Source organism: Staurois parvus, unplaced genomic scaffold, assembly GCF_062004578.1.
Source record: "Staurois parvus isolate SC_StPar_1 unplaced genomic scaffold, SC_StPar_1.0 ptg002717l, whole genome shotgun sequence".
NCBI lineage: Eukaryota > Metazoa > Chordata > Amphibia > Anura > Ranidae > Staurois > Staurois parvus.
Window position 1 is genome coordinate 214 of NW_028320513.1, and position 72,089 is coordinate 72,302.

Sequence of the window (72,089 nt, forward strand, 5' to 3'; positions counted from 1 at the left end):
TATAGACGTTCCATGTCCAGGCCATGACACAGTGCTCATAGGGTGGGAATGGGGGATGGAATGTGACCATTGGACATCCAGCTGTAACCTCTTATTATGGTGACAGACAGGACAATATGGGGCATTCCCCTCTCCTTCCACTGTCCAATGGGAGAAAATGTCCACCAGCACAATGGGCCATCTCCATGCAAACATTGCCATGACAACCAACAACCATCCCTCCATGGTGTCCTCACCCCATCCACATGCCAAGCTAACCTGAAAACATGGCGTGTAGGATGAGTACACCACAGAGAACCACCAGGAGGAAGCAAGGAGACCTGAACTGACAGAAGCCTGGAGGCCACACTCAACACCCTCCTTTAGAAAATGCAACGTGCCTGGCTGTCATGCAGGCTCATGTATGCAGATCAGGAGTTCTGGCTTCTTGATCCAGGTCAAGGAGTCAATGTCAGAGTCCGGGAGAGCCAGGAAAGCAGCATTTTCATGGAGGGGTCAGCAGTGGCATGACAGGTTCCCTTTAATAATGGGCCAGTAGGAGGAGCTGTTTTCACAAGTCAATTGGCAATTACACATCCGGAACAGAAAGACGCCCGGCTCCTAAGGTGTCGAGATTTGTAATCATTGATTAGCAGTTGTAAATGAGATAGTCATCATCAATTAACATGCTGAACGATGCAACACACTATATATACAAATCTATTGATCACAAATTACCATCTATTGGTGATAAATGTAATGGTGGCCATACACGTAACAATCTGATCAACAGGATCCAATCTATGACCATCGAAAGCACTTGATTTCAATGGAATTATTCTCATCAGTCTGGACGGAAAATCCGATGGTGTGATCACTAGGTGTACAGCACATCGTCCGATCGAATTTCCCCCACACAGTAAGATCGATCGGCAATACAATCTATAGAAAATTGTAACATCTACAGAAGAAAACATTTCAATCAATCTAAATTCCGATCGGTTCTCAACAAAATTCTGCCAAGACTGATGGAGAGTGGAAGGAAGGGGGGTCTGTATTGATCAGTTCAGTCACACTCATTGATTGATTATTGATGGCATTGATATGTGACATCGAGAACACTTACTGGGAAGTGAGGTAGAGACACCTGACCATTGGCCTTCACACTGCGATGCATCTCCCGCTGCAGCTGCTTCTTACTGCCCGAGCGATACGGCGGAACCCCGTCCCTGCAGGACAGACGCAACATGGCGGGTCAGTACGTGCGACAGTCACAGGACCATCATACATCGCGACAACTAGAACATCCATGACAACTAGAACACTGGAACATCCGTGACAATTAGAACACTGGAACATCCGTGACAACTAGAACACTGGAACATCCGTGACAACTAGAACACTGGAACATCCGTGACAACTAGAACACTGGAACATCCGTGACAACTAGAACACTGGAACATCCGTGACAACTAGAACACTGGAACATCCGTGACAACTAGAACACTGGAACATCCGTGACAACTAGAACACTGGAACATCCGTGACAACTAGAACACTGGAACATCCGTGACAACTAGAACACTGGAACATTCGTGACAACTAGAACACTGGAACATCCGTGACAACTAGAACACTGGAACATCCGTGACAACTAGAACACTGGAACATTCATGACAACTGGAACATCCGTGACAACTAGAACACTGGAACATCCGTGACAACTAGAACACTGGAACATCCGTGACAACTAGAACACTGGAACATTCATGACAACTAGAACACTGGAACATCCGTGACAACTAGAACACTGGAACATCCGTGACAACTAGAACACTGGAACATTCATGACAACTAGAACACAGACACCTGTAACTTTGTAACATTCATATCACCTAGAACACGGACACCTGTAACTTTGTAACATTCATATCACCTAGAACACGGACACCTGTAACTTTGTAACATTCATATCACCTAGAACACGGACACCTGTAACTTTGTAACATTCATATCACCTAGAACACGGACACCTGTAACATTGTAACATTCATATCACCTAGAACACGGACACCTGTAACATTGTAACATTCATATCACCTAGAACACGGACACCTGTAACATTGTAACATTCATATCACCTAGAACACGGACACCTGTAACATTGTAACATTCATATCACCTAGAACACGGACACCTGTAACATTGTAACATTCATATCACCTAGAACACGGACACCTGTAACATTGTAACATTCATATCACCTAGAACACGGACACCTGTAACTTTGTAACATTCATATCACCTAGAACACGGACACCTGTAACTTTGTAACATTCATATCACCTAGAACACGGACACCTGTAACTTTGTAACATTCATATCACCTAGAACACGGACACCTGTAACTTTGTAACATTCATATCACCTAGAACACGGACACCTGTAACATTGTAACATTCATATCACCTAGAACACGGACACCTGTAACATTGTAACATTCATATCACCTAGAACACGGACACCTGTAACATTGTAACATTCATATCACCTAGAACACGGACACCTGTAACATTGTAACATTCATATCACCTAGAACACGGACACCTGTAACATTGTAACATTCATATCACCTAGAACACGGACACCTGTAACATTCCGTCCCGTTTCCCAGTGCACATAGTGGACACTTGGAGTCTGTCCGCTTCCCCTGTGCAGGATCTAGAAGTACAGTGGGACCTATTGATGGTGTATTGATCCTTCCTGACATATAACGGATACTTCCAGAGTCTGCGCAGAGACAGATGCAGACTAATGGCAGAGCTGCTGTTTGTTCCATAAAGGGGACCTGTCATGGTAAAGGTCTGTATTCCCATCACACAGGTTCCTGGAAATGGGGCCCTTCAATAGCGGTGCTGCAGAGACGCCACAAATAAACGGACGTTCTCCAGCACATCATGGATCCCACAGAAGGATCCGTCACAGAGCAATGCTCCAGAGCCACGCAGGACCCCTGTGGCAGACATGTGATCACATACCTGATGAAGGGGTCCTGCGTAGGTCCGTAACGTTGCACTTTCCTCTGTGACGGATCCTTCTGCAATGAAAACCTCTTTGGACCGTATTTTGGGATCCATGGTGTGCTGGCGCATACAGTCAGGTCCATAAATATTGGGACATGGACACAATTGTAACATTTTTGGCTCTATACACCACAATGGATTTGAAATGAAACGAACAAGATGTGCTTTAACTGCAGACTGTCAGCTTTAATTTGAGGGTATTTACATCCAAATCAGGTGAACGGTGTAGGAATTACAACAGTTTGCATATGTGCCTCCCACTTGTTAAGGGACCAAAAGTAATGGGACAATTGGCTTCTCAGCTGTTCCATGACCAGGTGTGTGTTATTCCCTCATTATCCCAATTACAATGAGCAGATAAAAGGTCCAGAGTTCATTTCAAGTGTGCTATTTGCATTTGGAATCTGTTGCTGTCAACTCTCAAGATGAGACCCAAAGAGCTGTCACTATCAGTGAAGCCATCATTAGGCTGAAAAAACAAAACAAACCCATCAGAGAGATAGCAAAAACATGAGGCGTGGCCAAAACAACTGTTTGGAACATTTTTAAAAAGAAGGAACGCACCGGTGAGATCAGCAACACCAAAAGACCCGGAAGACCACGGAAAACAACTGTGGTGGATGAGCGAAGAATTCTTTCCCTGGTGAAGAAAACACCCTTCACAACAGTTGGCAGATCAAGAACACTCTCCAGGAGGTAGGTGTATGTGTGTCAAAGTCACCAATCAAGAGAAGACTTCACCAGAGTGAATACAGAGGGTTCACCACAAGATGGAAACCATTGGTGAGCCTCAAACACAGGAAGGCCAGATTAGAGTTTGCCAAACGACATGTAAAAAAGCCTTCACAGTTCTGGAACAACATCCTATGGAGAGATGAGACCGACATCAACTTGTACCAGAGTGATGGGAAGAGAAGAGGATGGAGAAGGAACTGCTCATGGTCCTCAGCATACCACCTCATCAGTGATCATGGTGGTGGTAGTGTCATGGCGTGGGCATGTATGGCTGCCAATGGAACTGCTTCTCTTGTATTTATTGATGATGTGACGGCTGACAGAAGCAGCCGGATGAATTGTGAAGTGTTTCGGGAATATTATCGGCTCATATTCAGCCAAATGCTTCACAACTCATTGGACGCTTCACAGTGCAGATGGACAATGACCCAAAGCAGACTGCAAAAGACACCAAAGAAGTGGAATGTTCTGCAATGGCCAATCACCTGACCTGAATCCGATGGAGCATTTCACTTGCTGAAGACAAAACTGAAGGGAAAATGCCCCAAGAACAAGCAGGAACTGAAGACAGTTGCAGTAAAGGCCTGGCAGAGCATCACCAGGGATGACACCCAGCGTCTGCTGATGTCTATGCGTTCCACACTTCAGGCTGTCATTGACTGCAAAGGATTTGTAACCAAGTATTAAAAAGTGAAAGTTTGATTTATGATTATTATTCTGTCCCATTACTTTTGGTCCCTTAACAAGTGGGAGGCACATATGCAAACTGTTGTAATTCCTACACCGTTCACCTGATTTGGATGTAAATACCCTCAAATTAAAGCTGACAGTCTGCAGGTAAAGCACATCTTGTTGGTTTCATTTCAAATCCATTGTGGTGGTGTATAGAGCCAAAAATGTTAGAATTGTGTCCATGTCCCAATATTTATGGACCTGACTGTATGTTCCTTTATTGGGGGGTAAACAAAAGGGCCGCCATTGCCGCTGCCATCCTGAGCTCAGAGCTTTGTGATTGGTTGAGCTGGACAGGAGTTCTCAGGGGTTCAGGCCCAGAACCTGCAGACACTCATCAATGGGAGCACCCATCACAGGCTCACCTTATATAATGTTCAGAACAATGTTGTTCTATATACTCGCTGTGAGACCCCGAGGGACCCAACACGTGTGACCCCCCCCAAGTGACCTGAGGGGGGGTTACTCACTATGGCAGAAAACCTCCAACCAATCACAGCAGTGCTGTCTTGTTTATTACAGACTGTTGATTGGCTGTCGTAGTTTGCAGTAATACCCCATATATAGGAAGAGAGAATTGTCACTGAGCTATACCCATGTTCACCAGCAGAGGGCGCACTGGTCACACTGCGTTCCCATCACTCCATCCCATGTACAGAGGGAATGGTCCCGAGGATTTCCCGGGTCGCAGGCCGCCACGTTGGGGTCTAAAGGCCAGCTGAGCGCGGTACGACTTTCCAACAGCCGGGGAACTAAAAGTCTCAGCAAGCCCCCCTTTCCCGCCCGTCGGGCGTTTTACAGGAGGGAACATTTTTTGATTGGCACTTTGGGGTGTGCAGCGGGTGACATTCCCGGACAGGACGTTCCCTTACGTCAGACGCTGCGCGCCCATCCGCGGACAGAAATAGTTGCGCAGCGGCTTTGACCGAGGATTGGGTTGCCGATGTACTCAGCGGCGTGTCGGTTTGGCGGGGGCTGGGTAACGGCGCTGTGATCTCACGCACATCAAAAGGCTGGTTTGTAAGATAAGGTGATGTTTGAAGTTCAATGCGCTCCGTTCCCTTGGCGTCCGACGCTCGAGGAGGGGGAGGGGCCCCCGAATAAAACACTGCGCTGTATGGAAAGAGGACCAATAATTAGGGAACGATTCGCCCGGAGAACGGCGGGGGGGGCGAAGAACAGAAAGTCGCAGCGCTGCCACGAGGGGCGGGAGAGACGGTGAACATGGCCACGGTGGGGGTGGAGGACAGGACTGGACACCGGGCAGAGGTGGCTGAGATTGATGGAGGAAGGGGGGCCCCATGGTATGGTTGTCACCCACACGGGGGGGGGGCTCTGGATTTGCCAACGCTTTGTAGTTTGGCCCCCTGGCGCTTTAATCAGCCATTGTCCACAGCAGAGGGTCTCCTCAAACGCCGACAGCCGGGGGGGACGCTGCTACCGGCTCACTTCATCTCCCACCTCCGAGACCATCAACCGGTCTGAGGACTTCAGAAGAAACATGAGACTGTCAGAGGATCTCTGCATCAAATGCTTGTTACCTACAGCCAGGCTCTTGAAGTATCCTTGAAGTGACACACACAGGAGTACACCCCCCAGGAGAGTACACCCTGCTCCCCCCAGGAGAGTCCACCCCGCTCCCCCCACAGCTGACAGGCCACTTACACACTGCTGTCCGTCATGGACATGGAGTCGTCCGTCATGGCGTCGCTGGACACTTCGCTCTCATTGGTGCTGGCGGCCGGTGCAAAGACGAATCCAGAGCTGACGTGGTACGGGTTGACGGGGTCACTCCTCTTGTACGCCCTGCGGGACACAACACAGAACATGTCACTGAACGTCGCCCCACTTTAACCCTTTGTTATCCACGAGATGACACAGATACTCAGCACTGACTGGCCTGCACATGGATATCCACATCTCCCTGTTTGATCCCAACACCTCCATATCCAATCTATGTGCTATGTACAGCGCTGCGGACTATGTTGGTGCTATACCAATACTGAACAGGAAGTACCCAAAGAAAACACCCCCCATTTATCTCCTACCCAACATGACGCCATATTGTCAGCAACCCAAAGTAACCAGCTGGACCGGCATTGACCCCCAATGTAAGGGACATTCTTCCCACTGACCCCCAATGTAAGGGACATTCTTCCCACTGACCCCCAATGTAAGGGACATTCTTCCCACTGACCCCCAATGTAAGGGACATTCTTCCCACTGACCCCCAATGTAAGGGACATTCTTCCCACTGACCACCAATGTAAGGAACATTCTTCCCACTGACCCCCAATGTAAGGGACATTCTTCCCACTGACCCCCAATGTAAGGGACATTCTTCCCACTGACCACCAATGTAAGGGGTATTCTTCCCACTGACCCCCAATGTAAGGGGTATTCTTCCCACTGACCACCAATGTAAGGGACATACTTCCCACTGACCCCCAATGTAAGGGACATTCCCCCCACTGATCACCAATGTAAGGGACATTCTTCCCACTGACCCCCAATGTAAGGGACATTCTTCCCACTGACCCCCAATGTAAGGGACATTCTTCCCACTGACCCCCAATGTAAGGGACATTCTTCCCACTGACCCCCAATGTAAGGGACATTCTTCCCACTGACCCCCAATGTAAGGGACATTCTTCCCACTGACCCCCAATGTAAGGGACATTCTTCCCCCTGATCCCCAATGTAAGGGATATTCTTCCCACTGACCCCCAATGTAAGGGACATTCTTCCCACTGACCCCCAATGTAAGGGACATTCTTCCCACTGACCCCCAATGTAAGGGACATTCTTCCCACTGACCCCCAATGTAAGGGACATTCTTCCCACTGACCACCAATGTAAGGGACATTCTTCCCACTGACCCCCCAATGTAAGGGACATTCTTCCCACTGATCACCAATGTAAGGGACATTCTTCCCACTGACCCCCCAATGTAAGGGACATTCTTCCCACTGATCACCAATGTAAGGGACATTCTTCCCACTGACCCCCAATGTAAGGGACATTCTTCCCACTGACCCCCCAATGTAAGGGACATTCTTCCCACTGACCCCCCAATGTAAGGGACATTCTTCCCACTGACCCCCAATGTAAGGGACATTCGTACCACTGACCACCAATGTAAGGGACATTCTTCCCACTGACCACCAATGTAAGGGACATTCTTCCCACTGACCACCAATGTAAGGGACATTCTTCCCACTGACCACCAATGTAAGGGACATTCTTCCCACTGACCACCAATGTAAGGGACATTCTTCCCACTGACCCCCCAATGTAAGGGACATTCTTCCCACTGATCACCAATGTAAGGGACGTTCTTCCCACTGACCCCCCAATGTAAGAGACATTCTTCCCACTGACCCCCAATGTAAGGGACGTTCTTCCCACTGACCCTCAATGTAAGGGACGTTCTTCCCACTGACCCCCCAATGTAAGGGACGTTCTTCCCACTGACCCCCAATGTAAGGGGCATTCTTCCCAACTGACCCCCAATGTAAGGGACATTCTTCCCACTGATCACCAATGTAAGGGACATTCTTCCCACTGACCCCCCAATGTAAGGGACATTCTTCCCACTGATCACCAATGTAAGGGACATTCTTCCCACTGACCCCCAATGTAAGGGACATTCTTCCCACTGACCCCCCAATGTAAGGGACATTCTTCCCACTGACCCCCCAATGTAAGGGACATTCTTCCCACTGACCCCCAATGTAAGGGACATTCGTACCACTGACCACCAATGTAAGGGACATTCTTCCCACTGACCCCCAATGTAAGGGACGTTCTTCCCACTGACCCTCAATGTAAGGGACATTCTTCCCACTGACCCCCAATGTAAGGGACGTTCTTCCCACTGACCCCCAATGTAAGGGACATTCTTCCCACTGACCCCCAATGTAAGGGACATTCTTCCCACTGACCCCCCAATGTAAGGGACATTCTTCCCACTGACCCCCAATGTAAGGGACATTCTTCCCAACTGACCCCCAATGTAAGGGACATTCTTCCCACTGATCCCCAATGTAAGGGACATTCTTCCCACTGACCCCCCAATGTAAGGGACATTCTTCCCACTGACCCCCAATGTAAGGGACATTCTTCCCACTGACCCCCAATGTAAGGGACATTCTTCCCACTGACCCCCAATGTAAGGGACATTCTTCCCACTGACCACCAATGTAAGGGACATTCTTCCCACTGACCCCCAATGTAAGGGACATTCTTCCCACTGATCACCAATGTAAGGGACATTCTTCCCACTGACCACCAATGTAAGGGACATTCTTCCCACTGACCCCCAATGTAAGGGACATTCTTCCCACTGACCCCCAATGTAAGGGACATTCTTCCCACTGACCCCCAATGTAAGGGACATTCTTCCCACTGACCCCCCAATGTAAGGGACATTCTTCCCACTGACCCTCAATGTAAGGGACATTCTTCCCACTGACCCCCAATGTAAGGGACATTCTTCCCACTGACCCCCCAATGTAAGGGACATTCTTCCCACTGACCCTCAATGTAAGGGACATTCTTCCCACTGACCCCCAATGTAAGGGACATTCTTCCCACTGACCACCAATGTAAGGGACATTCTTCCCACTGACCACCAATGTAAGGGACATTCTTCCCACTGACCCCCAATGTAAGGGACATTCTTCCCACTGACCCCCAATGTAAGGGACATTCTTCCCACTGACCCCCAATGTAAGGGACATTCTTCCCACTGATCCCCAATGTAAGGGACATTCTTCCCACTGATCACCAATGTAAGGGACATTCTTCCCACTGACCCCCAATGTAAGGGACATTCTTCCCACTGACCCCCAATGTAAGGGACATTCTTCCCACTGACCCCCAATGTAAGGGACATTCTTCCCACTGACCCCCAATGTAAGGGACATTCTTCCCACTGACCCCCAATGTAAGGGACATTCTTCCCACTTGGGAAAGAAAAGGAAAGATGAGGAAGGTTGAGGAAGGATGAGGAGGGTTGTAGAAGGATAGGGAAGGATGTGGAAGGTTGTCGGAAGGATGAGGAACATGAGGAAAGATGAGGAAAGATGAGGAAAGATGAGGAAGGATTAGGAGGGTTGAGGAAGGATGAGGAAAGATGAGGAGGGTTGTAGAAGGATATGGAAGGATGAGGAAGGATGAGGAAGGATGTGGAAGGCTGAGAAAGGATGTGGAAGATAAGGAAGGTTGAGGAAGGATAAGGAAGGATGAGGAAGGTTGAGGAAGGCTGAGAAAGGATGAGGAAGATGAGGAAGGATGAGGAAGATGAGGAAGGATGAGGATGGATGAGGATGGATGAGGAAGGATGAGGAAGGATGAGGATGGATGAGGAAGGATGAGGAAGGATGTGGAAGGCTGAGAAAGGATGAGGAAGGATGAGGAAGGATGAGGATGGATGAGGAAGGATGAGGAAGGATGAGGAAAGATGAGGGAGGTTGTAGAAGGATATGGAAGGATGAAGAAGGATGTGGAAGGCTGAGAAAGGTTGAGGAAGGTTGTGGAAGGACATGGAAGGTTGAGGAAGGATGGAGAAAGATGAGGAAGGTTGAGGAAGGATGGAGGAAGGTTGAGGAAGGATGGAGAAAGATGAGGAAGAGTGAGGAAGGATGTAATGTTCAACAGACAGATCTCAGTCCAGCTCCGTTCTGATGAAGGTGGAGAGGAATCCTTGCTCAGAAATCAGGAGAACCTCAGAGATCTCTTCTGTTTGATGGCATTTTAGCTTGTGGCTGTTATAATGAAAACAAGGAGGACATTTCTGAAGTTCTACCAATAAACAAACCCCATGACATGGCTACTAACACTACATCACCCTCGGCTTCTATGGCACCATTGTTCCATGAATAGTCCTCCAGGTCAGCTCAGATCTAATAATGACATGAGATGAGACAATTATTATGTCTCCTGGAGATCCTGAAAAAGTCTCTTCAGAAGTTTCATTGCCCAGTGAACTGCAGACACCGGAACTTGTGGCATCACAGCACCAGGGTTCTTGTTGCAACTTCCATCACTTCTCTATCTATGGTTGGATGTTTTTCCCATGTTGGTGGGTTTCCTTCTCTGACTCTGATACTCGGCCACATCCCAACAACTTGGAGAGCCACATCCAACCAGGCTGGCCCTAGTCTGTGCCTGTACAGGTATGGGGGAACATTAGAGTGTAAGCTCCTCTGGTACAGAGGCTGATGTGACTGCGAGGGAGGGGAACATTAGAGTGTAAGCTCCTCTGGTACAGAGACTGATGTGACTGTGGGGGAGGGGACATTAGAGTGTAAGCTCCTCTGGTACAGAGACTGATGTGACTGTGGGGGAGGGGACATTAGAGTGTAAGCTCCTCTAGTACAGAGACTGATGTGACTGTGGGGGAGGGGACATTAGAGTGTAAGCTCCTCTGGTATAGAGACTGATGGGACTGGCTCAGTGTGCTCTGTACAGCGCTGTGGTATATGTCAGAGCTATATATATGTATAATAATAATTATGATGTCAGAATGAAAAGCTTTATCTTCCTGAATGAACCTATATTGGAGTCCCAAGCCAGGACAAGCATGTAAGCTCTCCTCCACGGGGCCCCGTAGGGTACAGATAGGATACCCGGGGCCCTTCCCCTGAACTCTGCACATCTGATGATGAAAAGTGGGACTTTCATCTGTGCTGCCATAATAGAATGGTCGGCTAGAAGGACAGACTGTATCCATTATATGACTCCAGATCAGAGGGGATCTTCTTCCCAGTCATCCAACTTCAAAGCCAAGACATTCCTTTCAATTAACCTCCAGCTTACATGCGTTAACCCTTCAACCACCACAGGAGACACCACCACAACATGAGAACTGGAATCATAGGACACAGGACAACCTCTATTGCACCAGTCAGGTGATCAGGAAATGGTGGAGGTCCTGGGAACAATTATTTCCAAAAACTGAGCTACTGATGGAAAACTCTGCAGAATATATCAATATTGATCTGTCAGGAGGGGGATGGGAGGGAGCGATGTTCTGCAGATCTCTAAATCCATAAAAATACAGACTATATCAGTATACAATACTCTTTGTGACAATGATTGGTATTGCTGATGGCCAGGTCATAATATCACAACACTAATAATATACGGTCAGATCAATCATCAGTCCTCCCACTGATGTAGCGTGCCATGGCATCCCAACGTGGTCATTGGCGGTCTCCCTGATGGTGTAGGTGCAAGCTGAGTCAGCAGAGGGCGATGTCCTCCACCTAGTGAGCATCTCCCATTGAGGGTCACCTGGGGTGAGCAGGGTACCAGCTGTGCACATACTCATATAACCGGGGTCACCTAACTCCACACACGCTCACCATTGGCTGTTGACCTCAATTTAGGCAAAAAGACAACCTTCAAGACAAACTTAGGACTCAGCATGCAACTCAGATCCTGGAACAGCGTCCAGGGCCAAGCCTAAAAAAACGTTCTCCTGACCTAAGTTTGAAAAATGAAAACCAAAACAATCAGAATATCAGGTTAATGAATACCGAGGTAGTGAGTATTGCGATAGGTAGTAGTCCGTCAATGGCAACTAAACCCATTCTTTCCATAAGATACTCTGTGAATGATAGACGAAGAGAACACTGAATGGATCTACAGTCCACGTCTGGTCACCAGCATCAGGAGAACTAGGACAAGTACTGTAACTGTCACCATCATTCAAAGCAGAAACAGTCAAGCGAAAACGGAGACGTAGCCACCCATAAAGCTCCATATACCACCACAACAAATTATTGATAGCAAATTAGTTCACAGAGGAGAACTACAACTTGACATCACTCATTAGCACAGAACGAAGATACACAACATCCCTATGATTCCATGAAGAACACACTACACGTGGTGAAGGGGAGAAGACACGAGAAAGCTGGGTCCTACCTGTAGCAGTGGTCCATGGCCTCCTTGGCTCGGGAATTTGCAGTAGCCCTCAAAGATTTGCTGGATAGAGCCACCACCGATGGTGAGCCCTTGTGTTTTAGGTCCACACAGTTCAGTTCTTCCTCCTCGTTTAAAGTGGGCAGATAGCCGCTAACTAGTTTTAAGCTCCCGGGTCCCATGTTGTTGAAGTAAGCTGTGTTCTCTCCTCCAGTCCTGACGTATTCGAGGTATATATCGGAGGTGAGGAACATGTGGTAAGCGTTGTCCTCCATCATCGCCTGGATCTCTGCTTGAGCTTGGTCAAACATGGTGGAATCAATCTGCTGCTTCTTGATGGAGTCCCGGATGAAAACTTTGGTTGGAGGCTTCAGCTGTTTGGACACGACGCCGTAATTCTCAATGTAGCGTTTGTGGATAGCCTTAGCCACCCTCAGTGTTTTTGGGTCCTTGATGTCCATCTGTCGGAAACCATTGCAGGCAAACCAGAAGTCTAAAGTATCCACGCATTTTTCCCTTTCCAAGAAAGTCCGGAAAAGATGAGCTCCATCCTGATCACCCAGCAAGGAATGCAAGGACTTGTTCCACCTCGCCAGCGGAGAGTCAGGGGACGCACTGCCTTCCGGCTCCCCCAAACCATCTTCATTTCTCCGGGGAGGATCAGAAAGCGGTGCGCACTTTGATCTTTGGCTTGGAGCTGGGAACTGGCATGGTGTCTGGCCTTCTTCTCCTGGCACTGGTGGGCGAGGGGCGTCTTCTCGAAAGCTGCTGGTCTCATCCGAGAGGTGAGCCCCCAGCAAGGCACTGCTCATGGCTCTCCGGCTGCTATTGTAGATGTGAAATTCCTCTGTAATCTGCTCTCTCTCTCTCAAGTCAGCAGGGGATCCTGCGAGCCTTCTTCCCTCTGTAAATGAAAAGAAAGTATTGATTTAATCAAAACCAGATCCGCCCAACATCAAAAGAAAAAGTAAACAGTCTTTTCAACTCCTCACTGCCACAGAGAGCCACAGACATACACAATGCAAATCACAGAGCGCGTTCAAAGGACGCCATGTGAGTGGAGAGGCTTAACCCCCTACGCCCAGAGACCGACAGAGAGAGACAAATCTATGGCCATGGATGGATGGATGGATGGATGGATGGATGGATAGATAGATGATGAATGGATGGATGGATAGAGCAAGCAATGTAAAGCAATTCTTTTCACGTTACCACTGGAGAGAGACTCTCTATATTGGGCAGTCTTGGTTCTGAAGCCAACATGGTGCCCAGACCAGCACCTGGCCAGTACAAGATGCCCAGTGTAGCAGGAAGGACAGTGTGGGGTTTGGGGTACAGGACATGGAATGCAGTGTGAGGGGTGCAAGGATGCAGGGCACAGTGCAGGGGATGGAATGAGGGGTATGGGGTGTAAGACTACAGGGTACAGCTTGAGGGTTGCAGGGTGTTGATTAAGTGTTGCAGGGTATGGAGTGAAGGGTGAAGGTTGCAAGACATGGGAGTGAGGGGTTCGGGGTACGGGTGGACAGTTGGAAAAGGATGCAGGGCATGGGGTGTAGGCTTGAAGGAATGGGGTAAAGGGTGTCGAAGCTGAAGGTATGGGGTGAGGGGATGTAGGCTTGCAAGATATGAGTTATAGACTTGCACGGTATAGGGGTGCAGGGTACAGGTTGAGGGGTGCAGAGTATGGGATAGAAGGGTGCAGGGTATAGGATGAGGGGTGCAGGGTACAGGATGAGGGGTGCAGGGTACAGGATGAGGGGTGCAGGGTATAGGATGAGGGGTGCAGGGTATAGGATGTAAGGGTGCAGGGTACAGGTTGAGGGGTGCAGGGTATAGTATTTAAGGGTGTAGGGTACAGGATGAGGGGTGCAGGGTATAGGATGAGGGGTGCAGGGTATAGGATGAGGGGTGCAGAGTACAGGTTGGGGGGTGCAGGGTACAGGTTGAGGGGTGCAGGGTACAGGATGAGGGGTGCAGGATGAGGGGTGCAGGGTATAGTATTTAAGGGTGTAGGGTACAGGATGAGGGGTGCAGGATATAGGATTTAAGGGTGTAGGGTACAGAATGAGGGGTGCAGGGTATAGGATGAGGGGTGCAGGGTATAGGATGAGGGGTGCAGAGTACAGGTTGGGGGGTGCAGGGTACAGGTTGAGGGGTGCAGGGTACAGGTTGGGGGGTGCAGGGTACAGGTTGAGGGGTGCAGGGTCTGGTAGTACAATGTGCAGGTGAAGAGGATTTCAGAGCGCTCTCCTCCCCGCCGTGTTGCCTCCTCTCATCTGTTTCCCATTCCCAGAATATCAGAGGAAACCCACCCAGCTGCACACAGAGCCCCCCGCACATCAGACAACCTCCCCAGCTCTGAGCGCTCCATCGCCTGTATACCAGGGAGCCCCTCCACACCGCAAATACAGCAATACACAGACTGTCCCCGACAGGAGAATCCAACACAAACATAAACCAAATAATAAACTCGATCCGAACGCCGACCTCGTCCACAAATATCACCGACTGCGGAGGAGGAATTCATTACAGTGAGGACTGCAGACATCAAACGGAAAATAAACCCCTCCTGATCCCAACTTCTATCCACATCAATGCTGACCATCCCAGGGCACAGCGTGCCGTACACAAGGGGTACCTCAGAGCCCCCCATACACACCGGCAGGTTCCAGCTCAGAGCCCCCCACACACACCGGCAGGTTCCAGCTCAGAGCCCCCCACACACACCGGCAGGTTCCAGCTCAGAGCCCCCCACACACACCGGCAGGTTCCAGCTCAGAGCCCCCCATACACACCAGCAGGTTCCAGCTCAGAGCCCCCCATACACACCAGCAGGTTCCAGCTCAGAGCCCCCCATACACACCGGCAGGTTCCAGCTCAGAGCCCCCCACACACACCGGCAGGTTCCAGCTCAGAGCCCCCCATACACACCGGCAGGTTCCAGCTCAGAGCCCCCCATACACAACGGCAGATTCCAGCTCAGAGCCCCCCATACACACCGGCAGGTTCCAGCTCAGAGCCCCCCATACACACCGGCAGGTTCCAGCTCAGAGCCCCCCATACACACCGGCAGGTTCCAGCTCAGAGCCCCCCATACACACCAGCAGGTTCCAGCTCAGAGCCCCCCATACACCGGCAGGGGCCAATCCAATGCTGAACATGGCAGCTCTCCCCATATCCTGGTGGTTACCTGGGGGGCCGGGCGCCCATCTCTGCCCTCCTCGGTGTACAATGACCCCTGGCCAGGCATGCACAGCTTCTTAGAGATCAGAGGGAGGGGGGAGGGGAGGAGGCTCAGGAGGGGGGGGGGTCACACTGAGCCCACCTTGTTACATTGTATCACACAGCAGACACTTCAAAGAGCGACCACATGAAAGGAGCGGCTTACCATCCCTGCAGGGGTGCCAGGGTGCCCCCAGATGGTGCTGCGCCCCCAGGAGCCTCTCCGCTCACAGCTCACTGTTCAGGCAGAGCAGCAGAATGATGTGCAGAGCTGAGAGCCATCCAGCCGCCGCCTCCTCCTCCTCCTCCTCCTCCTCCTCCTCCTCCAACACAACTCACATCACAGAGCCTGTCACTCACCCCCCCACTGGGCAACCGCTGCCTGACTGCACCCCCCCTGCCTGACTGCACCCCCCCACACTGCATGACTGCACCCCCCCTGCATGACTGCACCCCCCACACTGCATGACTGCACCCCCCACACTGCATGACTGCACCCCCCCACACTGCATGACTGCACCCCCCCTGCATGACTGCACCCCCCACACTGCATGACTGCACCCCCCCTGCATGACTGCACCCCCCACACTGCATGACTGCACCCCCCACACTGCATGACTGCACCCCCCCCTGCATGACTGCACCCCCCCACACTGCATGACTGCACCCCCCACACTGCATGACTGCACCCCCCCACACTGCATGACTGCACCCCCCCTGCATGACTGCACCCCCCACACTGCATGACTGCACCCCCCCTGCATGACTGCACCCCCCCTGCATGACTGCACCCCCCCTGCATGACTGCACCCCCTACACTGCATGACTGCACCCCCCCACACTGCATGACTGCACCCCCCCACACTGCATGACTGCACCCCCCCTGCATGACTGCACCCCCCACACTGCATGTCTGCACCCCCCACTGCATGACTGCACCCCCCACACACACACTGCATGACTGCACCCCCCCCCCCACTGCATGACTGCACCCCCCACACTGCATGTCTGCACCCCCCACTGCATGACTGCACCCCCCACACTGCATGACTGCACCCCCCCCCCACACTGCATGACTGCACCCCCAACACACACACTGCATGACTGCACCCGGCCCCCCACTGCATGTCTGCACCCCCACTGCATGACTGCACCCCCCCCACACACACACTGCATGACTGCACCCCCCCCCCACTGCATGTCTGCACCCCCACTGCATGACTGCACCCCCCACACTGCATTACTGTACCCACACTGCATGACTGCACCCCCCACACTGCATGACTGCACCCCCCCCCCCACTGCATGTCTGCACCCCCACTGCATGACTGTACCCCCCACACTGCATTACTGTACCCCCACTGCATGACTGCACCCCCCACACTGCATGACTGCACCCCTCCACTGCATGACTGTACCCCCCCCCCCACTGCATGACTGCACCCCCCCCACTGTTGTGTGACTGCACCCCCCCCCCCCACTGCATGACTGCACCCCCCACACTGCATGACTGCACCCCTCCCCCCCACTGCATGTCTGCACACCCACTGCATGACTGCACCCCCCCCACACACACACTGCATGACTGCACCCCCCCCCACATTGCATGACTGCACCTCAATCCTCCACTGCATGACTGCACTTTTTCACCCCCTCCACTGCACATGTGCACTCCTCCTCCCTCTACTGCATGACTACACCCCGTAGCCTCTGCACAGTATGACTGCCCCCCCCCCCTGCATGACTGCACCCCCCTTCTCATGCTCCCCTCTTTCCTCCTCTCTGCATGGCTGCCCCTACATGATAGTGATGAATGATACTGACAGGAGGAGTGTGCACAGGAGAGACCCCCCCCCCCCTGCATGTCACACAGTGACTGACCTGCTGCATGTTGCCCCCCCCCCCCCCCCACCTCCCTTCAGCTGATAATTAACCGTTGCACTGCCTAGAGACAGCACAGAGCCGCAGAGCTGACAATCTATTGCAAAAATCTCATCCTTGTTCCAGGAGCTAACAATCTAATGAGCTGCAGGAGATAATCACACCTGTCCCTGTATTGGTCACCTCATTTGTCACATGCGGCACACAGACTGTACAATCTATCCCACATCACTGCCCCCAAGAGCTTGCAATCTACTGGCAGAAAAGTAAGACTTTTCTTTTATCAAACAGGCCATGGACAGCAGAGATCGCCCCCAGAGCTGACAATCAGCCTTAAAGGGACCCTGTCACCAGATACAGACACTGATTGGCCATCAGATAGTGGCTCCTGCCTAAAGGCTCTGTCTGGGGGGTGATGATAGCGGACACTAGGGGGCGGTAAGAAGAACGGACAGATGTACCAATCAGGAAAGAAAGATGCTCTCCTCTCCAATGAAAATGACAGAACGCAGCAGATTTAAGGCGGAGCCAATATCCATCAACGTGCGTCATGATCAATTCCACCAATAGAACTCCGCCACATCATTTCCCAGAAGCCGCATTCTATCTCCCTTCACCTGCCCCCGAGCCGCGTCATGTGACTTACAGCTCAGGCAGAGATCACATGGTCTGCGACTCCCAGGAGCATTGTGGGTGTTTCAGGTCATTAGGGGCAGACTTGCAGGAGATACAGGAGCAGCAGGAAGCAGAGCCAGGACTCCACCATGAATGGATAGAATTCCACCCTCCGGAGGGATCACATGGAGATGTAGAAGGGATTCCGGGGAAATGGCGATCACACGGCCGCCTCCACATAGGACCGCCAGAATCCCTAATATGCCCCTCCCCCCACGCCGGGGGGCTCCACAACCTGCAAATATTCCACAACGTTCATCTTCAAAGAATTACCCGACACCATTGTCAGCCGGTTCACAGTGGAGCCGAGAACGCGCGGGAGCGAGTGGAGCGCGGAGCGGGTGGAGCGCGGAGCGGGTGGAGCGGGAGGACTTCATCATGGAGTCAGTCATACCCTCCCATCCTTATCTCATCATGGACGCATGGAGTCAGTCATACCCTCCCATCCTTATCTCATCATGGACGCATGGAGTCAGTCATGCCCTCCCATCCTTATCTCATCATGGACGCATGGAGTCAGTCATACCCTCCCATCCTTATCTCATCATGGACGCATGGAGTCAGTCATACCCTCCCATCCTTATCTCATCATGGACGCATGGAGTCAGTCATGCCCTCCCATCCTTATCTCATCATGGACGCATGGAGTCAGTCATGCCCTCCCATCCTTATCTCATCATGGACGCATGGAGTCAGTCATGCCCTCCCATCCTTATCTCATCTGGACGCATGGAGTCAGTCATACCCTCCCATCCTTATCTCATCATGGACGCATGGAGTCAGTCATGCCCTCCCATCCTTATCTCATCTGGACGCATGGAGTCAGTCATACCCTCCCATCCTTATCTCATCATGGACGCATGGAGTCAGTCATACCCTCCCATCCTTATCTCATCATGGACGCATGGAGTCAGTCATACCCTCCCATCCTTATCTCATCATGGACGCATGGAGTCAGTCATACCCTCCCATCCTTATCTCATCATGGACGCATGGAGTCAGTCATACCCTCCCATCCTTATCTCATCATGGACGCATGGAGTCAGTCATGCCCTCCCATCCTTATCTCATCTGGACGCATGGAGTCAGTCATACCCTCCCATCCTTATCTCATCTGGACGCATGGAGTCAGTCATACCCTCCCATCCTTATCTCATCATGGACGCATGGAGTCAGTCATGCCCTCCCATCCTTATCTCATCTGGACGCATGGAGTCAGTCATACCCTCCCATCCTTATCTCATCATGGACGCATGGAGTCAGTCATGCCCTCCCATCCTTATCTCATCTGGACGCATGGAGTCAGTCATACCCTCCCATCCTTATCTCATCTGGACGCATGGAGTCAGTCATACCCTCCCATCCTTATCTCATCATGGATGCATGGAGTCAGTCATACCCTCCCATCCTTATCTCATCATGGACGCATGGAGTCAGTCATACCCTCCCATCCTTATCTCATCATGGACGCATGGAGTCAGTCATACCCTCCCACCCTTATCTCATCTGCACGCATGGAGTCAGTCATACCCTCCCACCCTTATCTCATCTGGATGCATGGAGTCAGTCATACCCTCCCACCCTTATCTCATCTGGACGCATGGAGTCAGTCATACCCTCCCACCCTTATCTCATCTGGACGCATGGAGTCAGTCATACCCGCCCACCTTTATCTCACCTGGACACATGGAGTCCACCTCATCCCCTCACATAACAGACACATGGGTCTTACCCATCCTCATCTCACCTCACCACCCAGCCCCCACCAAAATCAGACATATGGGGTCCTTACCCTTCCACAAAATGGACACATGGAGTCTGCCTCACCCTTCCACATAGTGCACACAGAATCCACCCCGACCCCCCTATATGCTGGACACCGGACGTTCACCTTAACTCATAACAAACTAGACACATAGAGGCTGACACACCTTTCCAAATGGAAACATGGAGTCAGTCTTGCGTGCCCACATACTAGACACATGGAGTTTGCTTCACCCTCCCTTATACCGGACACATTGAGTCTGTTTCACCCTCCCACATACTAGACACATGGAGTTTGCTTCACCCTCCCTTATACCGGACACATTGAGTCTGTTTCACCCTCCCACATACTAGACACATGGAGTTTGCTTCACCCTGAGTCTGTTTCACCCTCCCACATACTAGACACATGGAGATCAGGGGGTTCATTATAGAAGAAATCATTAAAGTGGAACTCCAGCCAAAACCTCCATCTATTTCGGATATGGAAGAGGCAGAACTCTTTTTGGAGGTTTCCCCTCACTTCCTGTCCCAGAGACACAACCCCTCCAAACTCATGGGAATCCTCCCTGCTGGGGACACAGAAAACTGGAACTCTGCTGGTGACTGGCGGGCTCCTAGGGCCATTACTGGCCCCTTCCTCCAACACATCTAAGGGGCCCCACTATCCAATGCCTATGTGTGGCATGGGTCATGTGACCTCACCAGCCATCAATATAAAAGGCCAGTTGGGCAGCCAGTCACTCAGTGGAGCTCTTCTCCCCTCACACTGAGACATCTCCTGTTTGTGTTTCGTATTTTGTAGGACTTGGCTCAGCGAAAGCAAAACATGAACCGCCTCAAACGCACACAAGGGTTGTCGGGCCTTTCATGTCTGTAAACATTTGTACAGGAATGTGCGCCGACAAGGACTCAAATTGTGTCTTCGACTATTTGTGCTTCAAAGCAATGCCAATAGGGACAACGGCTGGGCACGTGTCACCACCAGAACAACCAACAAGGACTGCTAAGGGTCATTCAATACAGAGGACCACCATGACACAATGTTCTGACAGCCTGTCTGCCACCAATCTCCTGAAGATGGAAAGCCAAAACGGTTCTTCTCTCTTCTGGTTGGAGCAGGGAATTGTTAAAACTCCTGAAGGTTTTTCTGCCATCCGTGTACAATTGTGTGACCTCCCTTCATTTCCTGTTCTGTAGACACAACAGGAAATGACAGAAAACCTCTCAAAAGTGAGAGAAATCCCATTTGGAAAGTTGTCACCAGAACAGGTGTCCCCGTTGGAAGGTTTTACTCCCTCTCTGTTCTGGTGACAAATCAAAATGTTGGCTATCCCATCACTTATCTTTGGAGAGGGAGGGTGGGATCATAAGCATAAGCACCACTTTACAAAGAGATCCCCCAGATATGAGCACCACCTTACAAGCAGTTCCCCCATGGACAAGCACCACCTTAGGAAGAGTTCCCATGGAACAAGCTCCATCTTAGAAAGAGTTCCCCTAGGGATGAGCACCGCCTTACAAAGAATTCCCTCAGGGATGAGCACCACCTTACAAGCAGCTCCCCCATGGACAAGCACCACCTTAGGAAGAGTTCCCATGGAACAAGCACCACCTTAGGAAGAGTTCCCCTAGGGATGAGCACCGCTTTACAAAGAATTCCCCCATGGACAAGCACCACCTTATGAAGAGTTCCCCCTGGAACAATCACCCTTAGGAAGAGTTTTCCTGGAATAAGAAACACCTTAGGAAAAGTTCCCCTTAAGGATTAGCACCATGACCGTGAAGTGTTCCCCCAGGGATGAAGAAGAAGAGTTTCCCTTGATACAAGCAGCACCCTAAAAAGTTTCATGGGATAAGTTAATCACTCAGGAAGAGTTCCCCCTGAGATGAACACCCCCACCACAAAAAGTGTTAACCCTGGGAAAGCACCATCTTAGGAAGAGTTCCCCCATGGACAAGCACCATCTTAGGAAGAGTTCCCCCATGGACAAGCACCATCTTAGGAAGAGTTCCCCCATGGACAAGCACCATCTTAGGAAGAGTTCCCCCATGGACAAGCACCACCTTAGGAAGAGTTCCCCCATGGACAAGCACCATCTTAGGAAGAGTTCCCCCATGGACAAGCACCACCTTAGGAAGAGTTCCCTCAGGGCTGAGCATCACCTTAGGAAGAGTTCCCTCAGGGCTGAGCATCACCTTAGGAAGAGTTCCCCTAGGGATGAGCACCACCTTAGGAAGAGTTCCCCCATGGACAAGCACCATCTTAGGAAGAGTTCCCCCATGGACAAGCACCACCTTAGGAAGAGTTCCCCCATGGACAAGCATCATCTTAGGAAAAGTTCCCCCATGGACAAGCACCACCTTAGGAAAAGTTCCCCTAGGGATGAGCACCACCTTAGGAAGAGTTCCCCTAGGGATGAGCACCACCTTAGGAAGAGTTCCCCCATGGACGAGCACCATCTTAGGAAGAGTTCCCCCATGGACAAGCACCATCTTAGGAAGAGTTCCCCCATGGACAAGCACCATCTTACGAAGAGTTCCCTCAGGGCTGAGCATCACCTTAGGAAGAGTTCTCCTAGGGATGAGCACCACCTTAGGAAGAGTTCCCCCATGGACAAGCACCATCTTAGGAAGAGTTCCCCCATGGACAAGCACCACCTTAGGAAGAGTTCCCCCATGGACAAGCATCATCTTAGGAAAAGTTCCCCCATGGACAAGCACCACCTTAGGAAAAGTTCCCCTAGGGATGAGCACCACCTTAGGAAGAGTTCCCCTAGGGATGAACACCACCTTAGGAAGAGTTCCCCCATGGACGAGCACCATCTTAGGAAGAGTTCCCCCATGGACAAGCACCATCTTAGGAAGAGTTCCCCCATGGACAAGCACCATCTTAGGAAGAATTCCCCACTTGGACAAGCACCATCTTAGGAAGAGTTCCCCCATGGACAAGCACCATCTTAGGAAGAGTTCCCCCATGGACAAGCACCATCTTAGGAAGAGTTCCCCCATGGACAAGCACCATCTTAGGAAGAGTTCCCCCATGGACAAGCACCATCTTAGGAAGAGTTCCCCCATGGACAAGCACCACCTTAGGAAGAGTTCCCTCAGGGATGAGCACCACCTTAGGAAGAGTTCCCCCATGGACAAGCACCACCTTAGGAAGAGTTCCCTCAGGGATGAGCACCACCTTAGGAAGAGTTCCCCCATGGACAAGCACCACCTTAGGAAGAGTTCCCTCAGGGATGAGCACCACCTTAGGAAGAGTTCCCCCATGGACGAGCACCACCTTAGGAAGAGTTCCCTCAGGGATGAGCACCACCTTAGGAAGAGTTTCCCCATGGACAAGCACCACCTTAGGAAGAGTTCCCCCATGGACAAGCACCACCTTAGGAAGAGTTCCCCCATGGACAAATACCACCTTAGGAAGAGTTCCCTCAGGGATGAGCACCACCTTAGGAAGAGTTCCCCTAGGGATGAGCACCACCTTAGGAAGAGTTCCCCTAGGGATGAGCACCACCTTAGGAAGAGTTCCCCCATGGACAAGCACCACCTTAGGAAGAGTTCCCCCATGGACAAGCACCACCTTAGGAAGAGTTCCCTCAGGGCTGAGCACCACCTTAGGAAGAGTTCCCCCATGGACAAATACCACCTTAGAAAGAGTTCCCTCAGGGATGAGCACCACCTTAGGAAGAGTTCCCCCATGGACAAGCACCACCTTAGGAAGAGTTCCCTCAGGGATGAGCACCACCTTAGGAAGAGTTCCCCCATGGACAAGCACCACCTTAGGAAGAGTTCCCCCATGGACAAACACCACCTTAGGAAGAGTTCCCCTAGGGATGAGCACCACCTTAGGAAGAGTTCCCCTAGGGATGAGCACCACCTTAGGAAGAGTTCCCCCATGGACAAGCACCACCTTAGGAAGAGTTCCCCCATGGACAAGCACCACCTTAGGAAGAGTTCCCTCAGGGCTGAGCAACACCTTAGGAAGAGTTCCCTCAGGGCTGAGCATCACCTTAGGAAGAGTTCCCCCAAATAAGAGTACCACTATATGAAGAGTTCCCCCATGGACAAGCATCACCTTAGGAAGAGTTCCCTCAGGGATGAGCACCACCTTAGGAAGAGTTCCCTCAGGCCTGAGCACCACCTTAGGAAGAGTTCCCCCATGGACAAATATCACCTTAGGAAGAGTTCCCCCATGGACAAATACCACCTTAGGAAGAGTTCCCTCAGGGATGAGCATCACCTTAGGAAGAGTTCCCCTAGGGATGAGCACCACCTTAGGAAGAGTTCCCCCATGGACAAATACCACCTTAGGAAGAGTTCCCTCAGGGATGAGCATCACCTTAGGACGAGTCCCCCCAAATAAGAGTACCACTATATGAAGAGTTCCCCCAGGAACAATCACTCATAGGAAGAGTTTTCCTGGAATAAGAATTGCTTATGCAGAAACGGGCAAATCATTTGATTGTTTTTGGAAAAGAGCTCCTTTCTCATTGGCTTGGATATGTGTGTGTAGACTGGCACCTCTGCTGAACGTCACACGATTCGAGAACCTGGGCTATCAGCAAATCAGCGCACGTACTCTATGCTGGCAAACAAAAATGTGAAATTCTGAAAAAGATGAGCTTTGCTAGAAATGGATGAATTGTGCCCAGAAGCAGGTGATACGGGCGGGGGAGGGGGCTGATGGTGAGGGAATTTACCTCGGAAAGTCCTGTTTTTTCCTCCTTTGAAGTTTGCAAGATTTCAGGATTTAGCCCTCTAAAATAAAAGTTGTGTGGAAAGTTTTCTTTGAAAGAGAACCTGTATTAACTGATTGCTGCCAATTACCTGGTGTCCAGTCCTATGTAGCTGGGGGGGAGGGGGGTCCGTCATGCCTCTCTTTGAAGTGATTAATCCTTTTATCTGTTAGTGGCCGGAGGAAATTCTAGACAATGAATGGCGGTGAGAGGCCGGGAGATGAAAAGACAAGGGGGGTCAATAATACTTGGCCAATATAACCCCCATCCCCCACAGGAATACGAGGTGCTGTGTGCTGACAGATCATAATTAATTTCCTGTATGCAGATCATCATTTTATAACTCAGAAATCCCTACATTTCATTTCGACGGACTTTTGTAAACAAGTAACGATCTTTTTATCAACGACCAACCAAACTCCGAGCATGGGTTCAATATGATTGGCTGGTGTGGAGAGATACAAACAGTTCTCCTTTCATTCTTGTAGGCAAGGCTTCCTGGCTGAGGACCGCCGTCACTTTTCTTGGTTAGAACTGAGAAATATCTGTGTTTCCATTCTCCAGGATTTCCCAAAGTTAACAAAACTCAGGAGCTCTGCGTCAGCGAAGGGAAAAGTACTATACAAAGTGCAAAGTGGGTGGATGGCGCCAATGCAGCAACAAAAACGGCTACAAAGAAAAATGGAAAAACCTCGGCGATCGCTCTTCCTGCTCAGCAAATAAACAATTACACCCAATTGTAAATTATCTTCAAAATTTGAGTTTTTTTCACACTTTGACCAGATCTGGATGGCAGATGTCGGTGAAATAACCTCCATCAAAGTATGGTGCAAATGTGGCCTCCAGAGTGGAATTCTGATCAATTCTATAAGAAAAATGCCAAAATATACATTTGGCCCTTTTCGGCACAGACCCTTCCCCACATCTTCCCCCAGAATTCCCAGACTCCCTGCCCCTCCCTTTCTCATTTCGGGATGTGAATAGCTCAGCAGGGAGAAGATCTAATGGAAAGTGGTTGTGGCCTCCATGGAGACCCGATGTCAGATGTGAAATATCTCAGCAATATCTGAGCCCTGCTAGGACACAAGAGACGGGCCGCCGCTTCATGTCAGGAGGACGAAACTTCATGGAACATCAAGTACAGGGGCAGAGACTTCTGGGAATCCACGGCAATGGCTTGTGGGCAAAGGACAAAACGTTCAGAAATAATATCCAGATGAGGTTTTATGGTCAGAGACAGAGAGGACAATCAACCAGAGACAGAGAGGACAATCAACCAGAGACAGAGAGGACAATCAACCAGAGACAGAGAGGACAATCAAACAGAGACAGAGAGGACAATCAACCAGAGACAGAGAGGACAATCAACCAGAGACAGAGAGGACAATCAACCAGAGACAGAGAGGACAATCAAACAGAGACAGAGAGGACAATCAACCAGAGACAGAGAGGACAATCAACCAGAGACAGAGAGGACAATCAACCAGAGACAGAGAGGACAATCAAACAGAGACAGAGAGGACAATCAACCAGAGACAGAGAGGACAATCAACCAGAGACAGAGAGGACAATCAACCAGAGACAGAGAGGACAATCAACCAGAGACAGAGAGGACAATCAAACAGAGACAGAGAGGACAAGCAACCAGAGACAGAGAGGACAATCAACCAGAGACAGAGAGGACAATCAACCAGAATAAAGTGTACCCAGAGAGATCCCTGAACAGGACTGGATCTGTCCTACCTGATGGAGAATGTCAGAAGTGTGACAGAGACGCAGTATTCCCCGTTCACTCGGCACGCTTCTGTACCACGAGTCCCAACCCGCAAGTAACATCTGACAGGTAGGCATGACCAGGGAAGGCTAGTATGTATTAGGCACCCCCTTATATCAGGAATCCCTATCAGAGTCCCTCCTTACATCAACTGTCCTCATCAGAGTTCCCCCTTACATCAACTGTCCCCATCAGAGTGCCCCCTTATATCAGGAATCCCTATCAGAGTCCCTCCTTACATCAACTGTCCCCATCAGAGTGCCCCCTTACATCATGTGTCCCCATCAGAGTGCCCCCTTACATCATGTGTCCCCATCACAGTGCCCCCTTACATCATGTGTCCCCATCAGAGTGCCCCCTTACATCAACTGTCCCCATCAGAGTGCCCCCTTACATCATGTGTCCCCATCAGAGTGCCCCCTTACATCAACTATCCCCATCAGAGTGCCCCCTACATCAAATGTCCCCATCAGAGTGCCCCCTTACATCATGTGTCCCCATCAGAGTGCCCCCTTACATCAACTGTCCCCATCAGAGTACCCCTTACATCAACTGTCCCCATCAGAGTGCCCCCTACATCAAATGTCCCCATCAGAGTGCCCCCTTACATCATGTGTCCCCATCAGAGTGCCCCCTACATCAACTGTCCCCATCACAGTGCCCCCTTACATCATGTGTCCCCATCAGAGTGCCCCCTTACATCAACTGCCCCCATCAGAGTGCCCCCGACATCAACTGTCCCCATCAGAGTGCCCCCTTACATCAAATGTCCCCATCAGAGTGCTCCCTTACATCATGTGTCCCCATCAGAGTGCCCCCTACATCAACTGTCCCCATCAGAGTGCCCCCTTACATCAAATGTCCCCATCAGAGTGCCCCCCTTTACATCAAATGTCCCCATCAGAGTGCTCCCTTACATCATGTGTCCCTATCAGAGTGCCCCCTTACATCAACTGTCCCCATCAGAGTGCCCCCTACATCAAATGTCCTCATCAGAGTGCCCCCTACATCAAATGTCCCCATCAGAGTGCTCCCTTACATCATGTGTCCCTATCAGAGTGCCCCCTTACATCAACTGTCCCCATCAGAGTGCCCCCTTACATCAAATGTCCCCATCAGAGTGCCCCCTACATCAAATGTCCCCATCAGAGTGCCCCCTTACATCAAATGTCCCCATCAGAGTGCCCCCTTACATCAAATGTCCCCATCAGAGTGCCCCCTACATCAAATGTCCCCATCAGAGTGCCCCCTTACATCAAATGTCCCCATCAGAGTGCCCCCTTACATCAAATGTCCCCATCAGAGTGCCCCCTACATCAAATGTCCCCATCAGAGTGCCCCCTTACATCAAATGTCCCCATCAGAGTGCCCCCTTACATCAAATGTCCCCATCAGAGTGCCCCCTTACATCAAATGTCCCCATCAGAGTGCCCCCTACATCAAATGTCCCCATCAGAGTGCCCCCTTACATCAAATGTCCCCATCAGAGTGCCCCCTTACATCAAATGTCCCCATCAGAGTGCCCCCTACATCAAATGTCCCCATCAGAGTGCTCCCTTACATCATGTGTCCCTATCAGAGTGCCCCCTTACATCAACTGTCCCCATCAGAGTGCCCCCTTACATCAAATGTCCCCATCAGAGTGCCCCCTACATCAAATGTCCTCATCAGAGTGCCCCCTTACATCAAATGTCCCCATCAGAGTGCCCCCTACATCAAATGTCCTCATCAGAGTGCCCCCTTACATCAAATGTCCCCATCAGAGTGCCCCCTACATCAAATGTCCCCATCAGAGTGCCCCCTTACATCACGTGTCCCCATCAGAGTGCCCCCTACATCAAATATCCCCATCAGAGTGCCCCCTACATCAACTGTCCCCATCAGAGTGCCCCCTTACATCAAATGTCCCCATCAGAGTGCCCCCTTACATCAAATGTCCCCATCAGAGTGCCCCCTACATCAAATGTCCTCATCAGATTGCCCCCTACATCAAATGTCCCCATCAGAGTGCCCCCTACATCAGTTGTCCCCATCAGAGTGCCCCCTACATCAGTTGTCCCCATCAGAGTGCCCCCTACATCAAATGTCCCCATCAGAGTGCCCCCTACAGCAAATGTCCCCATCAGAGTGCCCCCTACAGCAAATGTCCCCATCAGAGTGCCCCCTTACATCATGTGTCCCCATCAGAGTGCCCCCTTACATCAACTGTCCCCATCAGAGTGCCCCCTTACATCAACTGTCCCCATCAGAGTGCCCCCTTACATCATGTGTCCCCATCAGAGTGCCCCCTTACATCAACTGCCCCCATCAGACTGCCTCCTACATCAAATGTCCTCATCAGAGTGCCCCCTTACATCATGTGTCCCCATCAGAGTGCCCCCTTACATCAAATGTCCCCATCAGAGTGCCCCTTACATCAAATGTCCTCATCAGGGTGCCCCCTACATCAACTGTCCCCATCAGAGTGCCTCCTACATCAACTGTCCCCATCAGAGTGCCTCCTACATCAACTGTCCTCATCAGAGTGCCCCCTACAGCAAATGTCCTCATCAGAGTGCCCCCTACATCAAATGTCCTCATCAGAGTGCCCCTTACATCATGTGTCCCCATCAGAGTGCCCCCTACATCAAATATCCCCATCAGAGTGCCCCCTACATCAAATATCCCCATCAGAGTGCCCCCATACATCATGTGTCCCCATCAGAGTGCCCCCATACATCATGTGTCCCCATCAGAGTGCCCCCTACATCAAATATCCCCATCAGAGTGCCCCCTACAGCAAATGTCCCCATCAGAGTGCCCCCTTACATCATGTGTCCCCATCAGAGTGCCCCCTACATCAAATATCCCCATCAGAGTGCCCCCTACAGCAAATGTTACCATCCGAGTGCCCCCTACATCAAATGTCCCCATCAGAGTGCCCCCTACATCAAATGTCCCCATCAGGGTGCCCCCCTACATCAAATGTCCCCATCAGAGTGCCCCCTACATCAAATGTCCCCATCAGAGTGCCCCTTACATCAAATGTCCCCATCAGAGTGCCCCCTACATCAAATGTCCCCATCAGGGTGCCCCCCTACATCAATTGTCCCCATCAGAGTGCCCCCTACATCAAATATCCCCATCAGAGTGCCCCCCTACATCAGTTGTCCCCATCAGAGTGCCCCCTTACATCAAATGTCCCCATTAGAGTGCCCCCCCAACATCAAATGTCCCCATCAGAGTGCCCCCTACATCAAATGTCCTCATCAGAGTGCCCCCCTACATCAAATGTCCTCATCAGAGTGCCCCCTATTTAAACTGCCCCCATCAGAGTGCCCCCCTACATCAGTTGTCCCCATCAGAGTGCCCCCTACAGCAAATGTCCCCATCAGAGTGCCCCCTACATCAAATGTCCCCATCAGAGTGCCCCCCTACATCAGTTGTCCCTATCAGAGTGCCCCCTTACATCAAATGTCCCCATCAGAGTGCCCCCCAACATCAAATGTCCCCATCAGAGTGCCCTCTACATCAACTGTCCCCATCAGAGTGCCCCCTACATCAAATGTCCTCATCAGAGTGCCCCCTACATCAAATGTCCCCATCAGAGTGCCCCCTACAGCAAATGTCCCCATCAGAGTGCCCCCTACAGCAAATGTCCCCATCAGAGTGCCCCCTACAGCAAATGTCCCCATCAGAGTGCCCCCTACATCAAATGTCCCCATCAGAGTGCCCCCCTACATCAGTTGTCCCCATCAGAGTGCCCCCTTACATCAAATGTCCCCATCAGAGTTTCCCCTACATCAGTTGTCCCCATCAGACTGCCCCCTACATCAAATGTCCCCATCAGAGTGCCCCCTACAGCAAATGTCCCCATCAGAGTGCTCCCTACAGCAAATGTCCCCATCAGAGTGCCCCCTACATCAAATGTCCCCATCGGAGTGCCCCCCTACATCAGTTGTCCCCATCAGAGTGCCCCCTTACATCAAATGTCCTCATCAGAGTGCCCCCTTACATCAACTGTCCCCATCAGAGTGCCCCCCTACATCAGTTGTCCCCATCAGAGTGCCCCCCTACATCAGTTGTCCCCATCAGAGTGCCCCCTACAGCAAATGTCCTCATCAGAGTGCCCCCCTACATCAACTGTCCCCATCAGGGTGCCCCCCTACATCAACTGTCCCCATCAGAGTGCCCCCTACATCAACTGCCCCCATCAGGGTGCCCCCTACATCAGTTGTCCCCATCAGAGTGCCCCCTACATCAAACGTCCTCATCAGAGTGCCCCCTTACATCAACTGCCCCCATCAGAGTGCCCCCCTACATCAGTTGTCCCCATCAGAGTGCCCCCTACAGCAAATGTCCCCATCAGAGTGCCCCCTACATCAAATGTCCCCATCAGAGTGACCCCCTACATCAGTTGTCCCCATCAGAGTGCCCACTTACATCAAATGTCCTCATCAGAGTGCCCCCTTACATCAACTGTCCCCATCAGAGTGCCCCCCTACATCAGTTGTCCCCATCAGAGTGCCCCCCTACATCAGTTGTCCCCATCAGAGTGCCCCCTACAGCAAATGTCCTCATCAGAGTGCCCCCTACAGCAAATGTCTTCATCAGAGTGCCCCCTACATCAACTGTCCCCATCAGAGTGCCCCCTACATCAACTGCCCCCATCAGGGTGCCCCCTACATCAGTTGTCCCCATCAGAGTGCCCCCCTACATCAACTGTCCCCATCAGAGTGCCCCCTTACATCAACTGCCCCCATCAGAGTGCCCCCCTACATCAGTTGTCCCCATCAGAGTGCCCCCTACAGCAAATGTCCTCATCAGAGTGCCCCCTACATCAAATGTCCTCATCAGAGTGCCCCCTACAGCAAATGTCTTCATCAGAGTGCCCCCTACATCAACTGCCCCCATCAGGGTGCCCCCTACATCAGTTGTCCCCATCAGAGTGCCCCCCTACATCAACTGTCCCCATCAGAGTGCCCCCTTACATCAACTGCCCCCATCAGAGTGCCCCCCTACATCAGTTGTCCCCATCAGAGTGCCCCCTACAGCAAATGTCCTCATCAGAGTGCCCCCTACATCAAATGTCCTCATCAGAGTGCCCCCTACAGCAAATGTCCTCATCAGAGTGCCCCCCTACATCAACTGTCCCCATCAGGGTGCCCCCTACATCAACTGTCCCCATCAGAGTGCCCCCTACATCAACTGCCCCCATCAGGGTGCCCCCTACATCAACTGCCCCCATCAGGGTGCCCCCTACATCAGTTGTCCCCATCAGAGTGCCCCCCTACATCAGTTGTCCCCATCAGAGTGCCCCCCTACATCAACTGCCCCCATCAGGGTGCCCCCTACATCAGTTGTCCGCATCAGAGTGCCCCCCTACATCAACTGTCCCCATCAGAGTGCCCCCTACATCAGTTGTCCCCATCAGAGTGCCCCCTACAGCAAATGTCCTCATCAGAGTGCCCCCTACAGCAAATGTCCTCATCAGAGTGCCCCCCTACATCAACTGTCCCCATCAGGGTGCCCCCTACATCAACTGTCCCCATCAGAGTGCCCCCTTACATCAACTGCCCCCATCAGGGTGCCCCCTTACATCAGTTGTCCCCATCAGAGTGCCCCCCTACATCAACTGTCCCCATCAGAGTGCCCCCTTACATCAACTGCCCCCATCAGAGTGCCCCCCTACATCAGTTGTCCCCATCAGAGTGCCCCCTACAGCAAATGTCCTCATCAGAGTGCCCCCTACATCAAATGTCCTCATCAGAGTGCCCCCTACAGCAAATGTCTTCATCAGAGTGCCCCCTACATCAACTGCCCCCATCAGGGTGCCCCCTACATCAGTTGTCCCCATCAGAGTGCCCCCCTACATCAACTGTCCCCATCAGAGTGCCCCCTTACATCAACTGCCCCCATCAGAGTGCCCCCCTACATCAGTTGTCCCCATCAGAGTGCCCCCTACATCAAATGTCCTCATCAGAGTGCCCCCTACATCAACTGTCCCCATCAGGGTGCCCCCTACATCAACTGTCCCCATCAGAGTGCCCCCTACATCAACTGCCCCCATCAGGGTGCCCCCTACATCAACTGCCCCCATCAGGGTGCCCCCTACATCAGTTGTCCCCATCAGAGTGCCCCCCTACATCAGTTGTCCCCATCAGAGTGCCCCCCTACATCAACTGCCCCCATCAGGGTGCCCCCTACATCAGTTGTCCGCATCAGAGTGCCCCCCTACATCAACTGTCCCCATCAGAGTGCCCCCTACATCAGTTGTCCCCATCAGAGTGCCCCCTACAGCAAATGTCCTCATCAGAGTGCTCCCTACAGCAAATGTCCTCATCAGAGTGCCCCCTTACATCAACTGTCCCCATCAGAGTGCCCCCTACATCAACTGTCCCCATCAGGGTGCCCCCCTACATCAACTGTCCCCATCAGAGTGCCCCCTTACATCAACTGCCCCCATCAGAGTGCCCCCCTACATCAGTTGTCCCCATCAGAGTGCCCCCTACAGCAAATGTCCCCATCAGAGTGCCCCCTACATCAAATGTCCTCATCAGAGTGCCCCCTACATCAAATGTCCCCATCAGAGTGCCCTCTACATCAACTGTCCCCATCAGAGTGCCCCCTACATCAACTGTCCTCATCAGGGTGCCCCCCTACATCAACTGTCCCCATCAGGATGCCCCCTTACATCAACTGTCCCTATCAGGGTGCCCCCTACATCAACTGTCCTCATCAGGGTGCCCCCTACATCAACTGTCCCCATCAGAGTGCCCCCTACATCAACTGTCCCCATCAGGGTGTCCCCTACATCAACTGTCCCCATCAGGGTGTCCCCTACATCAACTGTCCCCATCAGGGTGTCCCCTACATCAACTGTCCCCATCAGGGTGCCCCCTACATCAACTGTCCCCATCAGGGTGCCCCCTACATCAACTGTCCCCATCAGGGTGCCCCCTACATCAACTGTCCCCATCAGGGTGCCCCGCTACATCAGTTGTCCCCATCAAGTCTCATGGATTAGTGAATGCACTCTTGAGGGGGAGGGAACAAATAAAATTTGGAGGGCACAGCCCACTCCTGCACCCCACTAGATCTGGGCCTTCACTAGTTGGAATAATCCAGCATTGTCCAAAAATCATCCAGCGTGCTGGACATTTTACTGGGGATGTTTTCAGGGAAATTGTATGCAGAGATCCGGGGACTGGCAAATCTGTACCAATCTCTGGAGCCACCAATACTACTTTCAACTGCTCCCCTCCTGAATGCCATCCATTGGGAAGGGATCCTGGAGGAAATTTCCAGCACGCTGACACGTCATTACCTTGTAACATCTCAGCGTCTGTGGCTGAAAAAGAGTTAAATCCATTTTCTTCTGAGATGGTGGCCCCAGAGCCGGCCCCTCGGACACAATAAATGAAATCGTCACGTTATAATGGGTCTAACACAAAGTTGTGCTCTTGACTCCAATTTATCTTCAAACTCCTCCAAAAGGGATGATTGCCCCAAGAATTCTGCTTCTCCTTCCACTTCAAAGCCGCGCGGATCTCTAAGTGAGCGTGTTTCCAGAGCCCGGGGCCACAAACAGCTCAGATACAATCCGCTCCTAATTGTCCACAGTTGGCGTCAGATGTGCAGTGCGGCCGGAGGTCATCAAGCGTGGCTCCCGTCCCTTCATCACGTTGTGTGCTGGTCATTATGGAAGCCTTTCATCGGTCAGTCATCTCCATCCACAGCTTCCTCATGGTCTGTGCTGCTTTAAAGGGACACTCCAGCCAGAAACATATCACCCAGCTGAACTGGAACACAGCCGGCCTGCTAATGTTCTGAACGTGACCAGGCTCCTTGCGCCTTCCTTGGTCTCAGCACCATCCAACGTCTTCTAGTCCTGACCACGCCACTGCATGGCGGACATACAGCACCATCCAACGTCTTCTAGTCCTGACCACGCCACTGCATGGCGGACATACAGCACCATCCAACGTCTTCTAGTCCTGACCACGCCACTGCATGGCGGACATACAGCACCATCCAACGTCTTCTAGTCCTGACCACGCCACTGCATGGCGGACATACAGCACCATCCAACGTCTTCTAGCCCTGACCACGCCACTGCATGGCGGACATACAGCACCATCCAACGTCTTCTAGTCCTGACCACGCCACTGCATGGCGGACATACAGCACCATCCAACGTCTTCTAGCCCTGACCACGCCACTGCATGGCGGACATACAGCACCATCCAACGTCTTCTAGTCCTGACCACGCCATTGCATGGCGGACATACAGCACCATCCAACGTCTTCTAGTCCTGACCACGCCACTGCATGGCGGACATACAGCACCATCCAACGTCTTCTAGTCCTGACCACGCCACTGCATGGTGGACATACAGCACCATCCAACGTCTTCTAGTCCTGACCACGCCACTGCATGGCGGACATACAGCACCATCCAACGTCTTCTAGTCCTGACCACGCCACTGCATGGCGGACATACAGCACCATCCAACGTCTTCTAGCCCTGACCACGCCACTGCATGGCGGACATACAGCACCATCCAACGTCTTCTAGTCCTGACCACGCCACTGCATGGCGGACATACAGCACCAAAACACGTGACAAGACATGCAGCCCGACCCAGAGAGTCGACTAATTCCGGAGCACACTGGCTGGACTTTGGCTCAGTTGCCATGTCTGCCATACTGGAAATATCTGGAATGTGGTGGAAGTTGTGAAGGATCTGACCTCATGGCCTTTCTTCTGGCCTGGTGCAGAGTGACCACACCATATGGGAGTTGTGACAAGAGGTCATCACGCTGGCAGACACAGACGGATGTCATGGGTGAAGGTACACACCTCGGACATCACCTGGGACTGTCACTGTGCTCTGGGTTCATTCAGATACAGTGACCCCCCGGGGACACGGCTCTGTATGGAGAGCTATCTCCCAGCTCTGTTATCCAAGGTGTTGATCATACTTCCCTCCACACAGAAATCCACAAGAAAAGGACAGTCACCCAATGACAGGTCACATCTTCTACCATGGGCTCCGGGGCCCCTACCTGGAACAGGCACCCCAGACTTATAGAACACCCCGCTTACTGGTCCAAAGCAGAAGATCCCGTCACAGGATACTGACCACCTCTAGGCTGACCACAATGTATGAAATCCCGTACCATCCCCCAACCATGGAACCTGAAGAAGAGGGACACCATGGGAAAGAGAAGACATGCGGCACGCAGAGCGCGGCACAAAGAGCGCGGCACGCAGAGCGCGGCACGCCAAATATGGGAGTGGCTACAATGTGCTAAATACTGGGTGTAGCTTAAAGGTGTATGGTTAGAGCCTGAGCCTATGTATTGTGTACACCTTACATTGAGAACACGCCTTGTACCCACAACACGCCCCATAATCACCTGGCTGTGAGAGACAGTCCACCGTACATCAACCTAAAGGACCAGAACAAACATTATATATATATATCCTGTATATACACATACATGGAGAACACTATATACCCTGTATATACACATACATGGGGAACACTATATATCCTGTATATACACATACATGGGGAACACTATATATCCTGTATATACACATACATGGAGAACACTATATATCCTGTATATACACATACATGGAGAACACTATATACCCTGTATATACACATACATGGAGAACACTATATATCCTGTATATACACATACATGGAGAACACTATATATCCTGTATATACACATACATGGGGAACACTATATACCCTGTATATACACATACATGGAGAACACTATATATCCTGTATATACACATACATGGGGAACACTATATATCCTGTATATACACATACATGGGGAACACTATATATCCTGTATATACACATACATGGAGAGAACACTATATATCCTGTATATACACATACATGGGGAACACTATATATCCTGTATATACACATACATGGGGAACACTATATATCCTGTATATACACATACATGGAGAACACTATATATCCTGTATATACATACATGGAGAACACTATATATCCTGTATATACACATACATGGAGAACACTATATATCCTGTATATACACATACATGGAGAACACTATATATCCTGTATATACACATACATGGGGAACACTATATATCCTGTATATACACATACATGGGGAACACTATATATCCTGTATATACACATACATGGAGAGAACACTATATATCCTGTATATACACATACATGGAGAACACTATATATCCTGTATATACACATACATGGGGAACACTATATATCCTGTATATACACATACATGGAGAACACTATATATCCTGTATATACACATACATGGGGAACACTATATATCCTGTATATATACATACATGGAGAACACTATATATCCTGTATATACACATACATGGGGAACACTATATATCCTGTATATACACATACATGGAGAACACTATATATCCTGTATACACATACATGGGGAACACTATATATCCTGTATATACACATACATGGAGAACACTATATATCCTGTATATACACATACATGGAGAACACTATATATCCTGTATACACATACATGGGGAACACTATATATCCTGTATATACACATACATGGAGAACACTATATATCCTGTATATACACATACATGGAGAACACTATATATCCTGTATATACACATACATGGAGAACACTATATATCCTGTATATACACATACATGGAGAACACTATATATCCTGTATATACACATACATGGAGAGAACACTATATATCCTGTATATACACATACATGGGGAACACTATATATCCTGTATATACACATACATGGAGAGAACACTATATATCCTGTATATACACATACATGGGGAACACTATACTGTATACCCTGTATATACACATACAGTGAAGGAAATGTGTATTTGCCCCCCCCCCCCCCGATGGTGAATGTTCGCCCCTCACACAGAAATGATCGGTCTAACAATGGAATGTTCACCCCTCACACAGAAACGATCGGTCAAACAATGGAATGTTCGCCCCTCACACAGAAATGATCGGTCTAACAATGGAATGTTCGCCCCTCACACAGAAACGATCGGTCTAACAATGGAATGTTCGCTCCTCACACAGAAATGATCGGTCTAACAATGGAATGTTCGCCCCTCACACAGAAATGATCGGTCTAACAATGGAATGTTCGCCCCTCACACAGAAATGATCGGTCTAACAATGGAATGTTCGCCCCTCACACAGAAACGATCGGTCTAACAATGGAATGTTCGCTCCTCACACAGAAATGATCGGTCTAACAATGGAATGTTCGCCCCTCACACAGAAATGATCGGTCTAACAATGGAATGTTCGCCCCTCACACAGAAATGATCGGTCTAACAATGGAATGTTCGCCCCTCACACAGAAATGATCGGTCTAACAATGGAATGTTCGGTGTAACACTGAGAGACAGAATACAACAACAAATTCAGCAGAAATGCGTCTAACAAATGATGACGGATCTGCATGTTCATGAGGGAAAGAAGGATTTGATCCCCTATCATTCAGCAGGATTTCTGGCTCCCAGGTGTCTCTCATACAGGTAACAAGCTGAGATTAGAAGCAGTCTCTTAAAGGGAGTGCTGCTAATCTCATTGTGTTACCTGTATAAAAGACACCTGTCCACAGGAGCCATCAAACCATCAGATTCCAAACTCTCCACCATGGCAAAGACCAAAGAGCTGTCCAAGGATGTCAGGGACAAGATGGTAGACCTACACAAGGCTGGACTGGGCTACCAAACTATGGCCAAGCAGCTTGGTGAGAAGGTGACAACAGTTGGTGCAATCATTCACAAATGGAAGAAACACAAAACAAGTGTCAGTCTCCCTAGGTCTGGTGCACCATGCAAGATCTCACCTCGTGGAGTGTCAATGATCATGAGAACAGTGAGGAATCATCCCAGAACTACACGTGAGGATCTTGTCAATGATCTCCAGGCAGCTGGGACCACAGTCACCAAGAAAACAATTGGTAACACACTACGCCGACAAGGACTGAGATCCTGCAGTGCCCGCACGGTCCCTCCGCTCAAGAAAGCCCATGTCCAGCCCGTCTGAAGTCTGCCACTGAACATCTGAATGATGCCGAGGAGGACTGGTGGGAATTGTTGTGGTCAGAGAAGACCAAAATCCAGCTCTTTGGCATCAACTCAACTCGCCGTGTTTGGAGGAAGAGGAATGCTGCCTATGACCCCAAGAACACCATCCCAACTGTGAAACATGGTGGTGGAAACATTCTGCTTTGGGGGGGTTTCTGCTAAGGGGACAGGACAACTGCACCGCATCAAAGGGACGATGGATGGGGCAATGTACCCTCAAATCTTGGGTGAGAACCTTCTTCCCTCAGCCAGGGCATTGAAAATGGGTGGTGGATGGGTGTTCCAGCATGACAATGACCCAAAACACACGGCCAAGGCAACAAAGGAGCGGCTCAAGAAGAAGCACATTAAGGTCCCGGAGTGGCCTAGCCAGTCTCCAGACCTTCATTCGACTGAAAATCTGTGGAGGGAACTGAAAGTTCGAGTTGCCAAACGTCAGCCACCAAACCTTAATGACTTGGAGAGGATCTGCCAAGAGGAGTGGGCCAAAATCCCTCCTGAGATGTGTGCGAACCTGGGGGCCAACTCCAGGAAACGTCTGACCTCTGTGATGGCCAACAAGGGATTGGCCACCAAGTACTAAGTCATGTTTTGTGAAAGGGATCAAATCCTTCTTTCCCTCATGAACATGCAGATCCGTCATCATTTGTTAGACGCATTTCTGCTGAATTTGTTGTTGTATTCTGTCTCTCAGTGTTACACCGAACATTCCATTGTTAGACCGATCGTTTCTGTGTGAGGGGCGAACATTCCATTGTTAGACCGATCATTTCTGTGTGAGGGGGAACATTCCATTGTTAGACCGATCATTTCTGTGTGAGGGGGAACATTCCATTGTTAGACCGATCATTTCTGTGTGAGGGACGAACATTCCATTGTTAGACCGATCATTTCTGTGTGAGGGGCGAACATTCCATTGTTAGACCGATCATTTCTGTGTGAGGGGGAACATTCCATTGTTAGACCGATCATTTCTGTGTGAGGGGCGAACATTCCATTGTTAGACCGATCATTTCTGTGTGAGGGGCGAACATTCCATTGTTAGACCGATCATTTCTGTGTGAGGGGCGAACATTCCATTGTTAGACCGATCATTTCTGTGTGAGGGGCGAACGTTCAGCATCAGCAGGGGAGCAAATACACATTTCCTGCACTATACATGGAGAGAACACTATATCCAAGTCTAAGAACTTCACTAACTGCAAACTATACAACAACAAGCAGAGTGCAGGGGTCAGGATTATGTAATGTACAACACAGAGCAGAGTGCAGGGGTCAGGACTATGTAATATACAGCATAGAGCAGAGTGCAGGGGTCAGGATTATGTAATATACACCATAGAGCAGAGTGCAGGGGTCAGGATTATGTGATATACAACATAGAGCAGAGTGCAAGGGTCAGGACTATGTAACATACAACATAGAGCAGAGTGCAGGGGTCAGGATTATGTGATATACAACATAGAGCAGAGTGCAAGGGTCAGGACTATGTAACATACAACATAGAGCAGAGTGCAGGGGTCAGGACTATGTAATATACACCATAGAGCAGATTCAGGGGTCAGGACTATGTAATATACAGCATAGAGCAGAGTGCAGGGGTCAGGACTATGTAATATACAGCATAGAGCAGAGTGCAGGGGTCAGGATTATGTAATATACAACATAGAGCAGAGTGCAGGGGTCAGGACTATGTATTATACACCATAGAGCAGAGTGCAGGGGTCAGGACTATGTAATATACACCATAGAGCAGAGTGCAGGGGTCAGGACTATGTAATATACACCATAGAGCAGAGTGCAGGGGTCAGGACTATGTAATATACAACATAGAGCAGAGTGCAGGGGTCAGGATTATGTAATATACAGCATAGAGCAGATTCAGGGGTCATGACTATGTAATATACAGCATAGAGCAGAGTGCAGGGGTCAGGACTATGTAATATACAGCATAGAGCAGAGTGCAGGGGTCAGGACTATGTAATATACAGCATAGAGCAGAGTGCAGGGGTCAGGACTATGTAATATACAGCATAGAGCAGAGTGCAGGGGTCAGGACTATGTAATATACAGCATAGAGCAGAGTGCAGGGGTCAGGACTATGTAATATACAGCATAGAGCAGAGTGCAGGGGTCAGGACTATGTAATATACAGCATAGAGCAGAGTGCAGGGGTCAGGACTATGCTCTCTCCATCCCTTTGAGACTATAGAGAGGCACATCACTGCTGGAACTAATACAGCATAGGGCTCTGGGACACAACATGGGGCTCCAGGACACAGCATGGATCTTTGAGGTGCTGGAATTGTGTTGAAATTCCAGGACAGTCCTGCAGAATCCAGGACAGTTGGGGGGGAGGGGTATAGAGTGGTGATGTCACTCCTGTATTATATACCTTATATCTTCAGGACAGTGATGTCAGAACCCATAAATGAGTAATAATTGGCATGACTTACTTTGTTGTGATAAATACATCGGCCTCCAGTATGGCTTCCCTCCAGACCTGGACCTGCTGCCACTGTGGTGTTGGGGTCCCCTCTTCCCAGGACAGACGGTCACATTCTCCACCCTGACGGTTGTCTTGTCAGATGTCCCTCCATCAGCCCGACAATCTCAAGTTCCACAGACGAGGGGTTGGGGTACAGGGAATTTTCTGTACGTAGTCAGCAATGATTTCTTCTGCCCCACAGAACAGGACAGGGTCCCTTCAAGGACTAGATGGTGGATGGACAATAGCCGCATTGGATGGACAATAGCCGCATTGTCCTTCTTCATAGATCAGTGTGGAAGCCCGGAGCCCTTTGGGCACACAGAGCACTCTACAGACTATACAGCCGCTCATCAGTCATCATGTGCTTAGCTGGCCATAGATGAATACAAAAACAAATGAAAATTCAAACAAAAATGTAAACGTTCTTTGGATCTAACATGCCACGGCCTAATCATTGTTTCTGCTCATCTGCAACAGTAAACATTGTTTTTTCCAATCGATTCCTACGACTATTCCTACTGTTCATGGCCACATCATTATTCTTCAAACAACTGACCTGCAAAAGATTGGAAAATTGTTCATCCGAAAAAAGATTTCCAACATGTTTGTTGACTTTAGACCTTGAAAAGGAAATCAACTGTCACAGTAACCACATGAACCATACGAAAATCGAACAATCGGTCTACTGACTCGAGGTTTCTTCCGATTTTCCATCCATCTATGGCTTGCTTAACATGTTGTCTTCTAGGTGACATATAGAGAGGTAGTACCATACCTGTACATGTCTATAGGACCAATCATCAATGATCGTATGTAGGATGAGGTCTTCTAGGTGACATATAGTGAGGTAGTACTACGCCTGTACATGTCTATAGGACCAATCATCAATGATCGTATGTAGGATGAGATCTTCTAGGTGACATGTAGAGAGGTAGTACTATGCCTGTACATGTCTATAGGACCAATCATCAATGATCGTATGTAGGATGAGGTCTTCTAGGTGACATATAGTGAGGTAGTACTACGCCTGTACATGTCTATAGGACCAATCATCAATGATCGTATGTAGGAGGAGGTCTTCTAGGTGACGTATAGAGGTAGTACTATGCCTGTACATGTCTATAGGACCAATCATCAATGATCGTATGTAGGAGGAGGTCTTCTAGGTGACATATAGAGGTAGTACTACGCCTGTACATGTCTATAGGACCAATCATCAATGATCGTATGTAGGATGAGGTCTTCTAGGTGACATATAGAGAGGTAGTACTATGCCTGTACATGTCTATAGGACCAATCATCAATGATCGTATGTAGGAGGAGGTCTTCTAGGTGACATATAGAGAGGTAGTACTACGCCTGTACATGTCTATAGGACCAATCATCAATGATCGTATGTAGGATGAGGTCTTCTAGGTGACATATAGAGAGGTAGTACTACGCCTGTACATGTCTATAGGACCAATCATCAATGATCGTATGTAGGATGAGGTCTTCTAGGTGACACATAGAGGTAGTACTATGCCTGTACATGTCTATAGGACCAATCATCAATGATCGTATGTAGGATGAGGTCTTCTAGGTGACATATAGAGAGGTAGTACTATGCCTGTACATGTCTATAGGACCAATCATCAATGATCGTATGTAGGATGAGGTCTTCTAGGTGACATATAGAGAGGTAGTACTACGCCTGTACATGTCTATAGGACCAATCATCAATGATCGTATGTAGGATGAGGTCTTCTAGGTGATATATAGAGAGGTAGTACTACGCCTGTACATGTGTATAGGACCAATCATCAATGATCGTATGTAGGAGGAGGTCTTCTAGGTGACATATAAAGAGGTAGTACTACGCCTGTACATGTCTATAGGACCAATCATCAATGATCGTATGTAGGATGAGGTCTTCTAGGTGACACATAGAGGTAGTACTACGCCTGTACATGTCTATAGGACCAATCATCAATGATCGTATGTAGGAGGAGGTCTTCTAGGTGACACATAGAGGTAGTACTATGCCTGTACATGTGTATAGGACCAATCATCAATGATCGTATGTAGGATGAGGTCTTCTAGATGACATATAGAGGTAGTACTACGCCTGTACATATCTATAGGACCAATGATCGTATGTAGGATGAGGTCTTCTAGGTGACATGTAGAGAGGTAGTACTACACCTGTACATGTCTATAGGACCAATCATCAATGATCGTATGCAGGAGGAGGTCTTCTAGGTGACATATAGAGAGGTAGTACTACGCCTGTACATGTCTATAGGACCAATCATCAATGATCGTATGTAGGAGGAGGTCTTCTAGGTGACATATAGAGAGGTAGTACCATACCTGTACATGTCTATAGGACCAATCATCAATGATCGTATGTAGGATGAGGTCTTCTAGGTGACATATAGAGAGGTAGTACTACGCCTGTACATGTCTATAGGACCAATCATCAATGATCGTATGTAGGATGAGGTCTTCTAGGTGACATATAGAGAGGTAGTACTACGCCTGTACATGTCTATAGGACCAATCATCAATGATCGTATGTAGGATGAGGTCTTCTAGGTGACACATAGAGGTAGTACTATGCCTGTACATGTGTATAGGACCAATCATCAATGATCGTATGTAGGATGAGGTCTTCTAGGTGACATATAGAGAGGTAGTACTACGCCTGTACATGTCTATAGGACCAATCATCAATGATCGTATGTAGGATGAGGTCTTCTAGGTGACATATAGTGAGGTAGTACTATGCCTGTACATGTCTATAGGACCAATCATCAATGATCGTATGCAGGAGGAGGTCTTCTAGGTGACATATAGAGGTAGTACTACGCCTGTACATGTCTATAGGACCAATCATCAATGATCGTATGCAGGAGGAGGTCTTCTAGGTGACATATAGAGAGGTAGTACTATGCCTGTACATGTCTATAGGACCAATCATCAATGATCGTATGTAGGAGGAGGTCTTCTAGGTGACATATAGAGAGGTAGTACTACGCCTGTACATGTCTATAGGACCAATCATCGATGATCGTATGCAGGAGGAGGTCTTCTAGGTGACATATAGAGAGGTAGTACTATGCCTGTACATGTCTATAAGACCAATCATCAATGATCGTATGTAGGATGAGGTCTTCTAGGTGACATATAGAGGTAGTACTACGCCTGTACATGTCTATAGGACCAATCATCAATGATCGTATGCAGGAGGAGGTCTTCTAGGTGACATATAGAGAGGTAGTACTACGCCTGTACATGTCTATAGGACCAATCATCAATGATCGTATGTAGGAGGAGGTCTTCTAGGTGACACATAGAGGTAGTACTATGCCTGTACATGTGTATAGGACCAATCATCAATGATCGTATGTAGGATGAGGTCTTCTAGGTGACATATAGAGAGGTAGTACCATACCTGTACATGTCTATAGGACCAATCATCAATGATCGTATGTAGGATGAGGTCTTCTAGGTGACATATAGAGAGGTAGTACTACGCCTGTACATGTCTATAGGACCAATCATCAATGATCGTATGTAGGATGAGGTCTTCTAGGTGACATATAGAGAGGTAGTACTACGCCTGTACATGTCTATAGGACCAATCATCAATGATCGTATGTAGGAGGAGGTCTTCTAGGTGACATATAGAGAGGTAGTACTATGCCTGCACATGTCTATAGGACCAATCATCAATGATCGTATGTAGGAGGAGGTCTTCTAGGTGACATATAGAGAGGTAGTACTATGCCTGTACATGTCTATAGGACCAATCATCAATGATCGTATGTAGGATGAGGTCTTCTAGGTGATATATAGAGAGGTAGTACTATGCCTGTACATGTCTATAGGACCAATCATCAATGATCGTATGTAGGATGAGGTCTTCTAGGTGACATATAGAGAGGTAGTACCATACCTGTACATGTCTATAGGACCAATCATCAATGATCGTATGTAGGATGAGGTCTTCTAGGTGACATATAGAGAGGTAGTACTATGCCTGTACATGTCTATAGGACCAATCATCAATGATCGTATGTAGGATGAGGTCTTCTAGGTGACATATAGAGAGGTAGTACCATACCTGTACATGTCTATAGGACCACTCATCAATGATCGTATGTAGGATGAGGTCTTCTAGGTGATATATAGAGAGGTAGTACTATGCCTGTACATGTCTATAGGACCAATCATCAATGATCGTATGTAGGATGAGGTCTTCTAGGTGACATATAGAGAGGTAGTACTATGCCTGTACATGTCTATAGGACCAATCATCAATGATCGTATGTAGGATGAGGTCTTCTAGGTGACACATAGAGGTAGTACTATGCCTGTACATGTGTATAGGACCAATCATCAATGATCGTATGTAGGATGAGGTCTTCTAGATGACATATAGAGGTAGTACTACGCCTGTACATGTCTATAGGACCAATCATCAATGATCGTATGTAGGATGAGGTCTTCTAGGTGACATATAGAGAGGTAGTACTATGCCTGTACATGTCTATAGGACCAATCATCAATGATCGTATGTAGGATGAGGTCTTCTAGGTGACATATAGAGAGGTAGTACCATACCTGTACATGTCTATAGGACCAATCATCAATGATCGTATGTAGGATGAGGTCTTCTAGGTGACATATAGAGAGGTAGTACTATGCCTGTACATGTCTATAGGACCACTCATCAATGATCGTATGTAGGATGAGGTCTTCTAGGTGACATATAGAGAGGTAGTACTATGCCTGTACATGTCTATAGGACCACTCATCAATGATCGTATGTAGGATGAGGTCTTCTAGGTGACATATAGAGAGGTAGTACTATGCCTGTACATGTCTATAGGACCAATCATCAATGATCGTATGCAGGAGGAGGTCTTCTAGGTGACATATAGAGAGGTAGTACTGTACATCGAGACTTCTATCACTATTTGTAACACTTCCCAGTATTTTATGGGCTTTAGTAGCTGCCTCTTGGTACTGAGTCTTGGTACTTCATGCCAAGCTTCTCTTTACCCCACCATTGTGCTGTCCTCCATTCATTGCAGAGGAGGTCATGCCATTTGCATGGTCTAAGCCCCAATTCTACATTAAATCATTTATTTTCCTGTCTATAAAAGGAGCAATCTCTTTTATGTGGTGTATAAGCAGCTTCCTAGAGCTCAGCTAACCAGTGGCTGGACAGCCCCAAGGCCCAGGGCCATCTACATAACAGCAGCAATCAGCAGAAGAGTGTAAACACAACTTCAAATGTTGGAGGGCCTGGGGCTTAGAGCTGATTGAGAGGCCTCCAGCCCCACCTATTAGAGCCTTTCATGTTCTCTGGAGAGGTCAGGCCCGGGGTCATGCTGGGTGACCCCTTCAAACCTTGGCCATTTCACCAGTGACATGTGGCTGTCTGCAATTATCAGCTGGCTAACACTTAAATTGTTAGTTTGTGCTATTGTGTTACTTTTGTCGGCCTCTTGTGATTTACTGGCTCTAAACATGGTCCCCTGGAGGGTTCAGAGCACACCGAGGATCCAACCTTGTAACTAATAGTTAGAAATTAACCTTCTTTTAGTGGGGTGGTGTCAATGGACACAAAGGGTTTTAGTGAAGGTGGAAATGGTGCTTTCACCTGCTGGAAGATCAAACATTGCCATTTATGGGCCACGCATGTCCTGCAGGCCTCCGGGGGGGGGCCCCGGGCAGGAGATTAGCTGCACTTTACACTTTCATCTATAGGTTGTTTATCTAGAGAAAGACTCACGTAGGGGCAACAAGTCCACCAACACAGCTTTGTCATTGTATGAAACCTTGGGATGGTCAGATGTCTACAGGCTGACACCCTTTGACTGTTCCAGGCACACCAGAAATACGAGGGGTCTGCAGGAAACGTCAAGAGTTTCTTATTAACCAGCAACCTGATGGATCTGATCCGGGATTATCTTCTAGAAGTAGACACTGGGGCCCATTCCCAGGAAATCTTCTGCGGGAAAAGAGGGCTGCCAGTTACCAGGCTACTGACACAAAGCTTGGGAGCCCCAGGAGATGACAGCAGTTGGGAATAGGCACAGATAGAGCAGTAAGAACAATGTTAAAGGGATTTCACGTACCCCGCTGGTGCTCCATCCAGCCTGGGCCGCTGTATCCCACGCTCCCAGCAGCAGGCTGACGCCCTCTCGGTGGCCCCTCTTCACATCTCGTCACAGCGGCCATGGAGAATCTGAGTGAGTGACTAGCAGGGGATTAATCCACCTCCATCAGTCTACAATTCCCCATCTAGAGGGGGAAGCCAACTCCACTGCTGGCAGGAGCTTCACTCCACACATTTCTCATTTACAGCCAGTCAGCGCAGTGACTCCAATTTCCACCATGGGCGTCCGCCATCTTTATGCGGTTCACCTTTAGAGGTGCCGGGACACTCATATTATAAATGGCCCTGTAGCGGAGCCTGGGAAAGGTAACCACTGTGTACCCTGGGTCCAGGTCTGCCATCTTCTCAGCTTAATGTGGCCCTGCAGCTTGAGAGGTAGGTTGCACAGCGTCCTACTTTCTATACAGGAAAGGCAACCAGTGTGTTCCCTTGTTCCAAGTTCCCCCCTCCTCTGCAGCATGAGAGGTAGGTTGCACAGGGTCCTATCTTCTATAGAGGAAAGGAAACCAGAGTGTTCCCTTGTTCCAGGTTCCCCCCTCCTCTGCAGCATGAGAGGTAGGTTGCACAGGGTTATATCTTCTATACAGGAAAGGCAACCAGTGTGTTCCCTTGTTCCAGGTTCCCCCCTCCTCTGCAGCATGAGAAGTAGGTTGCACAGGGTCCTATCTTCTATACAGGAAAGGAAACCAGAGTGTTTCCTTGTTCCAGGTTCCCCCCTCCTCTGCAGCATGAGAGGTAGGTTGCACAGGGTCCTATCTTCTATACAGGAAAGGAAACCAGAGTGTTCCCTTGTTCCAGGTTCCCCCCTCCTCTGCAGCATGAGAGGTAGGTTGCACAGGGTCCTATCTTCTATACAGGAAAGGAAACCAGAGTGTTCCCTTGTTCCAGGTTCCCCCCTCCTCTGCAGCATGAGAGGTAGGTTGCACAGGGTTCTATCTTCTATACAGGAAAGGCAACCAGTGTGTTCCCTTGTTCAAGGTTTCCCCCTCCTCTGCAGCATGAGAGGTAGGTTGCACAGGGTTCTATCTTCTATACAGGAAAGGCAACCAGTGTGTTCCCTTGTTCAAGGTTTCCCCCTCCTCTGCAGCACGAGAGGTAGGTTTGCACAGGGTTCTATCTTCTATACAGGAAAGGCAACCAGTGTGTTCCCTTGTTCAAGGTTTCCCCCTCCTCTGCAGCACGAGAGGTAGGTTGCACAGGGTCCCATCTTCTACACACATTAATGTATGGGTACAGCTGCGACTGTTGCTGCACATAACCTGAGATTCCCAAAACAGGCTGGTAACTCTTACCAGAAAATATTCTTCCTCCAGCTCTTGTATTCACTTTGCTGGCCTCGATTCTTCAAGCTACATCAAACGAATTGCATCGGCAACATTTATCTGTCTGTGTATGAGGCTCTCTGAATATATAAACTCCCAGCATCCTCTGCAGCCCCCCCCTGAACAGCCAGACAATGGGCACTTTACAGGTGTCTATGTGCTTGGCATGCCTCACACATGGTGATGTCATGGTCTGGATGAGGATGAAAGTGCTGGCTTTGTTGTCACCGGCAGGGAGAGGTGAGAGGAAGGCAAATATTGACTGTAGGATTATAATTGCAGGTCGGGAGATAAGACGATGGAGAGTGAAAACACAGCTGGCCATGTGACAGCCAACAGCACCAATCCAGCCTTCCTAATGGAAATGTCTGACTTTCCTGGTCACCAAGGACCACAAACGGTCTGTCTGTGGAGTCTGTGGTCACATGGTGTCACATTGCTCCAACCATTCCATGGAAGCCACCATGAGAAGACGCTCTTCAGCCGGCCATACACCACAAGAGCTCTCCTCAGAACCTTTCATTCTGGATATCATTTCTAATAGGGAACGGAGGAAAATTGACAATCATTTTTGACCAAAGTGACGGAAAAAAAAATTGAAGGAGAATGATGGAAAGTTTTTCTCGAATGAATAAAATTTGAAGATGAAAGAATGTTTTCATTCTGGGAATTCCATTCATTCCAAAATCAAATGTCAAAAGCAAATGACCTGTTGGAGTGCTTTCACGGGATGTTTGTAAAGTCTCTGATGGCATTCTCAAATGTACTGACCAGATTGTTCATATGAATCTGTGTGAAAATCTACCCGTGTATGGTCAGCTTCACCAGAACTCACCGTTTTCAGATCATGGGGGGTTCTTCTCCATCGTTGGAAAATCTTCAGACCTGGCAAAGCTGGCCATACAAATTCTTAGTTCTGGTAAAGCTGGCCATACAAATTTTCAGTTCTGGTAAAGCTGGCCAAAGTCTTAGTTCTGGTAAAACTGGCCAAATTTTCAGTTCTGGTAAAGCTGGCCAAAGTCTTAGTTCTGGGAAAGCTGGCCAAAGTCTTAGTTCTGGGAAAGCTGGCCAAAGTCTTAGTTCTGGTAAAGCTGGCCAAAGTCTTAGTTCTGGTAAAACTGGCCAAATTTTCAGTTCTGGTAAAGCTGGCCAAAGTCTTAGTTCTGGGAAAGTTGGCCATACAAAGTTAGTTCTGGGAAAGTTGGCCAAATTTTCAGTTCTGGTAAAGCTGGTACCCAGATGACAAGACCCCCCTTCATGAGCCCTACATGACCAGAGGCAATACAAGTGAACGGGCAAATTGCGGCGACTTTCCATTTGACTGGTTCTGCTGCATCATTATTGATCACGTCTAATAAACATCTGTGTATGTGCTGGAGAACCAATCATTATCCAGGGATCGTCTTTAACCGATTGTATACTTGTAAATGATCCACTGATATTTGAAGCTGTCCACAAAATGCAAAACCCTATTGGAGTTATTGCAACGTTCGATATACGAATCAACAAATGTCTCGTTGGTTGGACAATCACTAACTGCTACGTGTGTGGCCGCCATAAGCTGGGCTGCGGTGAATATTAGGAGATAACCGGGAGGCCAATGATCACAAGAATCCGTCAATCCTTCATCTTCCGTCAAGATGGGCGCTCTAGATCTTCAGAGGAAGGATGTCTTTTCATTCGGCATTGTTCTAGATCGAAGGGAACGCTCGTCCTCCTTAATGCTCTTCCTTATAAAGGCGCTTTTTGAAAATAATTCTGAATGCCAGAAGAAAGTTATCTCATTAGCCCCTTTTTATGGCGGACTGAATAGCGGACTGTCTGTCTTTAGTTGATAGTATCAAAGAATCCGCCGCCACAAAAGCATGTCTAATTTTAAGGAAGTTTTTGCAAGCCGACTTAAAACCGATCGACTCATTTCACTTTCTGCAACTTGCAATTTTGTATCAAAAAAAAGGAGCGAATTCCTTTGATAGGAGCTTTAAAGATCTGCCTTTCCCTAATGGCAAGATTTAAAAGCGGTGACCTTTCTGCGGGAAATATCAAAGTACAGAAGACGCTCGTCTTTTCAAACGCCGTTGACCTTGTCGGCTCAAACTTTTCCCCCCAAAATGCAATAATTGATGTTTTCTTCCCTTTTTTTTTTTTTTTTGCTGCTGTCGGCAGAACCGAGCCTCTTACCTGGATTTAGCCGCCGCGCTCCTCCGCCACTCGGTAATAGGCAAAACCGCCTCAACGGCCTTCATTTCTGCGATCTCTCCCTATTGTCAGCATTTACTATTCAATCCCGCCGGAAGAGAGCTGGAAGCGCAATTAAAGTGCACAGAAAGGGGAACAACGGTGGAGGAGCTGAAGGGGGGGGGGGTGTCAATCGGAAATTGATGGGACTACAGCTGACGCCCTTAAAGGGAAAGGAGCGTGCGATTTCTGAGACACATTACTGTTCATATCCCTTTTCATGGCGGTACTTTATATATCATAGGTCTCCCTCTAGTGGTGACCTGTGTGACAGACAGTGCAATCAACACCTTTGTTGAACAACTAAGATAAAATCCATTTGCTGCCATCACCAGCGATCTCCAACCCATTGGAGACGACACTACAGAGGGCAAAGAAATAACTGCAATACTAAAGGAACCAATCAGATCCAGCTACAGAGCCCAGTGACATGGGGCGGATGGGCAATGGCAGAATGAACCGGAAATATGAAATGTTTCACAGCAAACAAGAGCCACCTATCAGAGTCCGCCTAGAGCCCACGTGGTCATATCTCTGAAAAATGGCAGCAGATTCCATACACAGACCACCAATGTGGAGCAATACTCCCCAACCTCAGCCCCCCAGTACCCCCACAAGGCCTGCTTCATAGGATTTCCATACAGGTGCTTTACATGAATGTCAATGGCTGGGAATCGAAGGGAAACATGAGGGGACCTGAGGACGAAGGTTGGGAAACAATGATGTAGAGCCGTGGGCTCCAAACTGCGACCCATGGGCCACACGTGGCCCTTTGCATGTTTTTATCCAGATATGACACTGTTCCTCCCACTGACACCAATGTTCAGGCACCATCTCTTCCATTAACACCAACTCTTGGTGTATAATTCCTCCCACTGACACCAATGATGGGGCACCATTCCTCCCACTGACACCAATGATGGGGCACTATTCCCCCCACTGATACCAATGATGGGGCACTATTCCTCCTACTGACACCAATGATGGGACACTATTCCTCCCACTGATACCAATGATGGGACACTATTCCTCCCACTGACACCAATGATGGGGCACTATTCCTCCCACTGACACCAATGATGGGACACTATTCCTCCCACTGACACCAATGATGGGGCACCATTCCTCCTACTGACACCAATGATGGGGCACCATTCCTCTCTCTGACACCAATGATGGGGCACTATTCCTCCCACTGACACCAATGATGGGGCACCATTCCTCCTACTGACACCAATGATGGGGCACCATTCCTCTCTCTGACACCAATGATGGGGCACTATTCCTCCCACTGATACCAATGATGGGACACTATTCCTCCCACTGACACCAATGATGGGGCACCATTCCTCCTACTGACACCAATGATGGGGCACCATTCCTCCTACTGACACCAATGATGGGACACTATTCCTCCCACTGACACCAATGGTGGGGCACTACTCCCCCCGCTGACACCAATGATGGGGCACTATTCCTCCCACTGACACCAATGATGGGACACTATTCCTCCCACCAATGGTGGGGCACTACTCCTTCCGCTGACACCAATGATGGGGCACTATTCCTCCAACTGACACCAATGATGGGGCACTATTCCTCCCACTGACACCAATGATGGGGCACTATTCCTCCAACTGACACCAATGACGGGACACTATTCCTCCCACTGACACCAATGATGGGGCACTATTCCTCCCACTGACACCAATGATGGGGCACTATTCCTCCAACTGACACCAATGACGGGACACTATTCCTCCCACTGACACCAATGGTGGGGCACTACTCCCCCCGCTGACACCAATGATGGGGCACTATTCCTCCCACTGACACCAATGATGGGGCACTATTCCTCCCACTGACACCAAGGATGGGGCACCATTCCTCCTACTGACACCAAGGATGGGGCACCATTCCTCCTACTGACACCAATGATGGGGCACTATACCTCCCACTGACAGAAATGATGGGACACTATTCCTCCCACTGACACCAATGATGGGGCACTATTCCTCCCACTGACACCAATGATGGGGCACTATTCCTCCCACTGACACCAATGATGGGGCACTATTCCTCCCACTGACACCAATGATGGGGCACTATTCCCCCCACTGACACCAATAATGGGACACTATTCCTCCCACTGACACCAATGATGGGGCACTATTCCTCCCACTGACACCAATGATGGGGCACTATTCCCCCCACTGACACCAATAATGGGACACTATTCCTCCCACTGACACCAATGATGGGGCACTATTCCTCCCACTGACACCAACAATGGGGCACTATTCCTCCCACTGACACCAATGACGGGGCACTATTCCTCCCACTGACACCAAGGATAGGGCACCATTCCTCCTACTGACACCAAGGATGGGGCACTATTCCTCCCACTGACACCAATGATGGGGCACTATTCCTCGCACTGCCACAGATGATGGGGCACTATTCCTCCCACTGACACCAATGATGGGGCACTATTCCTCCCACTGACACCAATGCTGGGGCATTATTCCTCCCACTGACACCAATGATGGGGCACTATTCCTCCCACTGACACCAATGATGGGGCACTATTCCTCCCACTGACACCAATGATGGGGCACTATTCCTCCCACTGACACCAATGACGGGGCACTATTCCTCCCACTGACACCAATGATGGGGCACTATTCCTCCCACTGACACCAAGGATAGGGCACCATTCCTCCCACTGACACCAATGATGGGGCACTATTCCTCCCACTGACACCAATGACGGGGCACTATTCCTCCCACTGACAGCAATGATGGGGCACTATTCCTCCCACTGACACCAATGATGGGGCACTATTCCTCCCACTGACACCAAGGATAGGGCACCATTCCTCCCACTGACACCAATGATGGGGCACTATTCCTCCCACTGACACCAATGATGGGGCACTATTCCTCCCACTGACACCAATGATGGGGCACTATTCCTCCCACTGACACCAATGATGGGGCACTATTCCTCCCACTGACACCAATGATGGGGCACTATTCCTCGCACTGCCACAGATGATGGGGCACTATTCCTCCCACTGACACCAATGATGGGGCACTATTCCTCCCACTGACACCAATGATGGGGCACTATTCCTCCCACTGACACCAATGATGGGGCACTATTCCTCCCACTGACACCAATGATGGGGCACTATTCCTCCCACTGACACCAATGATGGGACACTATTCCTCCCACTGACACCAATGATGGGGCACTATTCCTCCCACTGACACCAATGATGGGGCACTATTCCCCCCACTGACACCAATAATGGGACACTATTCCTCCCACTGACACCAATGATGGGGCACTATTCCTCCCACTGACACCAATGATGGGGCACTATTCCTCCCACTGACACCAATGATGGGGCACTATTCCCCCCACTGACACCAATAATGGGACACTATTCCTCCCACTGACACCAATGATGGGACACTATTCCTCCCACTGACACCAACAATGGGGCACTATTCCTCCCACTGACACCAATGACGGGGCACTATTCCTCCCACTGACACCAAGGATAGGGCACCATTCCTCCTACTGACACCAAGGATGGGGCACTATTCCTTCACTGACACCAATGATGGAGCACTATTCCTCCCACTGACACTTATGATGGGACACTATTCCTCCCACTGACACGATGATGGGGCACTATTCCTCCCACTGACACCAATGATGGGACACTATTCCTCCCACTGACACCAATGATGGGACACTATTCCTCCCACTGACACCAATGATGGAGCACTATTCCTCCCACTGACACTTATGATGGGGCACTATTCCTCCCACTGACACTTATGATGGGGCACTATTCCTCCCACTGATACCAATGATGAGGCACTATTCCTCCCACTGACACCAATGATGGGACACTATTCCTCCCACTGACACCAAGGATGGGGCACTATTCCCCCCACTGACACCAATGATGGGGCATTATTCCTCCCACTGACACCAAGGATGGGACACTATTCCTCCCACTGACACCAAGGATGGGGCACTATTCCTCCCACTGACACCATCAATGGGACACTATTCCTCCCACTGACACCAAGGATGGGGCACTATTCCTCCCACTGACACCATCAATGGGACACTATTCCTCCCACTGACACCAAGGATGGGGCACTATTCCTCCCACTGACACCAATGCTGAGCTCGCACAGTGCCATCATTCCATCTCCATGAAGTCTTCAATGGAGACCAACATCTACAGTCCAATCGCACCCCCCCTTCCCCACCCACAGCCGCCATATACAGAGAAGACATGCGGGGCCCTTACTGGTTACCCACTGCACACAAACCTCCAAGCACCCAATCAGGGGTGACATTAATGGATCCCACTTTCTGATTGGCTGCCATAGATCACACTGGCTGTACACTACCAGCACCGGGTCATGAAGTAAGCAGCAATCCGTTCCATAGAGTGTAAGCTCCTCGGCCTAGCCTGTGTGGGATGGGATGAAGAAATGACAAACTCAGATGGTAGAAAATAAATATTTAATGTTAGGTCAGCACTGGATACAAAGATATAAAAATATAAAATGTGTAACCATGGCGATAACAGGAGACGGCCCATGGGAGGGGAGGAGACATCTGACACAAGGAATGTAACAGCCAATCAGATGAGAGAGTGTGTATGACATGGGATATAAAGGGCTCAGGGTGCGGTCGGTCGGTCGGTCCTGATGAGCGTCTCTCTTGTATGGAGATCACAGTCTGGAATGGAATTTATATCATGACAATAAATCGTTCTGTATACTCCACATACCTGCCACTAGTCCGGTCCGGGGACCCCCCACACGGCAGCTACAGTCCCTCTCAGATCCCACGGCTGCAGTCAGGATCAGAGCAATGTGCACAGAATCGCCGACCATCCCTACAGCTTCCACATTCATGTCACGGCCCCACCTCCTCCAATCAGGTAACACTTTGTATTCATTCAGAAAATTCAAAGAGCACCCATGCCCCCAGCATGAATAGATTCCGCATGCAACAATAGAGCCCCCCAGCAACAATAGAGCCCCCCAGCAACAATAGAGCCCCCCAGCAACAACAGATCCTATCCAGAAACAATAGACTCCTCAGCAACAACAGGCCCCACCTCAGCAACAACAGATCCTATCCAGAAACAATAGACTCCCCAGCAACAACAGATCCTGTCCAGAAACAATAGACTCCCCCGGCAACAATAGAGCCCCCCTCAGCAACAACAGATCCTAGCCAGAAACAATAGACTCCCCAGCAACAACAGACCCCACCCCAGCAACAACAGATCCTGTCCAGAAACAATAGACTCCCCAGCAACAACAGACCCCACCCCAGCAACAACAGATCCTGTCCAGAAACAATAGACTCCCCAGCAACAACAGACTCCACCCCAGCAACAACAGATCCTGTCCAGAAACAATAGACTCCCCAGCAACAACAGACCCCACCCCAGCAACAACAGATCCTGTCCAGAAACAATAGACTCCCCAGCAACAACAGACCCCACCCCAGCAACAACAGATCCTAGCCAGAAACAATAGACTCCCCAGCAACAACAGGCCCCACCTCAGCAACAACAGATCCTATCCAGAAACAATAGGCTCCATCCAGAAACAATAGACTCCCCCAGCAACAATAGAGCCCCCCAGCAACAACAGATCCTATCCAGAAACAATAGGTCACTCCAGAAACAATAGAGCCCCCCAGCAACAATAGAGCCCCCCAGCAACAATAGAGCCCCCTTCAGCAACAACAGATCCTAGCCAGAAACAATAGACTCCCCAGCAACAACAGACCCCACCCCAGCAACAACAGATCCTGTCCAGAAACAATAGACTCCCCAGCAACAACAGGCCCCACCTTAGCAACAACAGGCCCCACCTTAGCAACAACAGATCCTGTCCAGAAACAATAGACTCCCCAGCAACAACAGGCCCCACCTCAGCAACAACAGATCCTGTCCAGAAACAATAGACTCCCCAGCAACAACAGATCCTGTCCAGAAACAATAGACTCCCCAGCAACAACAGACCCCACCCCAGCAACAATAGAGCCCCCCTCAGCAACAACAGACCCCACCTCAGCAACAACAGATCCTGTCCAGAAACAATAGGTCACTCCAGAAACAATAGACTCCCCAGCAACAACAGACCCCACCCCAGCAACAACAGATCCTGTCCAGAAACAATAGACTCCCCAGCAACAACAGACCCCACCCCAGCAACAATAGAGCCCCCCTCAGCAACAACAGACCCCACCTCAGCAACAACAGATCCTGTCCAGAAACAATAGGTCACTCCAGAAACAATAGACTCCCCAGCAACAACAGGCCCCACCCCAGCAACAACAGATCCTGTCCAGAAACAATAGACTCCCCAGCAACAACAGACCCCACCCCAGCAACAATAGAGCCCCCCTCAGCAACAACAGACCCCACCTCAGCAACAACAGATCCTGTCCAGAAACAATAGGTCACTCCAGAAACAATAGACTCCCCAGCAACAACAGACCCCACCCCAGCAACAACAGATCCTGTCCAGAAACAATAGACTCCCCAGCAACAACAGACCCCACCCCAGCAACAATAGAGCCCCCCTCAGCAACAACAGACCCCACCTCAGCAACAACAGATCCTGTCCAGAAACAATAGGTCACTCCAGAAACAATAGACTCCCCAGCAACAACAGGCCCCACCTCAGCAACAACAGATCCTGTCCAGGAACAATAGGTGTCCTCAGCAACAATAGATCTCCCAGAGCCCAGCACCAATAGACCCTCCAGCACCCCTTCAGATGTGGAGATGCCGGAACTGCCTTCCCCCATGTTGATGCTGACAGTGAATGATTCCCCAGCAGAGAATGTTTGGTGAAAGTCATCCTGGGTGTGACCTTTGTGGCGTTCCTTCCACACTCAGGAATCACTGATGGCCCTGGTGAGGGTTGGGTGAGAAGTGACGAGCCGCTTTGGGCGCTCAGACAACCCTCTGCGTGTGTTCAGATCAGAGCCTCCTGATTGGATGGAGGAGGAGCTGTGCAGTTCTGCTTCCCCAGAGACTGGACAAATGTCTATCGGTGTGACCATCCCTGCTTGATGGAAGGCCATTGTTTGATAGACTGAAAGTTTTCCTGATCCAGGAAAATCAGCAGCTGCAGCCGCTGATCAGTGACAGTTGTGGCTCAGGGGCCTCCATTACAGGAAGTGATGTCACAGGATTGATAGAACTAAGCAAATGCCCTTTTATATCTGCCTGCTGTGCATTCCTATCCCCTCCCCCTCCCAGAACTCTCTATAGCGGGGTACCTGACAACCACAGGGAGCAGAGTATAGGGTGTCACCGCCAGGGGCGGACTGACCATTTGGAAACTCGGGCACTACCCGAGGGCCCGGGGTCAGTAGGGGGCCCCATGAGATGCCCCTGGTACCTTTTTCATAGGATTTTTTGAGTTTGGGCAAGGACACAGGGGCCCCATGATCCCCTATTGCCCGGGGGCCCCATGAGTTGTCAGGCCGTCCCTGGTCACCGGCACAAATCTAACAATCACAGACGTCTGCCCGCTATCACACACACTACAATCAGATCACATGACATGAAATGCTCTACAAACCGATCGTCGTGCGACCTCCCAATACAAACCATGTATAAACTAGAGGGATCCGGTCATGGCTGGGCCCATACAGGGGCCAGGAGAACTGCCTGTGAAGGATTTCCATCTGGTGCCTTCCAGGGGCCCGACACCCCCATACCTCCCCCTTTCTGGGGGACTGCAGCCCATCCCAATAATAAAGGTGTTTCCAGGGGCCCGACACTCCTATACCTTCCCCCTTTCTGGGGGACTGCAGCCCATCCCAATAATAAAGGTGTTTCCAGGGGCCCGACACCCCTATACCTCCCCCTTTCTGGGGGATTGCAGCCCATCCCAATAATAAAGGTGTTTCCAGGGGCCCGACACCCCTATACCTCCCCCTTTCTGGGGGACTGCAGCCCATCCCAATAATAAAGGTGTTTGCAGGGGCCCGACACCCCTATACCTCCCCCTTTCTGGGGGAATTCAGACCATGCCAATACTAAAGGTGCTTTCCAAGGGCCCATCACTCCTATACCTTCCCCCTTTCTGGGGGAATGCAGTGTATTCCTATAATAAAGGTGTTTCCAGGGGCCCGACACCCCTATATCTCTCCTTCTCTGGGGGAATGCAGCCCATTCCCATAATAAAGGTGTTTTCCAGGGGCCCGACACCCCTATACCTCTCCTTCTCTGGGGGAATGCAGCCCATTCCCATAATAAAGGTGTTTTCCAGGGGCCCGACACCCCTATACCTCTCCTTCTCTGGGGGAATGCAGCCCATCCCCATAATAAAGGTGTTTTCTAGGGGCCCGACACCCCTATACCTCCCCCTTTCTGGGGGAATTCAGACCATGCCAATACTAAAGGTGCTTTCCAAGGGCCCATCACTCCTATACCTTCCCCCTTTCTGGGGGAATGCAGTGTATTCCTATAATAAAGGTGTTTCCAGGGGCCCGACACCCCTATATCTCTCCTTCTCTAGGGGAATGCAGCCCATTCCCACAATACAAGGTGTATTCTAGGGGCCCGACACCCCTATACCTCTCCTTCTCTGGGGGAATGCAGCCCATTCCCATAATAAAGGTGTTTTCCAGGGGCCCGACACCCCTATACCTCTCCTTCTCTGGGGGAATGCAGCCCATCCCCATAATAAAGGTGTTTTCTAGGGGCCCGACACCCCCTCTGGCAGAGGAATGTAGCCTGTTCCCACAATACAAGGTGTATTCTAGGGGCCCGACACCCCTATACCTCTCCTTCTCTGGGGGAATGCAGCCCATCCCCATAATAAAGGTGTTTTCTAGGGGCCCGACACCCCTATACCTCTCCTTCTCTGGGGGAATGCAGCCCATCCCCATAATAAAGGTGTTTTCTAGGGGCCCGACACCCCCTCTGGCAGAGGAATGTAGCCTGTTCCCACAATACAAGGTGCTTTCCAGGCCCCCCACCCCACGCCTAAGGACCCCACCCCAGGGGAATGCAGCTTCTTACCCTTTCCTTTGATGCACCGTCAGTTCCTCCTGCAGCACCTGTGTCCTCTTCTGTAGAAGGTTCACCTGTCAGAGGAGACAGCGGTCAGGAAAGTACCGGAGGACATGTGACGTCACCACGCGAGCCGCGACACGCACACCTGGAAGAGCCGAGTCAGCAAAGGGCACCTGTCATTCCTCATATACCTGCAGTTTCAGGGAGCCGATCGTCTCTTCTAATTCCTTTCTCAGGGCGGCCGGCAGCAGTCCTCTGATCTTCGCCTCGTATTCCTCCCGGACACGCGTGATCTGACAGATGAAACAGATGACACAATCAGGTTGATGCAACGGGATGACGGAGACAACGCACATGGACACGTTATTGCCTGGAAGACCACACGTGACTCTCATCTATGTTTGCTGCTCCCTCATTTCATAATGTAGACATATTATTGGGTGTCAATCAGCATCACGGCTGAACAGCAGCTCCATGTATGGCCACAATGGTGATGGTAAATCTACAGCAGATTGTACAATCAGGTTGTAGTGTGTGTGTCTGGGCACAATACGGCCAGCTCCCCATCTCTCCTGTACAGGGACACCAGATGATGTGATCAGGCTCCACGCATGGACCCGAGAAGCGCACCGTTCTCTGCGCACACCACACCAGTGCGCTGCATAAAACAGCGGCACGTCGATGCGCTCGAACCCCCGGCAGGGCGGCACCACACCCTCTAAGAGTTCAGTGAACTGCCATTTATGACACGAAGAAGGTGAACAGTGTGACATGTTGTGACAACGCATGGCGCCTTATGATAGGTCAGTGCAGAGCGGGGGTAGAAAAGTGTGAGCCCGGCCTTAGGATTGGCAGAAAAGTGTGAGCCCGGCCTTAGGATTGGCAGAAAAGTGTGAGCCCGGCCTTAGGATTGGCAGAAAAGTGTGAGCCCGGCCTTAGGATTGGCAGAAAAGTGTGAGCCCGGCCTTAGGATTGGCAGAAAAGTGTGAGCCCGGCCTTAGGATTGGCAGAAAAGTGTGAGCCCGGCCTTAGGATTGGCAGAAAAGTGTGAGCCCGGCCTTAGGATTGGCAGAAAAGTGTGAGCCCGGCCTTAGACATGGCAGAAAAGTGTGAGCCCGGCCTTAGACATGGCAGAAAAGTGTGAGCCCGGCCTTAGACATGGCAGAAAAGTGTGAGCCCGGCCTTAGACATGGCAGAAAAGTGTGAGCCCGGCCTTAGACATGGCAGAAAAGTGTGAGCCCGGCCTTAGGATTGGCAGAAAAGTGTGAGCCCGGCCTTAGGATTGGCAGAAAAGTGTGAGCCCGGCCTTAGGATTGGCAGAAAAGTGTGAGCCCGGCCTTAGACATGGCAGAAAAGTGTGAGCCCGGCCTTAGGATTGGCAGAAAAGTGTGAGCCCGGCCTTAGGATTGGCAGAAAAGTGTGAGCCCGGCCTTAGACATGGCAGAAAAGTGTGAGCCCGGCCTTAGGATTGGCAGAAAAGTGTGAGCCCGGCCTTAGGATTGGCAGAAAAGTGTGAGCCCGGCCTTAGACATGGCAGAAAAGTGTGAGCCCGGCCTTAGGATTGGCAGAAAAGTGTGAGCCCGGCCTTAGGATTGGCAGAAAAGTGTGAGCCCGGCCTTAGGATTGGCAGAAAAGTGTGAGCCTGGCCTTAGACATGGCAGAAAAGTGTGAGCCCGGCCTTAGGATTGGCAGAAAAGTGTGAGCTCGGCCTTAGACATGGCAGAAAAGTGTGAGCCCGGCCTTAGGCATGGCAGAAAAGTGTGAGCCCGGCCTTAGGATTGGCAGAAAAGTGTGAGCCTGGCCTTAGGATTGGCAGAAAAGTGTGAGCCCGGCCTTAGGATTGGCAGAAAAGTGTGAGCCTGGCCTTAGGATTGGCAGAAAAGTGTGAGCCCGGCCTTAGGATTGGCAGAAAAGTGTGAGCCCGGCCTTAGGATTGGTTCACACTGGATGTGATTTCAAATTGTGCGTTTTGTTTGCCGCATTTTCTGAAGATTTCCCAACGACTTCTTGCGTTTTGCGGTGCGATTTTAGTGCCGTCTGTGAAATGGCATCAAACTGCAGACAAAGTCTATTTCTGAAATGGCGCCGCAGCGAATCGCATGATAAGACACATTCATTCCATGCGATTGCTATTCCCAGGCTGCACCTGAAATGGTGGCGGTGGAAGCAGCCCTGCGTGTTGCGGAGAAGGTGCAGCACGCAGAGCCGGACACGGGCCGGGCGCACAGCCACACGTATGGCAGGACTGTGGAAAAGCTGAGAGCCCCTCGGGATGCCGCAAAGGTACGCTGACAGGCTTTTGTACGCCAGACGCACGGAAATCTATACAGCGCCTATTTCTGGACGCACGTTTCATTGATGTCCCCGAAGCTGGAAATTCATTTAACCTTTTCCTGCAGGAGGACCCCGCATCGCCCCATGGAGCACCTACAGAAGACGCCTGCCCCCAGTCCTCCCACCATATACCCCCCCCAGAATCCATACAATGAGGTATACCTCCACTGGCCAGAGAAAGAGAATCCCCTGAGCACCACTGAAACACACAAGTGTGAAGGATTCCTGTGATCAAGCAGTCCTACCAGACAGTACAGCAGGGTCCTGACACTGCAGATCTCCTACAGCCACGCCCTGTCTCCATACATCCCAGCAATGGCTGCCTGGCATTTCTCCGGGTGGGGTTCCTGATGATGACAACAGTGGACCAAGTCTGTGGAATGTGTGCTGAAATGGTCTCGTCTCTATCAGACGCCCATGTCACAGGGGGACAACTCAGGAGAACAAATGAGAGACCAGGACAGCGTTGTCACCCTATAACAGGAAGTGCCCACATAAGGACCTTAATGGCAGGATCATCGGGGATTACTATAATAATAGCTGCAGATCTAAGAAGACTGAAAATAACTTGCAGTGATATTACCATGTGATAGAGTTGTCAGTGATTGGATCTAACAGACGTGGCAGCCCCTCCCCTATGATTGGGGGGCTCTCAGACACAGCGTGGTATCCAGCCCTCTCCCTATGATTGGGGGGCTCTCAGACACAGCGTGGTATCCAGCCCTCTCCCTATGATTGGGGGGCTCTCAGACACAGCGTGGTATCCGGCTCTATCTCTATGATTGGGGGGCTCTCAGACACAGCGTGGTATCCGGCCCTCTCCCTATGATTGGGGGGCTCTCAGACACAGCGTGGTATCCAGCCCTCTCCCTATGATTGGGGGGCTCTCAGACACAGCGTGGTATCCGGCTCTATCCCTATGATTGGGGGGTCTCAGACACAGCGTGGTATCCGGCTCTATCCCTATGATTGGGGGGTCTCAGACACAGCGTGGTATCCGGCTCTATCCCTATGATTGGGGGGCTCTCAGACACAGCGTGGTATCCGGCCCTCTCCCTATAATTGGGGGGCTCTCAGACACAGCGTGGTATCCAGCCCTCTCCCTATGATTGGGGGGCTCTCAGACACAGCGTGGTATCCGGCTCTATCCCTATGATTGGGGGGCCCTCAGACACAGCGTGGTATCTGGCCCTCTCCCTATGATTGGGGGGCTCTCAGACACAGCGTGGTATCTGGCCCTCTCCCTATGATTGGGGGGCTCTCAGACACAGCGTGGTATCCAGCCCTCTCCCTATGATTGGGGGGCTCTCAGACACAGCGTGGTACCCGGCTCTATCTCTATGATTGGGGGGCTCTCAGACACAGCGTGGTATCCGGCTCTATCCCTATGATTGGGGGGCTCTCAGACACAGTGTGGTATCCGGCTCTATCCCTATGATTGGGGGGCTCTCAGACACAGCGTGGTATCCACCTCTATCCCTATGATAGGGGGGCTCTCAGACACAGCGTGGTATCCGGCTCTATCTCTATGATTGGGGGGGCTCAGACACAGCGTGGTACCCAGCTCTATCTCTATGATTGGGGGGCTCTCAGACACAGCGTGGTATCCGGCTCTATCCCTATGATTGGGGGGCTCTCAGACACAGCGTGGTATCCAGCCCTCTCCCTATGATTGGGGGGCCCTCAGACACAGCGTGGTACCCGGCTCTATCTCTATGATTGGGGGGCTCTCAGACACAGCGTGGTATCCGCCTCTATCCCTATGATTGGGGGGCTCTCAGACACAGCGTGGTATCCGCCTCTATCCCTATGATTGGGGGGCTCTCAGACACAGCGTGGTATCCGGCTCTATCCCTATGATTGGGGGGCTCTCAGACACAGCGTGGTATCCGGCTCTATCTCTATGATTGGGGGGGCTCAGACACAGCGTGGTATCCGGCTCTATCCCTATGATTGGGGGCTCTCAGACACAGCGTGGTATCCGGCTCTATCCCTATGATTGGGGGGTCTCAGACACAGCGTGGTATCCGGCTCTATCCCTATGATTGGGGGGTCTCAGACACAGCGTGGTATCCGGCTCTATCCCTATGATTGGGGGGCTCTCAGACACAGCGTGGTATCCGCTTCTATCCCTATGATTGGGGGGCTCTCAGACATAGCGTGGTATCCGGCTCTATCTCTATGATTGGGGGGGCTCTCAGACACAGCGTGGTATCCGGCTCTATCCCTATGATTGGGGGGCTCTCAGACACAGCGTGGTATCCAGCCCTCTCCCTATGATTGGGGGGCTCTCAGACACAGCGTGGTATCCGGCTCTATCCCTATGATTGGGGGGCTCTCAGACACAGCGTGGTATCCACCTCTATCCCTATGATAGGGGGGCTCTCAGACACAGCGTGGTATCCGGCTCTATCTCTATGATTGGGGGGCTCTCAGACACAGCGTGGTATCCGGCTCTATCCCTATGATTGGGGGGCTCTCAGACACAGCGTGGTATCCAGCCCTCTCCCTATGATTGGGGGGCCCTCAGACACAGCGTGGTACCCGGCTCTATCTCTATGATTGGGGGGCTCTCAGACACAGCGTGGTATCCGCCTCTATCCCTATGATTGGGGGGCTCTCAGACACAGCGTGGTATCCGCCTCTATCCCTATGATTGGGGGGCTCTCAGACACAGCGTGGTATCCGGCTCTATCCCTATGATTGGGGGGCTCTCAGACACAGCGTGGTATCCGGCTCTATCTCTATGATTGGGGGGGCTCAGACACAGCGTGGTATCCGGCTCTATCCCTATGATTGGGGGCTCTCATACACAGCGTGGTATCCGGCTCTATCCCTATGATTGGGGGGTCTCAGACACAGCGTGGTATCCGGCTCTATCCCTATGATTGGGGGGCTCTCAGACACAGCGTGGTATCCGCCTCTATCCCTATGATTGGGGGGCTCTCAGACATAGCGTGGTATCCGGCTCTATCTCTATGATTGGGGGGGCTCAGACACAGCGTGGTATCCGGCTCTATCCCTATGATTGGGGGGCTCTCAGACACAGCGTGGTATCCGGCTCTATCCCTATGATTGGGGGGCTCTCAGACACAGCGTGGTATCCGGCTCTATTCCTATGATTGGGGGGCTCTCAGACACAGCGTGGTATCCGCCTCTATCCCTATGATTGGGGGGCTCTCAGACACAGCGTTGTATCCGGCTCTATCCCTATGATTGGGGGGCTCTCAGACACAGCGTGGTACCCGGCTCTATCTCTATGATTGGGGGGCTCTCAGACACAGCGTGGTATCCGCCTCTATCCCTATGATTGGGGGGCTCTCAGACACAGCGTGGTATCCGCCTCTATCCCTATGATTGGGGGGCTCTCAGACACAGCGTGGTACCCGGCTCTATCTCTATGATTGGGGGGCTCTCAGATACAGTGTGGTATCCGGCTTTATCCCTATGATTGGGGGGCTCTCACACAGTGTGGATTCCAGCTCCTTTCCCTGTGATTGGGGGGCTCTCACACAGTGTGGATTCCAGCTCCTTTCCCTGTGATTGGGGGGCTCTCACACAGTGTGGATTCCAGCTCCTTTCCCTGTGATTGGGGGGCTCTCACACAGTGTGGATTCCAACTCCTTTCCCTGTGATTGGGGGGCTCTCACACAGTGTGGATTCCAGCTCCTTTCCCTGTGATTGGGGGGCTCTCACACAGTGTGGATTCCAGCTCCTTTCCCTGTGATTGGGGGGCTCACACACAGTGTGGATTCCAGCTCCTTTCCCTGTGATTGGGGGGCTCTCACACAGTGTGGATTCCAGCTCCTTTCCCTGTGATTGGGGGGCTCACACACAGTGTGGATTCCAGCTCCTTTCCCTGTGATTGGGGGGCTCACACACAGTGTGGATTCCAGCTCCTTTCCCTGTGATTGGGGGGCTCTCACACAGTGTGGATTCCAGCTCCTTTCCCTGTGATTGGGGGGCTCACACACAGTGTGGATTCCAGCTCCTTTCCCTGTGATTGGGGGGCTCTCACACAGTGTGGATTCCAGCTCCTTTCCCTGTGATTGGGGGGCTCTCACACAGTGTGGATTCCAGCTCCTTTCCCTGTGATTGGGGGGCTCTCACACAGTGTGGATTCCAGCTCCTTTCCCTGTGATTGGGGGGCTCTCACACAGTGTGGATTCCAGCTCCTTTCCCTGTGATTGGGGGGCTCTCACACAGTGTGGATTCCAGCTCCTTTCCCTGTGATTGGGAGGCTCTCACACAGACCAGATTCCAGCTCCTTTCCCTGTGATTGGGGGGCTCTCACACAGTGTGGATTCCAGCTCCTTTCCCTGTGATTGGGGGGCTCTCACACAGTGTGGATTCCAGCTCCTTTTCCTGTGATTGGGGGGCTCACACACAGTGTGGATTCCAGCTCCTTTCCCTGTGATTGGGGGGCTCTCACACAGTGTGGATTCCAGCTCCTTTCCCTGTGATTGGGGGGCTCTCACACAGTGTGGATTCCAGCTCCTTTCCCTGTGATTGGGGGGCTCACACACAGTGTGGATTCCAGCTTCCACAGCCCCTGTAATTACAGGTATGACGGAGGCTAACGAGTTTGTGGAATGGGGTGTTTGATGTTCGGTGACAGAGGTGTCATTGTAGCAGCTTATCTCTGGACTCCAGAATTAAACGCAGAGGCTCCCATCGTTGTTAATCCTCCGACGGAGCGGGTAATGCGTCAGTCGCCTGCGGGCGATTTGAAGGCACAATAATTACCAACAACGGAAAACACGCTCTGCGCCTCTCCCCGGGCCAATCCTTTATTCACCGGTGTTAATGAGAAATATACAGAATTTTCACGTTTAGTGTGTCGGCTCCATGTCAGGAGCAGAGAGACGACTCCACATAAAATGGATCGCTGAGTGTGCAGAGAGCGGGGAATACACTGACAGATTGCGTCACATTAACATCCCAGATCACAATATTCGTGTATGACGTAAAACGCGGTACTTTCCCACGAAATGAGATACTAACAGGGAACAGCTGAGGATTATACGATCCTGAAAATTGAAAATGATGGGTGGGGAGGTCACAGGATGGAGGAGCTTGCCAAGCTCACCACCATACCAAGACCAGACCAGTCCAAGAGCAGACCAAGGCAAAACCAGACCAAGGCCAGGCCAGACCAGACCAGTCCAAGACTAGACCAGACCAAGGCTAGACCAGTCCAAGAGCAGGCCAGACCAGTCCAAGAGCAGACCAAGGCAAAACCAGACCAGACCAGACCAGTCCAAGACTAGACCAGACCAAGGCTAGACCAGTCCAAGAGCAGGCCAGACCAGTCCAAGAGCAGACCAAGGCAAAACCAGACCAGACCAGACCAGTCCAGACCAGACCAAGGTCAGACCAGTCCAAAACAAGTGCAGAGCAGACCAGACTAGAGCAAGACCAGACCAGTCCAAGGCCAGACTGAGGCCAGACCAGTCCAAGGCCAGTCCAAAAGCAGACAAAGATCAGGACCAGACCAAGGCCAGACCAGTCTAAGAGCAGACCAGGCTAAGACAATCTGACCATACAATCAACTTTAAATCTACCCAAACTATGTTAAATGATGATCTATCTAATTTGTCCAATCAATTTATATCCAATCAGACAAGCTCTTGCACTACATAATTGTTGGCAAATCTAAAGGAGATTAGATTGTAACATTAGTGGTGACCAAGCCAAGGCCAGGCCAGACCAGACCAGTCCATGATCAGACCAGACCAAGGCCAGACCAGTCTAATACTAAACCAGTCACGAAGCAGAGCAGACTAGACTAAGGCCAGACCAGTCCAACAGCATACCAGACCAAGGCCAGACTACTCCAAAACCAGACCAAGGCCAGACCAGTTCAAAAGCACACCAAAGCCAGATCTGTCCAAGAGCAAGCTAGATCTGTCAAAGAGCAGGCCAGACCAATCCAAGGCCAGATTGAGGCCAGACTAGTCCAAGACCAGATCAGTCCAAGAGCAGACCAAGGCCATACCAGTCCAAGGTCAGGCTGAGGGTAGACCAGTCTAAAAGCAGACCAGACTAAGACAATCTGACCGTACACTCAATGTTAAATCTACCAAAACTGTAAAATGATGACTTATCGAATTCATCCAATCAATTTATATCCAATTAGACAAGCTCTTGCACTACATAACTGTTGGCAAATCTAAAGAGGAGATCAGATTGTTACATTAGTGGTGAACTTTGTTCAGAGTTTGCCCCAATTCTCCAGAATGACTGATATCGGCTATCAATGGCTCCATTAACAAATAGGCAACTTGTGAGTAAAGAGACCGCAAAGATGGAGTAGGAATCAAATGGAGATCCCACCACTGTTCAACCATTTTCCAAGATGTCTTCCAGATAGACAAATGTGCAAACAAAGGAGCCATGTCTTCTGAAGGAGCTTCATCACAGAAGCTGATCACCGATATATACAGGGAAGGAACTGATTAACTCATTTATACTGCCTGACACCCCCATAGACTATGTGTGTCCACCTCCTGGTATCATTCCATCCTCTGGTATCATTCCATCCTCTGGTATCATTGCATCCTCTGGTATCATTGCATCCTCTGGTATCATTCCATCCTCTGGTATCATTCCATCCTCTGGTATCATTCCATCCTCTGGTATCATTCCATCCTCTGGTATCATTCCATCCTCTGGTATCATTCCATCCTCTGGTATCATTGCATCCTCTGGTATCATTGCATCCTCTGGTATCATTCCATCCTCTGGTATCATTGCATCCTCTGGTATCATTACATCCTCTGGTATCATTACATCCTCTGGTATCATTGCATCCTCTGGTATCATTACATCCTCTGGTATCATTACATCCTCTGGTATCATTGCATCCTCTGGTATCATTCCATCCTCTGGTATCATTACATCCTCTGGTATCATTACATCCTCTGGTATCATTACATCCTCTGGTATCATTGCATCCTCTGGTATCATTGCATCCTCTGGTATCATTACATCCTCTGGTATTATTGGAACTCAGAACCACTTCTCCTGGTTCTGATCTTCTCAGCTATGAGCCAAGGAGGGGGAGTGAGCACACAGCTCCGCATTCTCCTTGGCTCATAGCTGAGAAGATGTGTCCACGTGAAGCTGACTGTGAGAGGCACATGCATGGGAGGCTTTGCTCTTCTGGTAGGTCATAAATGAAGTCATAAAGGTGATTGGAGTTGTCCGTCATTGTTCTCGTTGATCCAGATCACGGTATACGTAGTCGTAGTGATCCCTCACCTACAAGTGGTCTAAGGAAGCCGCTCATTGAAAAGTGAGATGTCCATTTCCATGGTTATCGGAGTTCCTCCTTACCAGAAAGCCGCCATCACTCCAGCCCTGTGTGTCATTGGAAGCTTTATTCTGCCATATTCTGAGGAGCCTCCACAGGGAGGTTCTAGGGGTCTCTTGCACCTCCAGTTCCTGGAGAACGCTTCTCCTGGACAGCACAGGGCTCTCTGCCGGCTCCTCTCAGTGCTGCTGGCAGGGTCAGTGGCAGGTTTTCCTTCCCTTAAGAGGTATATCATTTCAAAGCAGCTGAAAGTGCTGATGACACACAATGTGAGGAGCCACAAGACTCCTAGACACAGGCCATCAAAGGACACGTGTGTTACCAGGCCTCATGTGGTCAGGACTCTGCAATCATGGAGGGTCCGGAGATCTGTGGGCCCAATACGAATCCACGGCAGGAATCGGACATCTTTAGAAGGTCATGTCAACTGGGTCAATAATATGATCAGTGTTTTCCTGGAATGGGGTTTCCTGTTCAGGTACTTCCTGTCGAAAGCACCTGACAACGCTCTGTTCCTTTCTTCCAATTGAGTTCCTGTGTTGTCATCCAGATTACAAGCGTCAGTTTCATCACACATTACACATGGTCCATTGTTGTCACTGTTAGGAAACTCGCCCTGAGAAATGCCATGTAGACAGGAAGAGGCTTCTAAGAGGCTGCAGGAGGTCAACAGCTCTGAGATGTAATAAAAGAAAAAGGTTAGACGTGGCCTCTCTTCCCGTTCTGTGTATAGAGGAAGCATATATGTACCTAGGCACAGACACGTCATACCGCCTCTGCACTCTGCTCAGTAATGCTGCGCGGTGACCGTGCTTTACTGCTCCTCACAAAGGTGACCACTGGACTCTGAAGTGACCAGATGCCTGGATCTCCCACCTGGAATCTGTATGTGAGTGGACAGTTCACCTCTATGTCCAGTATATCCCCGTGAAGCTACCAACCACAAGAGCATACACAGGCAGACATCGGGGTCTGAGATCTACTGCTATAATACATACATACATATAGGATCAAATATCATTCCCACTGGAGGGGAGGGGCTTATAGAATCAGATATCATTCTCACTTGAGGGGAGGGGCTTATAGGATCAGATATCATTCCCACTTGAGGGGAGGGGCTTATAGGATCAGATATCATTCCCACTTGAGGGGAGGGGCTTATAGGATCAGATATCATTCCCACTGGAGGGGAGGGGCTTATAGGATCAGATATCATTCCCACTTGAGGGGAGGGGCTTATAGGATCAGATATCATTCCCACTTGAGGGGAGGGGCTTATAGGATCAGATATCATTCCCACTTGAGGGGAGGGGCTTATAGGATCAGATATCATTCCCACTGGAGGGGAGGGGCTTATAGGATTGAATATCATTCCCACTGGAGGGGAGGGTTTAAAAGATCAGATATAATTCCCATTGGAGCGGAGGAGTTTATAGGATCAGATATCATTCCCACTGGAGGGGAGGGGTTTATAGAATCAGATATCGTTCTCACTGGAGGGGAGGAGTTTATAGGATCAGATATCATTCCCACTGGAGGGGAGGGGCTTATAGGATCAGATATCATTCCCACTGGAGGGGAGGGGCTTATAGGATCAGATATCATTCCCACTGGAGGGGCTTATAGGATTGAATATCAATCCCACTGGAGGGGAGGGTTTAAAAGATCAGATATAATTCCCATTGGAGCGGAGGAATTTATAGGATCAGATATCATTCCCACTGGAGGGGAGGGTTTATAGAATCAGATATCATTCTCACTGGAGGGGAGGGTTTATAGAATCAGATATCGTTCTCACTGGAGGGGAGGAGTTTATAGGATCAGATATCATTCCCACTGGAGGGGAGGGGTTTATAGGATCAGATATCATTCCCACTGGAGGGGAGGAGTTTATAGGATCAGATATCATTCCCACTGGAGGGGAGGGGTTTATAGAATCAGATATCATTCCCACTGGAGGGGAGGAGTTTATAGGATCGAATATCATTCCCACTGGATGGGAGGAGTTTATAGGATTGAATATCATTCCCACTGGAGGGGAGGGTTTATAGAATCAGATATCGTTCTCACTGGAGGGGAGGAGTTTATAGGATCAGATATCATTCCCACTGGAGGGGAGGGGTTTATAGGATCAGATATCATTCCCACTGGAGGGGAGGGTTTATAGAATCAGATATCATTCTCACTGGAGGGGAGGGTTTATAGAATCAGATATCGTTCTCACTGGAGGGGAGGAGTTTATAGGATCAGATATCATTCCCACTGGAGGGGAGGGGTTTATAGGATCAGATATCATTCCCACTGGAGGGGAGGGGTTTATAGAATCAGATATCATTCCCACTGGAGGGGAGGAGTTTATAGGATCGAATATCATTCCCACTGGAGGGGAGGAGTTTATAGGATTGAATATCATTCCCACTGGAGGGGAGGGGTTTATAGAATCAGATATCATTCCCACTGGA

The 72,089-nt window shown here is 50.2% G+C and overlaps 2 protein-coding genes across 5 annotated transcripts in view; both read right to left on the reverse strand.

Annotated features, from left to right (window-relative positions):
* Window positions 1–1,051: 1,051 nt before the first annotated feature.
* LOC149429401 (axin-2-like) lies at window positions 1,052–41,682 on the reverse strand. 4 transcript variants are annotated; one of them, XM_089666451.1, is made up of 5 exons: window positions 41,120–41,682; window positions 35,925–35,957; window positions 12,465–13,365; window positions 6,195–6,335; window positions 1,052–1,208 (listed from the first exon to the last, which is right to left on the reverse strand). In XM_089666451.1, the coding sequence occupies exons 3-5, from the start codon at window positions 13,271–13,273 to the stop codon at window positions 1,067–1,069; spliced, it is 1,092 nt and encodes a 363-aa protein (XP_089522577.1). In that variant the 5' UTR covers window positions 13,274–13,365; window positions 35,925–35,957; window positions 41,120–41,682; the 3' UTR covers window positions 1,052–1,066. The 4 variants fall into 4 exon arrangements, with proteins under 4 accessions (XP_089522577.1, XP_089522575.1, XP_089522576.1 ...); XM_089666449.1 differs by lacking the exon at window positions 35,925–35,957; XM_089666450.1 differs by lacking the exons at window positions 35,925–35,957; window positions 41,120–41,682 and adding an exon at window positions 15,853–15,969.
* A 13,742-nt stretch (window positions 41,683–55,424) lies between these two features.
* Window positions 55,425–72,089, reverse strand: part of LOC149429402 (centrosomal protein of 112 kDa-like) — a 30,081-nt gene continuing 13,416 nt past the window's right edge. Inside the window, exons 4-6 of the mRNA XM_089666453.1 lie at window positions 60,170–60,271; window positions 59,985–60,049; window positions 55,425–55,660 (exon numbers count right to left, since the gene is read on the reverse strand). Coding sequence (XP_089522579.1) covers window positions 55,654–55,660; window positions 59,985–60,049; window positions 60,170–60,271 — 174 coding nt within the window. The 3' untranslated portion in view covers window positions 55,425–55,653. The remainder of the gene's footprint in view (window positions 55,661–59,984; window positions 60,050–60,169; window positions 60,272–72,089) is intronic.

Bases quoted from the DNA above. Each gene is read 5' to 3' on its own strand.
- LOC149429401 (XM_089666449.1), bottom strand. The intron at 6,336-12,464 runs GTAGGACCCAGC...TGTGTCCCGCAG, and splicing joins GCCATGGACCACTGCTACAG to GGCGTACAAGAGGAGTGACC. The intron at 1,209-6,194 runs GTAAGTGGCCTG...TCTGTCCTGCAG, and splicing joins TCCATGACGGACAGCAGTGT to GGACGGGGTTCCGCCGTATC.